This window comes from Macaca mulatta, chromosome 18, assembly GCF_049350105.2.
Source record: "Macaca mulatta isolate MMU2019108-1 chromosome 18, T2T-MMU8v2.0, whole genome shotgun sequence".
Classification (NCBI taxonomy): Eukaryota; Metazoa; Chordata; class Mammalia; order Primates; family Cercopithecidae; genus Macaca; species Macaca mulatta.
In genome coordinates, this window is record NC_133423.1 from 46,269,198 (window position 1) to 46,340,750 (window position 71,553).

The 71,553-nt window shown below is 43.1% G+C and overlaps 2 protein-coding genes and 1 non-coding gene across 4 annotated transcripts; 2 read left to right on the forward strand and 1 right to left on the reverse strand.

Moving 5' to 3' along the window:
* Positions 1-15,375: 15,375 nt before the first annotated feature.
* HAUS1 (HAUS augmin like complex subunit 1) lies at positions 15,376-40,227 on the reverse strand. Of its 2 annotated transcripts, none has more exons than XR_013408494.1 (9): positions 40,162-40,227; positions 39,241-39,415; positions 25,520-25,655; positions 23,759-23,893; positions 20,892-21,015; positions 20,431-20,496; positions 18,487-18,625; positions 17,874-17,921; positions 15,376-15,621 (listed from the first exon to the last, which is right to left on the reverse strand). XR_013408494.1 is itself a non-coding variant. In XM_015121865.3 (9 exons), exons 1-9 carry the CDS (start codon positions 40,189-40,191, stop codon positions 15,571-15,573), a joined length of 837 nt encoding a protein of 278 aa, XP_014977351.1. In that variant the 5' UTR covers positions 40,192-40,227; the 3' UTR covers positions 15,376-15,570. The 2 variants fall into 2 exon arrangements, 1 of the variants encoding a protein (XP_014977351.1); XM_015121865.3 differs by having other exon boundaries at positions 18,487-18,558.
* LOC114673938 (U6 spliceosomal RNA) lies at positions 21,763-21,869 on the forward strand. The gene has a single exon (XR_003724776.1). It is a non-coding gene; the product is annotated as a U6 spliceosomal RNA (small nuclear RNA).
* A 6,229-nt stretch (positions 40,228-46,456) lies between the features above and the next one.
* On the forward strand, positions 46,457-58,493 carry ATP5F1A (ATP synthase F1 subunit alpha). The gene is given in 12 exon segments (NM_001266412.1): positions 46,457-46,605; positions 49,767-49,845; positions 51,680-51,849; positions 53,504-53,677; positions 53,769-53,935; positions 54,115-54,263; positions 54,893-55,044; positions 55,153-55,377; positions 55,892-55,999; positions 56,128-56,272; positions 58,050-58,200; positions 58,340-58,493. Coding segments are annotated over 12 exon segments (1,662 nt in total). The 5' UTR covers positions 46,457-46,545; the 3' UTR covers positions 58,422-58,493.
* Positions 58,494-71,553: the final 13,060 nt, after the last annotated feature.

The following is a 71,553-nucleotide window of genomic DNA, read 5'->3' on the forward strand; positions in this document are numbered from 1 at the left end:
CATCGAGCTTGCTTTCTTTTGTTTTTTATGTTCCCTTTTTGTGAGTATATGTATTTTGTAAGTGTATATATGTATGGAGTATATAAGATAATTTGATACAGGCATACAATGTGTAATAATCACATCCAGGTAAATGGGGTCTCCATCACCTCAAGCATTTATCCTTTGCGTTACGAACAATCCAATTATACTTTTAGTTATTATCATTATTATTATTATTTTAGATGGAGTTTTGTTCTTCTTGCCCAGGCTGGAGTAAAATGGTGCAATCTCGGCTCATTGAAACCATCGCCTCCTGGGTTCAAGTGATTCTCCTGCCTCAGTCTCCCAAGTAGCTGGGATTACAGGCTTGCAACACCACGCGTGGCTAATTTTGTATTTTTTAGTAGAGACAGGTTTTCTCCATGTTGGTCAGGCTGGTCTTGAACTCCTGACCTCAGGTGATCCACCCGCCTCAGCCTCCCAAAGCGCGGTGATTACAGGCATGAGCCACTGCTCCTGGCTAGTTATTTTATTATTTATTTGTTTATATGAGATGGAGTCTCACTCTGTCGCCCAGGCTAGAGTGCCGTGGTGCAATCTCAGCTCACTGCAACCTCCGCCTCCCGGGTTCAAGCAGTTCTTCTGCCTCAGCCTCCTGAGTAGCTGGGACTACAGGCGCACACCACCACCCCCAGCTAATTTTTGTATTTTTAGTAGAGACAGGGTTTCACCATATTGGCCAGGTTGGTCTTGAACTCCTGACCTTGTGATTTGCCCGCCTTGGCCTCCAAAAGTGCTGGGATTATAGGAGTGAGCCACCATGCCTGGCCACTTTTAGTTATTTTATTTTAGACAGGGCTCTGGCTCTGTCGCCCACGCTGGAGTGCAGGGGCGCAATCTTGGCTCACTGCAACCTCTGCCTCCCAGGCTCAAGTAATCCTCCCACTTTAGCCTCCTGAGTAACTGAGATCACAGGTACGCACCCCCACACTTGGCTAATTTTGTTTTGTTTTGGTAGAGGTGGGCTTTTGCCATGTTGCACCGGCTGGTCTCAAACTCCTGGGCTCAAGCAATCTGCTCACCTCTGCCTCCCAAAATGCTGGGATTACAGATGTGAGCCACTGCGCCCAGCCCAAACTGTGTTTTAAAATTTTGTTTTCTTTCCTCCTTTCTCCTCAATCTCAAGATACCACTTTGAGACAAACTGCATATATCTTTCCTTTCAGCTTCAAATATAGCTTCGGAATGTGCTGTGAACCTCCAATCCTTTTCTTTTCCTATTCTATGTTCCCATGCTTTATGTACACGTATTCACTTAGATGCATGTTAAGCACATACCATACTCAGTTATCTGGTCATATATTTCCTTAGAAGCTTCAGGGGCTGGATCCTGATACAGACCAGACACCTTGAGCCACGATGGCGCCAACCCCTTCACCGGATGGAACAATAATTCAAGATAAGCTATTGGAGAAAATCATGCTGCCCAATACCTGCTAGCTCCCCTTCCTCTTCTGCATTCCAAACCGCCCACCCCCCATGTGTGTGTGTGTGTGTGTGTGTTAGACGAGGTCTCACTCTGTTACACAGGCTGGAGTGCAGTGGCACCATCACCACTCACTTCAGCCTGCACCTCCTGGGCTCAAGTGATCCCCCCACCTCAGCCTCCCAAGTAGCTGGGAATACAGGTGTGTGCCACCATACCTGGCTAATTTTTGTATTTTTTGTAGAGATGGAGTTTCGCCATGTTGCCCAGGCTGGTCTTGAACTCCTGAGCTCTAGTGATCTGCCTGCCTACACCTCCCATATTGTTGGGATTATAGGCATGAGCAACCATGCCTGGCCCAAATCCTGTCTTTAAAAACCCCTGCACTCCCTCTACAAATTCAAAAGTAGAATTTTTTTCATTCTTTCCCTTGCTGGCATGGATAATAAAGTCTCACTCTCTTTTTTATCACACCTTGTTATTATTTTGGCTTCTTTTTACAAACAGCAAGCAGCCAGACCCTTTTGCCAGTTACAATATCAGGGTCGTGAGATAGATAGATGATTGATAGATAGATAGATAGATAGATAGATAGATAGATAGATAGATAGATAGATAGACAGATAGATAGAGTTTTTTTTCTTGGACCATTCTCTATAACAAAGGGGTGTGATATAATATTAGCTTCCTATAAAAGGAATGTGGCCAGGCACAATGGCTCATGCCTGTTATCCCAATACTTTGGGAGGCCGGGGTGGGAAGACTGCTGGAAGCCAGGAGTTTGAGACAAGCCCAGGCAACATAGAGAGACCCCATCTCCACAAAAAAAATTAACCAGGCATGGTGGTGCACGTCTGTCATCCTCTAGAGGCTGAGGGAGGAGGATTGCTTGAGCTATGATGGTGACACTGCACTCCAGCCTCTGCAACAGATAAAAATCTTGTCTCTAAAAACAAAACAAAATAAACAAACAAACAGAAAAATATGAACTGTAGTAGTTAACTTCAGACCTGGTGGGAAAGTATGGTGAAATCTATATTAAGTATAAATGTAGGCCTATGTGGGTAGATGAATCCTTTTGCAGAGAACAACTAGGAAAGCTGAAAAAATGCAAAGTAAAACATTGTTTGGGCCCAGTGCGGTGGCTTACGCCTGTAATCCCAGCACTTTGGGAGGCCAAGGCGGGCAGATCACAAGATCAGGAGATCAAGACCATCCTGGCCAACATGGTGAAACTCTGTCTCTACTAAAAATACAAAAATTAGCTGGGTGTGGTGGTGCGTGCCTGTAGTCACAGTTATGTGGGAGGCTGAGGCAGGAGGATCACTTGAAGCTGGGAGGCAGAGGTTGCAGTGAGCCAAGACCATGCCACTGCACTCCAGCCTGGTGACAGAGCAAGACTCCATCTCAAAAAAAAATTGTTTGAAGGTATGAGAGAGCTGCCCAAGTAGTCAGTACTTGAGGGGCTAAGGTTCAGAGGGAAGAGAAACTCCTGGAATGAAGCCTCTCTTTACCCTTGAGGAATGTGCTGATTCATAAATGGTGTAGGATAGGCATGCTGAAAAGCTGAACAAAAACTGGTTGCCAAGCTGGGCACGGTGGCTCACACCTGTAATCCCAGCATTTTGGGAGGCTAAGGCAGGAGGATCACTTGAACCCAGGAATTCGAGACCAGTTTGGCCAACATAGTAGGACCCCAATCTCTATAAAAAAATAAAATAATAATAAAAAGAAACATCCAGACTGGAGGAGGAAAAGATGATGGGAAAAAAGAGGAGAGAAAAAGAGGGTGGAAAATACAGAAAAGAGTGCAAAATGTCTACTGGAGACAGTGAGAAAGTCTAACATCTAGGTCATTGGTGGTATGAGAAACAAGGAGAGAGAAAATGGAGCAGAGGCAATACTTAAAAGAGATAATGCTGATTTTTTTCCAAAGAGATAAAATAAGTCAAGCTACTAATACAAGGAGTTCTATGAACCCTAATTAGGATAAGTTAAAAAAAGAAAAACTCAGCTAGCACATCATAGGATTGCTGAAAACCAAAGACAGAGAGACAAAAATGACCACAGAATGGCCAGGCGCAGTGGCTCACAACTGTAATCCCAGCACTTTGGGAGGCCGAGGCGGGTGGATCACCTGAGGTCAGGAGTTCCAGACCAGCCTAGCCAAGATGGTGAAATCCCGTCTCTACTAAACATACAAAAATTAGTCAGGTGCGGTAGCAGGCGCCTATAATCCCAGCTACTCACTCGGGAGGCTGAGCCAGGAGAATCGCTTGAACCAGGTGGCAGAAGTTGCAGTAAGCCGAGATCACGCCACTGTACCCCAGCCTGGGCAATAAAGTGGGACTCTGTCTCAAAGAAAACAAAAAAACAAACCAAAAAAAAAAAAAAAAAACGCAGGAAAAAATACACTTACTTAAAGATAAACGATGTTAGTTTGGTGGACAGATGATTTCTCAGCAGAAATGTTGTGTAGTGGACAGAATCAGAGTGGTCCCCACAAGCCTTGCCTCCTGGTGTTCATGCCTTTGTGTGATTTTTCCATCTTGTGTGGAGACAGGGCCTGTGGCCTGCTTCTAACCCATAGAAAAAGGCAGGCCAGTTGTGGTGGCTCAGTATCTGTGATCCTAGCACTTTGATGGGTGGATCACTTGAGGTCAGGAGTTTGAGACCAACTTGGCCAACATGGTGAAACTCCGTCTCTACTAAAAATATGAAAATTAGCTGAGCATGGTGGTGCATGCCTGTAATCCCAGCTACTCAGGAGGCTGAGGCAGGAGAATCGTTTGAACCGAGGAGGCAGAGTTTGCAGTGAGCCGAGATTGCGCCATTGCACTCCAGCCTGGGCGACAGAAAGAGACTCCGTTTCAAAAAAAAAAAAAAATCTGTTCGTCGAAAGATGTTATTTATTAAAAGAGCAAAAAGGCAAGCCAAAAATAAGATAAGACATTTGCAATACTTTAGCAGGTAAAGAGTTAATATCCAGAATATATAAAGAACTGCCACAAATCAATAAGAAAAAGGCACAGTCTAACAGAAAAATGGGCAAAAGACTAAATGGGCAATTCACAAAACAGAGTATCTAAATAGCCAACAAGTATGTGAAAATGTTCTTAACCTTGTTAATCATATAGAAATGTCAAACTAAAACTAGAATTGTATACTACTAACACTCAAAAAATAGTTTAGCTTTTTTTTTTTTTTTGAGACAGAGTCTTGTTCTTTCGCCCAGGCTGGAGTGCAGTGGCGTGATCTCAGCTCACCGCAACCTCCACCTCTCGTGTTCAAGCGATTCTTTCCTCATCTGGGATTACAGGCACCTGCCACCATGCCTGGCTAATTTTTGTATTTTTAGTAGAGACAGGGTTCTACCATGCTGGCGAGGCTGTTCTTAAACTCTTGACTTCAAGTGATCCATTCGCCTCAGCCTCCCAAAGTGTGAGGATTACAGGCATGAGCCACTGTGCCCAGCCTAGAAAAATTTTTAATAGCAATACCAAGGATTTATGAGAACGTGGAGCAGCTGGAACTCTCACACACATAGCTGGTGAGAGTGTAAATTAAAACATTCATTTTGGAAAATGTATTGTAGATTTTTCTAAAGTTGAACATACTAGCAATTTTAGTCTTAGGTATCCACTTTACATAAATGCACACATATGCATACCAAATAACATGTATGAGAATGTACATAGCAGTTTTATTCATAAGAACCCCAAGTAGAAGCAACACAAATGTCCATCAACAGTAGAATGGGTAAATAAAACAATGAAGTATTCTAAAGTAGGGCACTATTGCCATTTTGGGCGAGATAACTTTTTGCTGTGAGGGGCTAACCTGTGTATACCATATACGATTTAGCAGCACCACTGGCCTCTACCCACTAGACTGCAGTACAACTGGCACTACCCTAGTTGTGACAACCAAAAAATGTCTCCAGAGATTGTCGAATGTCCCCTAGGGAGATTAAATCACCACCAATTCCCGTCCCCAAGAATCACTGCTCTAAAGTCAACAGAAATAAAAAACTTCTGCTACCTGCAACATTATAGACAAACGTCAAATATGTAACATGTGAAAGTGGCTAGGCACAAAAGTACATGCTGTCTGATTTCATTTCAATAAAGTTCTAAAACTGGAAATATTAATCAATGTAATACAACTTGGGATCTTCATGACTTTGGGGGAAGGTACTGACTGGGAAGGGACATAAGAAAGGTGGTCTCCAGTCGGACGCGGTGGCTCATGCCTGTAATCCCAGCACTTTGGGAGGCCAAAGTGGGCGGATTACCTGAGGTCAGGAGTTCGAGACCAGTCTGGCCAACATGGTGAAACCCTGTCTCTACTAAAAATACAAAAATTAGCTGGGTGTGGTGGCACACGCCTGTAATCCCACCTACTTGGGCTGAGACAGGAGAATTGCTTGAGCCCAGGAGACAGAGGTTACAGTGAGCCGAGATCTTGGCACTGCTGCACTCCAGTCTGGCCAACAGAATAAGACTCTGTCTCAAAAAAAAAAGAAAAAGAAAAAGAAAAAGAAAAAGAAAAAGAAAGGCAGTTTCCTGATGATACTCTATATGGACCCTAATCTGGGTAATATTTCCAGGGGTGTGTTCCTTTGTGAAAGTTTATCAAGCCATATCCTTCTGGTTTTGCTATATATACTCTGCTTTAAAGAAAGGTTACTCAAGAATATATGTCTGTGAATCTGGAGATGAGGAGAGACATAATTCTAGAATATGAAGCAAATGTTAAAATGTTACTTTAAAAAATACAAACAGAAGGGAATCTGACATCTCAATTTGGAAGAGAAAGAAAAACTGAGTTTTGTTAGAACAACAGGTGGCAGGAAAAGAAGTGGCAAAGCTGAATGAAAAGAAAGAAAAGGCTGGGTGTGGTGGCTCATGCCTGTAATCCCAGCACTTTGGGAGGCCGAGGCAGGTGGATCACGAGGTCAGGAGATCGAGACCATCCTGGCTAACACGGTGAAACCCCATCTCTACTAAAAATACAAAAAAAAATTAGCCGGGCATGGTGGAGGGTGCCTATAGTCCCAGCTACTTGGGCGGCTAAGGCAGGAGAATGGCATGAACCCGGGAGGCGGAGATTGCAGTGAGCCAGGATCGTGCACTGCACTCCAGCCTGGGAGACAGCGCGACTCTGTCTCAAAAAAAAAAAAAAAAAGAAAGAAAGAAAAGAAATCTTATTTCTCCAAAGAATAGAAAGTGAGCTAAAGCGGAAAATTCAACCCGGGACTAGAAGGTAAAAAAGGATTTCTACTGTGGTAGAAACTGCTAGTTACTCATGTTAATCCTTCTTCTCATTCTTCCTTAACTAACAGAACCGCAAATTTATTCTGTGCAACAGTTTGACCACTAACGCACTGCATTTTCCAGCTCTTCTTGCAAGTAACCTTGTTCAAAGTGATGTGGACGTGAATGCAGATGCTGCGGCAGCCATCGTATAACCATAAGGTGACCTTGAGGATGGAAATGTAGTGGAGCACAAAGAATGAACTTTGAATCCCTGATGCCTATAGAGACTGCCACCTCCACCCTGGACTGCCTGCTTCTGATATTTTACATAAAAGAGAAATAAAACTCTCTTTTGCTTAAACCGTGTTTTTGTGTTTTCTGTCATATGCAGCTAAATGCCATTCAAAACTGACACAGTGACCCAGAGCTGCATGTGACAGAAAACACAAAAACAAGGTTTAAACAAAAGAGAGGTGTATTTCTCTTTTATGTAATTGCATTTAGCTGCAGATGACAGGAAATGTTTCAAAAACACAAAAACATTTGTCTATAATGTTGCCTGTAGAAGTCTGGCCAAGAGAGAGCATTGGGAATTATAAACCTGAGCTGATGATCCTTGGCAGCAATAGAACCATAGTTCCCAACACAGCACAGCACAGGGGATGGGACAGAGACAACAAAGTATCAAGAAGAATCTGGAATCTTTATACACATAGGAGGAAAACATGGAGACTGAATGTGTACCATGTATTAAAAATGCATTAGGCGGGCACAGTGGCTCACGCCTGTAATCCCAGCACTTTAGGAGGCCGAGGTGGGCGGATTGCCTGAGGTCAGGAGTTCCAGACCAGCCTGACCAACATGGTGAAACCCCGTCTCTACTAAAAATACAAAAATTAGCCGGGTGTGGTGGTGGGCACCTGTAATCTCAGTTACTAGGAGGCTGAGACAGGAGAATCACTTGAACCAGGGAGGCAGAGGTTGCAGTGAGCCGAGACTGTGCCATTGTACACCAGCCTAAGCAACAAGACCGAAACACCATCTCAAAAAAAAAAAAAAAGTGTACATTTTGGATTTGCATAGATAAAAGTCTAGAGGGATACACTCCAATGAGAGTAGTTACCCTTAGGGAGTAGAATTTGAGATAGGAGTAGAAATAGACTTTTTTTTTTTTTTTTTTTTTTTTTAAGCAGAGTCTCACTCTGTTGCCCAGGCTGGAATACAGTAGTGTGATCTTGGCTCACTGCAACCTCCACCTCCTGGGTTCAAGCGATTCTCCTGCCTCAGCCTCCCAAGTAGCTGGGATTATAGGTGCCCATGACCATGCCCAGCTAACTTTTTGTTTTTTTTTTTTTGAGACGGAGTCTCGCTCTGTCACCCAGGCTGGAGTGTAGTGGCCGGATCTCAGCTCACTGCAAGCTCCGCCTCCCGGGTTCACGCCATTCTCCTGCCTCAGCCTCCCGAGTAGCTGGGACTACAGGCGCCTGCCACCTCGCCCGGCTAAGTTTTTGTATTTTTAGTAGAGACGGGGTTTCACTGTGTTAGCCAGGATGGTCTCGATCTCCTGACCTCGTGATCCGCCCGTCTCGGCCTCCCAAAGTGCTGGGATTACAGGCTTGAGCCACCGTGCCCGGCCACTTTTTGTATTTTTAGTAGAGACAGAGTTTCACCATCTTGGACAGGCTGGTCTTGAACTCCTGACCTCATGATCCACCTACCTCGGCCTCCCAAAGTGCTGAGATTACAGGCATGAGCCACTGCACCCGGCCTGATCTTAGACTTTTAAGTTTTATATGTTTTAGAATTATTGGAAATGTTTACAATAAGCAGGTATTTTTGTGGTTAAAAGTTGTTTAGAGCTTTTTTTTTTTTTTAAAAGAAATTTATTGTTTTACATTTGAGGAGCTTGAGTATCTCCCATCTAGATTTCTAAAGTAGCTAAAAGCTAGCTCTAGGGATTGAGATTTTAATTAGAGTTTAGCCAAAGTTAAGTGATGCGGAGGAAAAATCTTTGGGATGGGAAGTAAGCAATTTGGGTTCTGATCTTGACTGGGGGTGACATCTGGGCTGTCACTTTACTTCTTTGGGCCCTAGTTTCCTTGTCTATAAGACTAAAATTTGCACTGGACAGTCCCTTCCAGCCTGACATTCTGTAAATTTATAAATTGCCTCTCTGAGATTGAGGGGGAATTCTTATTTATCTTTGTAACTCCTCTCCTAACACATAGTGCTTATTAATACTTGTTAAGAAATCAGTGAGTGAGTGAGTGAGGTGGGAGGATGGTAGGGCAGCTGTGATATCCGTTTTGACATCACAGAATTTACGTGAAGTCTTTTTTTTTTTTTTTTTGAGACGGAGTCTCGCTCTGTCGCCCAGGCTGGAGTGCAGTGGCGCAATCTCGGCTCACTGCAAGCTCCGCCTCCCGGGTTCACGCCATTCTCCTGCCTCAGCCTCCCGAGTAGCTGGGACTACAGGCGCCCACAACCGCGCCCGGCTAATTTTTTGTATTTTTAGTAGAGACGGGGTTTCACCGTGGTCTCGATCTCCTGACCTTGTGATCCGCCCGCCTCGGCCTCCCAAAGTGCTGGGATTACAGGCGTGAGCCACCGCGCCCGGCCTTACGTGAAGTCTTTAAAGATCATATCGCTAAGTAGCATAAGAGCTAGGTTTCCTGTTCAGAGTCTGAATATGCTGCAGAAAATCTGGATCCTGAAAAAGTAGAGAGAACAATTCTCTCTCCCAACACTGTGGAGGCAGCCTGTCAGCCCACAACTGCTGCTGCAGAATTTAAAGAAAACCGAAAATGTGAGAGCAGCGTACTGCAAAATAAGCCTAAAAATATACACCTGCACAACGTGAGAGGAAGCTGCGCCAGGATCAGAAGGACGTCCATGCATCATGGTACTAAATAAAGCTGACAGGCTGCCCTCTTTAGGTGGCATCTCACCTAACCCACATCAGCAATCCAGGCATAGGGTCATAGCCAGCCTTGCAGTGAGCCATCTGTCACGTGCTCCTGTGACAATCCACAAGAAAAAGTTCTCCTGGCAATCAAACAAGTTCCAAGGACATTCACACACAATCCTCAGTCCACTCTAAAAATAGCTGCAGACACATTTTCACAAGGAACATCTTTTCATTCATGATGCACTTCTTATCCAATATTGAGCTTCGCATGCTTCCCATGGAACACAGGCTGTCTCAATTTATTCTATTCTGATGGTAACTTTACCCCTTGCCTAGGTCACGAGTTCTTAATTAAGTAGCAGCAAACACAAATCTCTTGATTGTATTGCCCCTCCCACTGGCAAAACACTGGGGCAAAGGAAAGTCTGCTTCAATATGCAATGGTTCCTAGATTTGTACCATCCTGTCTGACCTGCTCAGACAACCGAATTTGGGAAAGAAAGTTTCATAGACTTAGATATAGGGGTCTAATGAAGCAAAATGGTCAAAACGAGGTCTCTAAAGCTGGCTTAAGACAGACATAACTACACACAATATACAATCCTGGACGGGGAAACAACTATTATAAAGTGCATTACAGGCCAGGCACAGTGGCTCACGCCTGTAATCCCAGCACTTTGGGAGGCCAAGGCAGGGAGATCACCTGACGTTAGGAGTTCGAGACCAGCCTGGTCAACATGATGAATCCCCATGTCTATTACAAATACAAAAAAAATTTAGCCAGGCATGGTGGCGGACACCTGTAATCCCAGATACTCGGGAGGCTGAGGCAGGAGAATTGCTTGAACCTTGGAGGCAGAGGTTGCAGCGAGCCAAGATTGTGCCACTGCACTCCAGCCTGGATGATAAGAGCAAAACTCTGTCCCAAAATAATAATAATAATAATAAAGTGCATTACAGAGACAATGGAGAAATTTGAGTATGGATTATATATTTTATCAATGTTAACTTGATACCTTTTTTTTTTTTGGAGACAAAGTCTCACTCTTGTTGCCCAGGCTAGAGTGCAATGTGGTGATCTCAGCTCACTGCAACCTCTGCCTCCCAGGTTCAAGCAATTCTCCTGCCTCAACCTCCCGAGTAGCTAGGACTACAGGCGCTTGCTACCACGCCTGGCTAGCTTTTGTGTTTGTAGCAAAGACAGGGTTTCACCATGTTGGCCAGGCTGGTCTCGAGCTCCTGACCTCAGGTGATCCTGACCTCAGGTGATCTGCCCTCCTTGGCCTCCCAAAGTGCTGGGAATACAGGTGTGAGCCGCCATGCCCAGCCCCCAACTTGATAACATTTAATAATATTGTATCAATGTTAAATTCCCTGTTTTTGATCACTTCACAGTGGTTATCTCAGAATGTCTGCTCTTAGGAGACAAGTGGAGAAGTATTTAGGAGTAACATGGTGGTTCTCTACAGTCAGACATGCAGTGCAGGGACCAGAAGTGGAGACAAAAATATGGAGGCTCCTCCCTCTTACGCCACCATCTCCCCATATGTGTGTGTATTTGATGTTTGCAAGATATATGCAGGTTAGATACCTAGAAATGGAATTATAGCAAAAGTTTTAATTTTGGACTGCCTTAAATGTTTGCTTGTCCACACCCCACATCCCTCCTGGCACATCAAGGCAAAGAGACAGAAGGTCCTCGGAGCAGCTGCCCCTGACTCCTCCAGGATCTACTCCACTCCTCTGTGCTCTCTGGACCCAGCTTTCCTGGCTTCCTGACCAGCTGTACTCCCTATCCCACCACCTTTTTTATAACTCCAAATGTTATTGGAACAAGGAAGCAAAGGAGATTCACTTTAGATGCTGGAGGCAAGAAAATATTATGAATAATGCTATCTCTATTCATTTAAAAATTTACATAACATGGCAAATTTCCTAATCTTTTCAAAGAATCAACTTTTGGTTTGTTCATCCTCTCCTTTGTATTTATTTTCCATGTCATTATTATTATTTTTTGAGTCAGGTTCTCACTCTGTCACCCAGGCTGAAGTGCAATGGCACAGTCTCTGCTCACTGCAACCTCCTCCTCCTGGGCTCGTGATCCTCCCACCTCAGCCTCCTGAGTAGCTGAGACTAAAGGCACCAGCTACCACACACAGCTAATTTTTGGTATTTTGGTAGAGGCAGGGTTTCCTCATGTAGTTCAGGCTGGTCTCGAGTTCCTAAGCTCAAGCGATCCTCCTGCCTCAGCCTCCCAGAGTGCTGGGATTACAGGTGTGAGCCACTGCACCCAGCCCCTATTAATCATTTTGTTACTGTTTCTTGGTCAATGTTTTTTGTTTGTTTGTTTTTTGTATTTTGTTTATTTATTTATTTTGAGACAGTGTTTCACTTTTGTTGCCCAGGCTGGAGTGCAATGGTGCAATCTCAGCTCACTGCAACCCCTGCCTCCTGGGTTTAAGCGATTCTCCTGTCTCAGCCTCCTGAGTAGCTGGGATTACAGACTCATGCCACCACACCTGGCTAATTTTTGTATTTTTAGTAGAGACAGGGTTTCATCATGTTGGTCAGGCTGATCTCAAACTCCTGACCTCAGGTGATCTGCCCGTCTTGGTCTCCCAAAGTGCTGGGCTCACAGGTGTGAGCCACTGGGCCTGGCCTGGTCAACGTTTTTTATATTTACCCACATACATGTATTTGTCACATTCTTTGCAGTTAATTCTCCATTGTGTTCCAGGCCTTCAATCTGGAATCATTTTCCTTCTGATATATATATATATATATATATATATATATATTTAGAATTTCCATTAATGTAGGTCTGCTGGGTGTTTTTTAATTTTTAAAATTTATTTATTTAGTTAGGTTTTTTTTTTTTGAGAGTCTCACTCTGTCACCCAGGCTAGAGTGCAGTGGTGCAATCCCGGCTCACTGCAACCTTGTCCTCCCAGGTTCAAGCAATTCTCTTGCCTCAGCATCCCAAGTAGCTAGGACTACGGGCACGTGCCACAATCCCCAACTAATTTTTCTATTTTTAGTAGAGACAGGGTATCACCATGTTGGCCAGATTGATCTTGAACTCCTGACCTCAGGTGATCCACCCGTCTTGGCCTCCTGAAGTGTTGGGGTTCAGCAGTGATCCACCAAGCCTGGCCTTTTTGTTTGTTTCAGAGACAAGGTCTTGCTCTGTTGCCCAGGCTGGAGTTGCAGCCTCAACCTCCTGGGCTCAAGCAATCAAGTAGCTAGGACTATAGGAATGTACCAGCATGCCCAGCTAATTTAGATCTGCTGTTAATAAACTGTCTGCTTGTTTGATGTCATTTTACTTGCATTCTTTTTTTCTTCTTCTTTTTTTGGAAACAGAATCTTGGTCTGTCACCCAGGCTGGAGTGCAGTGGCAGGATCTTGGCTCACTGCAACCTCTGCCTCCCGGGTTCAAGCGATTCTACAGCCTCAGCCTCCAGAGTAGCTGGGATTACAGGCGCCTGCCACCACGCCCGGCTAAATTTTTTTGTATTTTTAGTAGAGATGGGGTTTCACTATGTTGGCCAGGCTGGTCTCGAACTCCTGAGCTTGTAATCCACCTGCCTCAGCCTCCCAAAGTGCTGGGATTACGAGGCTTGAGCCATCGTGCCTGGCAGAGGAATTCTAAAATATAATGAATGTTTCAAATCAGTTGAGCTTCTGGCTTGGGCTTGCTTGGTTGATCTCTGCAGTTTGTTGGTGGCTTAATTGGAACTAGACAGTCTAAGAAGACCTCATTCACATATCTAGCAATTGGCAGCCAGTTTGGTCTTAAGGGTTGGGGGCAAGGTTCAGTTGGAATTACTGTCTGTGCTTCATGTTGTTTCTTTTTTGTGAGACAGAGTCTTGCTCTATCGCTCAAGTGGTGCAATCTCAGCTCACTGCAACCTCCATCTCCAGAGTTCAGGTGATTCTCCTGCCTCACCCTTTCAAGTAGCTTGGACTACATGTGTGCACCACCACGCCCAGCTAATTTTTGCATTTGTAGTAGAGACAGGGTTTCACCATGTTGCCCAGGCTGGTCTCGAACTCCTGACCTCAAATAATAAGCCACCTTGGCCTCCCAAAGTGCTGGGATTACAGGCATGAGCCACCATGCCAGCCTGTTCATATAGTTTATTCTCCTCCAACAGGCCTGTCCAGGCTTCTTTAAATGGTGGTTTTGGAATTCCAAAGAGAAGTAAGAGAGAGCAAGCCCCAGTGCATAGTTTATATTCCTTTGCTTTTGTCACATCTGCTGTTGTCTCATTGGCCAAAACAAGTCATAGGGCCAAGCCAGATACAGCAGGTGGAGTATAGACTCTCCTTTGATGGGAGAAATAGCCAAGTCATGTTACAAAGGGGTGAGTGCATAGAGATAATAAGAATTATTGTGGTCATTTCCAAAATCAGTCTATCAAATTGCCTTATAAAAAGCACTGCAATTAAGTCAAATGACAAACTTGGAAAATATTTGCAAGTCAAATCACAAAAGATTAACTTAGCTAATACATGAATTGTTAACAAAAAGACCAAAAGCTAATACACAAATGGCAAAAGGATATGGACAGTTTCCAAAAGAAAATACAAATGTCTTTTTCTGGCTGGCAGCAAGGGAAAGGAAAGAAGAAAAAAGCTTTAAAGACATTGAAATAATTTTTTTAAAGCTGATTTTTTTTAATTGTATAGTATAAAACTTTAAAAGGCACAAAAAGGTACAGTGAAAAATCTCCTCCTGTACTACATTTATCATGTCCTTTGATTTTACTTACAATAGATCTTGCCATGCAGGTATTTTTATTATTTCAAAATATTCAAATAGGCCAGGTGCGGCAGCTCATGCATGTAATCCCAGCACTCTGGGAGGCCAAGGCAAGCAGATCACTTAAGGTCAGGAGTTCGAGACCAGCCTGGTCAACATGGTGAAACCCCGTCTCTAATAAAAACACAAAAATTAGCCGATGTGGTGGTGCACGCCTGTAGTCCCAGCTACTTGGGAAGCTGAGGCATGAAAATCCCTTGAATTTGGGAGGTGGAGGCTGCAGTGAGCCAAGATCATACCATTGCACTCCAGCCTGGGAGACAGAACAAGACTCTGGCTTAAAACAAAACATTTAAATATTTTAAGCACTTATTGATGGCACTTGAGTTCTGGTCATACATGTCTGACTCACAATTATTTAAAAATCAAACATTAGCCTGGGTGCAGGGGCACATACCTGTGGTGTCAGGTACTCAACAGGCTGAGGTGGGAGGATTGCTTGAGTCCAGGATTTTGAGGCCAGCCTGGGCAATATAGCAAGAGCCTGTCTCTTAAAAAGAGGTCAAAACATTAAAACTTCCCTTCGATTTCTTCTAGTACCTTTATTTTTAAATTTTTTATATTTAAATATTTGATTCTTTGGATTATCCTGACATAAGGTGTGAAGTATGGACCTAATGCCAAGTGTTGAATTATCCATCTTTCTACTACTGATTTAAAAGGTCATCTTTTTCATAAACTAAATTCCTGCATATATTAACATTTGGAGGCAGGCAGTGAGCTGATCAAAAAGAATGAAAGCAAACCCCTGGAGGAAGAAGAGAGTGGGAGAAACTTACTGGGGAGCTGTGGAACCTTTCCTTTTCACTTTAGCTGACCTAATGAATACATGCACAACTGTTGTAACGTTTGCCTTGTAGAGCTACTGAAGGATTCTTAACCACCAACCACATAGAAATGAAGTAAGAGAAAAGCCTTTTTAATATGAAAACTATGTATTTGGGCACAAAAATGCAATATACAGTAAGAAACCATATTCTATCAAATATGACATTCTGTAATCTAAGAACACACAAAATTTTGTTATTAAGAAATGCCAAGAGGAAAAAGAACTCTGTAAAGTCCTATTCGATTTACTTTGCTAGGGAAAAGGATGTTTATTTGGCTCATGTCACAGTTCCATCATGTCTACTCTTCTTGTAAGTTCAGCTTCAATGCTATCCTATAGGAAGAAAGACATACCATAAATAACGACATAAAACAGATGTTCTAACTTTTATTTAATGTTATTTAAAATAAGGGAAGCAAAAAAGGAAACATTAAAACAAAAAATTTTTAAAATACCATTATGAATATCTAATACGCTTTTAGACATTCCCTTGCTTTTACATCTCCCTTCTCTTCCCCTGCAAAAGCACTCAGACCCCTAAGTGATTCTAAGAAACATGTGAAGGGAAGAGAAAAAAAAACCTTTAGAGAGAGAAATCTGTAATGACACATGAATAAATTTTTCTGGCCTTTGCTACTAAAACAATATGCTTCCACAATGTCACTCACATCACCTCTTTTCTGCTTTTTTTTTTTTTTTTGAGACGCAGTGTCACTGTTACCCAGGCTGGAGTGCAGTGGGACGATCTCGGCTCACTCTGCAACCGCTGCCTCCTGGGTTCAAGCAATTCTCTGCCTCAGCCTCCTGAGTAGCTGAGATTACAGGCGCCCAACACTACGTCTGGCTAATTTTTTTTGTATTTTTAGTAGAGATGGGGTTTCACTATCTTGGCCTGGTTGGTCTTCAACTCTTGACCTTGTGATCCACCCACCTTGGCCTCCCAAAGTGCTGGGATTACAGGTGTGAGCCACTGCGCCCGGCTTCTTTTCCATTTTCATTGCCACTGTCCTCTTTACTTCTTCTCTGGCCTAAATAGGCAAATTGGTTTCTGCAATTTTCTTTCTCCCTCCCCCAATCAACCCTAAACACTGGCTACAGAATAATCTTCCTAATGCACTAACCTGATCAAAAAGCATAGCTTTGGCCAGGCTTGGTGGCTCATGCCTATAATGCTAGCACTTTGGAAGGCCAAAGCCGGTGGATCACTTGAGGTCAGGAGTTGGAAACCAGCCTGGCCAACATGGTGAAACCCCGTCTCTACTAAAAATACAGAAATTTGGCCGAGTGTGGTGGCTCACGCCTGTAATCCCACCACTTTGGGAGGCCAAGGTGGGTGGATCACCTGAGGTCAAGAGTTCGAGACCAGCCTAGCCGATGTGGCGAAACCCCCTCTCTACTAAAAATATAAAAATTAGCCAGGCGTGGTGGCAGGTGCCTGTAGTTCCAGCTATTCAGGAGGCTGAGACAAGAGAATCATTTGAACCTGGGAGGTGGAGGTTGCAGTGATCTGAGATCATGCCATTGCACTCCAGCCTGGGCAACAGAGCAAGACTCCATTAAAAAAATAAATAAATAAATAAAAATATAAAAATTAGCTGGGCATGGTGGTATGCACCTGTAATCCCAGCTACTTGGGAGGCTGAGGCATGAGAATTGCTTGAATCTGTGAGACGGAGGTTGCAGTGAGCTAACACCATTGCACTCTAGTCTAGAAGACAGAGCAAGACTCTTTCTCAAAAAAAAAAAAAAAGCATAGCTTTGATATTTCTCTTGAGTTTAAAAAACAAGGAAACACACAGCAGCTTTCCATGGTCTCTACATCCTCTAAGTTCAACACTCTTTATATATTAAGGCCCTCTACATCATAAACCAATGAACTTTTTCCAACTCCATCTTACATTTCATGCTTCTAAGCAGCTGGAACTTATCACTTGCTACAGCTTGAATAAGTCCTCCATTTTTCAGCTTATATGACTTTGCAAATTCTTTTTGCCTAGAATATTCTGTATGTCTCAATATATCCCCCTTTTTCCACTAGGGAAATCTACACAAAATTTTAAAAGGCTAAAATACTACTATGTGGTTTTTTGTTGTTGTTTTTGAGATGAAGTCTTGCTCTGTCCCCCAGGCTGAGTGCAGTGGCGTGATCTCGGTTCACTGCAACCTCCACCTCCCAGGTTCGAGCGATTCTCCTGCCTCAGCCTCCCGAGTAGCTGGGATTACAGGCACACATCACCACACCCAGCTTATTTCTGTATTTTTAGTAGAGACAGGGTTTCCCCATATTGGCCAGGCTGGTCTTGAACTCCTGACCTCTGGTGATCCGCCCGCCTCAGCCTCCCAAAGTGCTGAGATTACAGGTGTGAGCCACCGTGCCCAGTTACTATATGTTTTTTAATGGAAAAAATATATACACACGTACACAACCAAAAAAGCATTAAAAGCTGCAGGAGAATGATACACAGTTACTTTAGGACTGCAGTTTACTGCTGAGGAGAAAGGAAAGAAGGATGAAGAGGACTTGAGCTATATTAGCATTTATTTTCTTTTTTAAAAAATCTGAAAAAATTACAGGAACTACTTACTAATTCACGCTTTGCTTCTTCAATTTTCACTCGAGCAAGAGATGGATTCTTTAAAAAAAAAAATAAAACAAGGAAAGGTCATATTGCCTCAATTCAGACTCAAGGAGAAAAATAATGCCACAATCCTTTTCAAAAGGCAAAAAGCCTCCCAGAGGGAAGACCCAATGTACATATAACACTGAAATTGACCACTGACTTTAAACCCTTAAAAACCGATACATTATTTTCTTTCTTTCTTTTTTTTTTTGAGAGGGAGTCTCACTCTGTTGCCCAGGCTGGAGTGCAATGGCGCAATCTCGGCTCACTGCAGCCTCTGCCTCCCGGGTTCAAGAAATTTTCCTGCCTCAGCCTCCTCAGTAGCTGGGATTATAGATTCCCACCACCATGCCCAGCTAATTTTTGTATTTTTAGTAGAGATGGGGTTTCACCGTGCTGGTCAGGCTGGTCTCGAACTCCTGACCTCAGGTGATCAGCCTGCCTCAGCCTCCAAAAGTGCTGGGATTACAGGCGTGAGCCAGCACGCCTGGCTTAAACACACTATTTTCATGGTCATATAGTACCCTTAGGGAAGGTTGGAGGAAACAATTTTTTTTTAATACACGAAAAGTATTACCGGCATTAAGTCTAAATAGGATTCCAATTTTTTCTTCAAAGGTATAGTCTGTTGCTTTAATCTTGCCAGTTTCTGGGGGTAAAAGAACACAGTCACAGAGTAACAGAAACATTCACAATGCAACTAATACTGCCCATTTCTGAAATAAAACACAACAAAGCATTTACATTAGTATGTTTTAAATAATGTTATCAAATAAAGAGCTTCTAAGATAAATAGATAAACTCACTCCAAATGGAAACAGCACCTGTTAGATGCTTAAAATAGGAAAGTGATATTCTTATTTAATTATTATTTTTTGAAACGGAATCTCTCTGTGTTGCCCAGGCTGGAGTGCAGTGGTACAACCACGGCTTACGGTAGCCTCAAACTCCTGGGCTCAAGCAACCTTCCCGCCTCAGCCTCCCAGGTAGCTGGGAACACAGGCATGCACCACCATGCCTGGCTAATTTTTTTTTTTTTGAGATGGAGTCTCGCTATCGCCCAGGCTGGAGTGAGGTGGCGCAATCTCGGCTCACTGCAACCTCCGCCTCCTGGGTTCAAGCAATTCTCCTGCCTCAGCCTCCCAAGTAGCTAGGACTACAGGCATGTGCCACCACCCCAGCTAATTTTTTGTATTTTTAGTAGAGATGGGGTTTCACCGTGTTAGCCAGGATGGTCTCGTTCTCCTGACCTTATGATCCACACACCTCGGCCTCCCAAAATGCTAAGATTATAGGCGTGAGCCACCGTGCCCAGCTCTTTTTTTTTTTTGAGATGGAGTCTTGCTCTGTCACCCAGGCTGGAGTGCAGTGGCACGATCTCAGGTCACGGCAACCTCTGCCTCCCGGGTTCAAGCGATTCTCCTTTCTCTTGTCTCAGCCTCCTGAGTACCTGGGATTACAGGCATGTCCCACCACACACAGCTAATTTTAGTATTTTTAGTAGAGACAAAGTTTTGCCATTTTGGCCAGGCTGGTCTCAAACTCCCAACCTTATGTTATTCGCCTGCCTTGGCCTCCCAAAGTGCTGGGATTACAGGAATGAGCCACCGTGCCTGGCCTAGTTTTTTTAAACTTTTTGTAGAGCTAGAGTCTTGATTTGTTGCCCAGGCTGGTCTCAAACTCTTGGGCTTAAGTAATCTTCCTGCCTCTGCCTCCCAAAGTACTGGGATTAGAGGTGTGAGCCACCATGCATGGTCTTTACTCCCATTTATTAACAATAGGATTGAAGTATGCTGTCTAAGAATACAAAAGAATGTGATTAAGAGGAATCAAAACCTAAAGGAGGCTGGGTGTGGTGGCTCACACTTCTAACCCCAGCACTTTGGGAGGCCAAGGTGGGAGGATCACTTGAGCCAAGGAATTTGAGACCAGTTTGGGCAACATAGCAAGACCCCCATCTCTATTTATTAAAACAAGGGAAAAAAATGTAAAGGAAGAACTAGAGTCCCAAATACATATTTATGAATTGTCAACATTAGATTCCAAGAACGAAGTATGAAAAATGTTAAGAATAATAAAACAAAACAAAACCCGCTATTTCTCTCTCTTCCCACCAAAACAGGCAAAACCTTTATATAACCTAAAATCCCAGAATTGCATTTGGTAACTACAGGAGTTTGGAGACCTGCATTTTACTGTCTACTGAAAGAGAAGAAAGGGGAGCACCTAGATGATTAGCTTATGGTCCTTTAATAAATCTGTCTAATAAATACATCCATAATACATAAGTGACTCCAGCAGAGTTTCTAACTTATAATAAAAAGGAAACCATGGAAATGTGAGGGCATATACAGCTAAACATGGAATAAAAGATATAAATACCAGTGAATATAGAGTACAATGGTAAAGGAAAAGAAATCAGGTCCACAGTGAATAAAAGCCAAATAAAAATAAACAAATGAAAAAGCAGATCGTGGAGTGAAATTTTAAAGAAAGTTAAATTAAGTTAAAATAAGCTCACCTCCGATAGTGCTACCAGGGACTGATGAGACAGAGAAGCATCCATGCCTCTGGCTGAAAGTTGCTCCTACAATTACCAAAAAAAGGAGTTCAGTTAAAAAATTATTTCAAAAGTGACCACCATCAAATATTTTTAACATATAACACAGTAAAGAGGAGCTACAAAGTATAAATGAAAAACTGTACATGTATCTAAGCATTTGCACCTTACATGTGAATCCTTTCCACACTCATGCATTTGTGACAAGATGGGTACAGTGTGTAAGGCCTGAGTTTCAGAGCCTGGATGCCTGAGTTTGAATCTAGATCTGCTTACAATGCTGGCTACGTAATCTTAGGCAAGTTACCAACTTCTCCGTAGTCCTCTCATCTGTAAAAAGGGAATAATAATGCCTAGCTGTGAGGGTGATGGTAAAAAATAAGGATGAAGAGAGCTAACTATATTCAGTCCTTCATACAAACCTCTGCAGCCTTGATTCCAAATCTGAATTCCTCTGACTTTGCTTTTAGAAAGTCCATGTTCTGACGACGATTATCAACTTTGGCCCTTTCTATAGACTGATGCAACTCTGCTTTCTTGACATCCCTTTAAAAAGCAAAATTAAAAACATTTTCTTCTTCTCCTCAGTAAAAGTATTGTACAATAGAAACTCTACTACTTTTGGATTCAATGCTGGCTTGGCCAAGAGTTGGTAACCAGGTCATCTTTCCCTCCATGTTGCACTCTGGGCTTTTTTTTTTTTTTTTAAGAGATGAGGTCTTGGTCTGTCACCCATGCTTGAATGCAGTGGTGTGATCACTGCAGCCTCAAGCTCCTTGGCTCAAGTGATCCTCCCACCTCAGTCTCCCATATAGCTAGGGCTACAGACACATGCCACTACACCTGGCTAATTTTTAAAATTTTTGTAGATGGCCAGCCACAGTGGCTTACATCTATAATCCCAGCACTTTGGGAGACCAAGGTGGGCAGATCACCTGGGGTCAGGAGTTCAAGACCAGCCTGGCCAACATGGTGAAACCCTGTTTCTACTAAAAATACAAAAATTAGCCAGACATGGTGGCATGCACCTATAATCCTGGCTACTGGCGAGGCTGAGGCAGGAAAATCACTTGAACCTGGGAGATGGAGGTTGCAATGAGCTGAGATTGTACCACTGCACTCCAGCTTGGACGGTAGAGTAATGCTCCATCTCAAATTTTAAAAAATAATAAAATAAATAATTTTTTTGTAGAGACAGTCTCACTATGCTGCCCAGGTTTACAACAATTTTACAATTAATGTAAGCCAATTATTCTTGAAGAAAGTAAATCGGCCATTCAAAAAAAAAAATTGGTGCTCACTTCGGCAGCTCATATATTAAAATTAGAACAATACAGAGAAAATTAGAATGGCCTCTGCACAAGGAAGATGTGCAAATTTGTGAAGCGTTCCATATTTTGTTTTGTGGCTTATCTAGAAATAATATGGAAAATATTGCTGTTATTTTTGGCAAAGAAAGTCAATTTTGTATAGTTTATTTCAACCTAAATAAACTGTGAATTTTGTTTAAATAATAATAATAATAATTTAACATATCCTGAAGTCAATTTGAAATAGGAGGTCCTAAAAACCTCTTTACTGAATGTGACATGAAGTTCGAGACCAGCCTGGCCAACATGGTGAAACCCCATCTCTGCTAAAGATACAAAAAAATTAGCTGGGTGTGGTGGCAGGTGCCTGTAATCCCAGCTACTTGAAAGGCTGAGGCAGGAGAAACACTTGAACCTGGAAAGCAGAGGTTGCAGTGAGCTGAGATCACGCCACTGCACTCTAGCCTGGGTGACAAGAGAGAAACTCTGTCTCAGAAACACAAATTAAACAAATAAATAAATAAAGATAAATGTGACAACACAGTGCCTTGCACATATGTAGTCAATATTTGTTGAATAAATTTACATACCGCCAAATTACTTGTGCATATGTACACATACCCCTGATCTATAGGCCCTAATCTCTGGGGTAAAAAGGACCTGAAAAAGGCCTAAAGCATCATAAGAGGGATACCACAGCTATAGCAAGAATGCACAACAAAACATAATGTGACTTTAAGTTGTATGGTAGTTTATAAGTATAAAAAAAATCACATAGAGTTTGAAAATTCTTTTTTTTTTTTTTTTTGAGACAGAGTCTCGCTCTGTCACCCAGGCTGGAGTGCAGTGGCCGGATGTCAGCTCACTACAAGCTCTGCCTCCCAGGTTTACGCCATTCTCCTGCCTCAGCCTCCCAAATAGCTGGGACTACAGGCGCCCGCCACCTCGCCCGGCTAGTTTTTTGTATTTTTAGTAGAGATGGGGTTTCACCGTGTTAGCCAGGCTGGTCTCGATCTCCTGACCTCGTGATCTGCCCGTCTCGGCCTCCCAAAGTGCTGGGATTACAGGCTTGAGCCACCGTGCCCGGCCGAGTTTGAAAATTCTAAAACCCACATTATTTGTTTTTTAAAAAAAGGCAAGAGGCTGGGCGTGGTGGCTCATGCATATAATCCCAGCATTTTGGGAAACCAAGGCAGGTGGACCACTTGAGGTCAGCAGTTCGAGACCAGCCTGGCCAATATGGCGAACCCTGTCTCTACTAAAAACACAAAAATCAGCTGGGTGTGGTGGTGCACACCTGTGCTCCCAGCTACTGGGGAGGCTGAGGCAGAAGAATCGCTTGAACCTGGGAAGTGGAGGCTGCAGTGAGCCGAGACTGCAACATTGCACCACTCCAGCTTGGATGTTGCAGCGAGACTCCATCTCAAAAAAAAAAAAAGAAAAAGAAAAAAGAAAAGAAAAAAAACAAGGTAAGAAATTGTATGAATAAAAGCTGAAAAAGTCAGGCTGGGCGCAGTGGCTCACGCCTATAATCCCAGCACTTTGGGAGGCCGAGGTGGGTGGATCACCTGAGGTCGGGAGTTCGAGACCAGCCTGACCCACATGGAGAAACCCCGTCTCTACTAAAAATACAAAATTAGCTGGGCGTGATGGCTCATGCCTGTAATCCCAGCTATTTAGGAGGCTGAGGCAGGAGAATCGCTTGAACCCGGGAGGTGGAGGTTGCGGTGAGCTGAGATCGCGCCATTGTACTCCAGCCTGGGTGACAGAGCGAGACTCCGACTCAAAAAAAAAAAAAAAAGCTGAAAAAGTCATATCCAACGATCTCCAGCTTCACTAATCATTCTACTTAAAAAAGTGTTTCATGGACCCTATTTCCTAATGTTTTTAAAATCATACCTACTGCCAAAACTAAATTTGACAATGTCCTATTACTCCCTTATTTATAAATTGTCACCATTTAGAACTCAGTTACTTACTCTTGTAGACATTTTTCTAATACTAACGTTGCAGTTAGATTTTTTTCAAGTTTTTCCAGTTCAATCTTGATTTCTTCACTTTTTGATTTGGTACGAAAGAGATTAGAGGTCAAATCATTCACTGCAGGGATAAAACTAAAAGAAGAATCTGGTCATATACATGGGCTTAATGGGCAATCATTATAATTACTCCTTATTGCTAAAAATGACTTTACTGCTATGTAGATTTTTATATAACCATGCTGTTCATACCTTTATGTGTTTTTTTACACACTGTTCCCGTTGCCTGGAATGCCCTTCTTCATTTGGCAAAGTTCCATTTGTTCCTTCAAAACTCAGATGAGCATCACTGTCATCCTGGCATTAACTACCTCCTTCTCTGTGCTACCCAGCTGTACCTTATACATACTTTTACTGTTACAGCTGTCACACTATGTTATAGTTACATTTCCATCTCCCTTATTTGACTGTAAGCAGAGACTGTTCTTGAAGGCAGTTACTATCGTATTCATCTTGCTTCCCCAGTGTTATACCAGAGCTATAGTAAGAAGGCACAAAACATAATGTGACTTTAAGTTGTATGATAGTATGTAAGTATCAGAAAAAGTTTAAAAAATTCTAAAACACACTGTATTTGTAAAAAAAAAAAAAAAAAGGGCAAGAAATTATATGATTCATCCTTGCTTCCCCAATGCTTATGCAATTAACATACAACTGGTATTTGTTATCTGCTGAACTTACTTAATTCAAGTCTAGATTTCTGCTGCCATACAGTAGGCATGTTCTTATACCTAAAACACTACTCTTTGAGTTTATATATAAATTGCCTTTAAGTTGACAGGTAAACTGTTCTGCTGCGTTGTTCTTTGATTATAGGTTATATTAATATTCATAGTCCTAAAGGGCAGTGGCTCACGCCTGTAATCTCAGCACTTTGGGAGGCAGAGGTGGGTAGATCACAAGGTCAGGAGTTTGAGACCAGCCTGGCCAGCATGGTGAAACCCTGTCTCTACTAAAAATACAAAAAAATTAGCCGGGCATGGTGGCAAGCGCCTGTAATCCCAGGTATTCGGGAGGCTGAGGTAGGAGAATCGCTTTACCCCGGGAGGCGGAGGTTGTAGTGAGCCCAGATTACGCCACTGCACTCCAGCCTGGGCAACAGAACGAGACTCTGTCTCAAAAACAAAAACAAAAACAAAAACAAAATATTAGTAGTCCTAGCTAAGATATGGCCAAAAGTGATAGTCATATGAACTTTATAAGACTGGTTTTGAATCTCAGCTCTGCCATTTAGTAGCTCGGAGAAATGATTTAACCCACACCTCCTGACCCTCAGTTTCCTCTAAAGGTTGTTGGAAGAATCATGTTATTATATAAGTAAAATGCCTGTCAAAAAGAATGAAAATTCCTTACCTACTCAACAAAAAGGTAGACATAACCAAAATTTACTATGCTCAACCAAATCATTTAGCATACTATCTTTCTTCTTATACACAGGAAACAATGTGATAGTAACTCCTTTCCAAATATACATGAGAACCACCCTTCATAAACCTAATCCTGGAAGAAGAAAACACTAAAAATTAACCAATACCAAGTTTATCCAAATTAATTATACTTACTGGCAAAGACATGAAGTAACTAAATTCAGTGCTTTGTATTTACTGCCAATTTTTCATATAGAATTATGCTGAGAACAAAAAGTCTTTAAGACCTTATAGCAGATATGATTGCAGAAATTAAAACCGAAGCAAGAATTACCTAGCTAGTGAGGTATCCTTTGTTTCAAGGGCCACTGAACTGTCAACCAAAGCATTCAGATACCTGGAACCAGTGCTAGAGAGGTTGGCAGGGGAAAAATTCACACTCTCCATGAGAAGGTCTTGAAGATACTTGGCTAAAAACATGAAAGAGTTCCATGGTGACTGTTTGCTTTTTAAAACATTTTTAACAGCTTTATCAAGACATACTTCACATACCATATAAGCCACCCACCTAAGGTATGTAATTCAGTGGCTTTTAGTGTATTCAGAGTTGTATCCCCATCGGTACAACCTATTCTTAAAAACATTTTCATCACTCCAAAAAGAAATTCTACAACCCTTAGTCATCACTTTATTTCTTTTTTCTTTTTTTTTTCTTTTTGAAATGGAGTCTCGCTGTCACCCAGGCTGGAGTGCAGTGGTGCAATCTCAGCTCACTGCCATCTCCGTCTCCTGGGTTCAAGTGATTCTCCTGCCTCAGCCTCCTGAGTAGCTGGGATTACAGGTGCCCACCACCACGCCCAGCTAATGTTTTTTGTATTTTTAGTAGAGACAGGGTTTCACTGTGTTGGCCAGGCTGGTCTTGAACTCCTGACCTTGTAATCTGCCCACCTCAGCCTCCCAAAGTGCTTGGATTAGAAGCGTGAGCCACCGCCCCTGGCTTATTTTTTCTTATAGAGACCAGATCTTGCTAGGTTGCCCAGGCTGACCTCAGGTGATCCACCAGCCTTAGCCTCCCAAAGTGCTAGGATTACAGGTGTGAGCCACCATGCCCAGCTCTGTTTAGTCATCACTTTCTAATCTCCCAACCCATGAAACCCTAGCAACCACTTCCTGTCTTTACTCATTTGCCTATTTGGGACATTTCATATGAATGGCATCATAAGATGTGTGGTCCTCTGTGACTAGTTTCTCTCACAATAGTTTCAAGGTTCATTCATGCCACAGCATGTACCAGTACTTCATTCCTTTTTATTGCTGAATAATATTCCATTATACGGACATATCACATTTTATTTATCCACTTAACCACTGATGGACATTTGGGTTGTTTCCACATTTTGGCTATTATAAATGCTGCTAAAAACACTCATTCAGTACGTGTCAGGTTTTGATATGAACACGTTTTCATTTCTCTTGGGTATAAATGGAATTGCTGGTCATATGTTTACTCTATGTTTAAACATTTTAGGAACAGTCAGATTGTTTTCCAAAGTGGTTGGATGATTTTATATTCCCACTAGAAGTGATGAAGGCTCCAATTTTCCACATCTTCTCCAACAGTTGTAATATCTGTCTTTTTGATTATAGCCATCCTAGTGAGTGTGAAGTAGCACTGTGGTATTTGCTTATTTTCTTGAGACAGGGTCTCCCTCTGTCATCCAGGATGGAGAACAGTGGCACGATCTCAGATGATCCTCCCACCTCGGCCTCCCAGGTAGCTGTGGACCACTATACCTGGCTAATTTTTGTATTTTTTTGTAGAGATGGTGTTTTGCCATGTTGCCCAGGCTGGTCTTGAACTCCTGGACTCAAGCGATCTGCCTGCCTTGGCCTCCCAAAGTGCTGGGATTACTGGCGTGAGCCACTGTGCCCAGCCTAGCACTGTGGTTTTGATTTGAATTTCTCTGATGACTAATGATGCTGGGCTTTGTGACCATTTGTGTATCCTCGTAGGAGAAATGTCTATGTATACCCCTTGCCCATTTTAAAATTGGGTTGTCTTTTTATTATTGAGGTTTTCTTTGTTGTTGTTTTTGAGACAGGGTCTCGCTCTGTCACCCAGGCTGGAGTACAGTGGCACAATCTCTGCTCACTGCAACCTCCACTTCCTGGGCTCAAGTGATCCTCCCACCTCAGCCTCCCAAGTAGCTGAGACTACAGGTGTCCACCACCATGCCTGGTTAATTTTGGTGATTTTTTTAGAGCTGTGGTTTCGCCATGTTGCCTAGGCTGACCTCAAACTCCTGGGCTTAAGCAGTCTGTCCGCCTCAGCCTCCCAAAGTGGTGGGATTACATGTGTGAGCCACTGTGCCCAGCCTTTATTATTGAGTTGTAAGAGTTCTTTACATGTTGTAGATACAAGTCCCATATCAGATATATTTATAAATATTTTCTCCCATTCTGAGGACTGTCTCTTTTCATTTTTTTTTTTTTTTTTTAAGACAGTCTTGCTCTGTTGCTCAGGCTGGAGTGCAGTGGCACGACCTTGGCTCACTGCAACCTCTGCCTCCCAGGTTCAAGTGATTCTCATGCCTCAGCCTCCCAAATAGATGAGATTACAGGTGCATGCCACCATACCCAGCTAATTTTTGTATTTTTAGTAGAGACAGAGTTTCACCATGTTGGCCAGGCTGGTCTTGAACTCGAGACTCAGGTGATCCACCTGCCTCAGCCTCCCAAAGTGCTGAGATTATAGGTGTGAGCCATGACGCCCAGCCTGTCTTCATATTCTTGATGGTGTCCTTTGAGAACAAAAGTTCTACATTTTGACGATGTCTAATTTAAGTACTTTTTCTTTTGTTGCTTGTGCTTTTGGTATCATATCCAAGAAACCAATGCCAAATCCAAGGTTACAAGGGTATATACCTTTGTTGCCTTCTATGCATTTTAGGTTTAGTTCTTATATTTTCTAGGCTTTTTTTTTTTTTTTTTTTTGAGGCAGGGTCTCACTCTATCACCCAAGCTGGAGTGCAGTGGCACGATATTGGCTCATTGCAACCTCTGCTTCCTGGGCTCAAGCAATCCTCCCACCTCAGCCTCCCAAGTAGCTGGGACTACAGGCACATGCCACCATGCCTGGCTAATTTTTGCATTTTTAGTAGAGACGGGGTTTCGCTCTGTTGGCCAAGCTGGTCTCAAACTCCTAACCTCAGGTGATCCACCCACCTCGGCCTCCCAAAGTGCTGGGATTACACCGCACCTGGCCTTTTTAGGCTTTTTATTCATTTTGAGATAATTCTTCTATTTCGTGTGAGTTCGAGTCCAACTTCATTCTTGAGCATGTGGATATCCAGTTGTCCCTTTTGTTGAAAACGCTATTGTTTCCTCGGTTGAATTGTCTTGTTACACCCTTGTCAAAAATCAGTTGATCAGGAGATCAACTTATAGCATAGTAGTGCAGGAGTTGGGCTGACCTGCTCTTCAGTGAAACTGGTGAAAATTACAAGAAAGAAAACAAACCCAACCATTTAAAGCCTCTAAAAATGGTCCTAAGGGTAAACAGCAAGTGAAGAAACAACTATTCAATAAAATCTATAAAAAACTCAGTAAGGACACTGAGAATTTGTGGTATTTGAACCAAGACTCCTCCCTCCGCCCTTTCAGCTCACGGAGGCGGAGACTCCACTCCAGACTGCTACAGTCAACACAGGGTTTTCCTTGCTCCCAGCTCCCAGCTAGAAGGCTTTCTTCCTGGGAGAAGCAAGATTTTAGTGTTTTTTATCCTGCCACTAGCTATCTGCTACTGCATCCAAGTCCCAAGGGGATGTGGTCGAGAGGTGTCTGCCCAGCCACTGCTCTTGGAATGGAAGCTCCTGGAGTAAGGCAAGCTGAGAATACTGGAGTCCCAGTGGCCCTTGCTCCGGCTAGTGAGGTGGTGGTTCCACACCAGGAGAGGCAAGCCAAGAAGACCTAAGGCTGCCGCACTCCCTCTCTACCAAGCAGTTCCTATAGCTGGCATATCACTCAGTGAGAAACTTGACATTTTCCCTACCCAGCCCCAACTCCAACTCTAGAGGCTGGCCTCAGAGATTTTGCCTCGGGGGAAAAGCAAGTCACAAAACAGATGGCTCCCCATCTCTTCCCAAAGGAACTGACTACATTTGCAACAGAGCTTGGAGAGGTTCAAGCCTAACGGCAATCTCAAAAAGAGTAGAAGTTGTGGTCAAAGGAATTGGGAGCAGAATCAAGACACAGGCGAAACTGCAGGGCAGTTAGTTTGCAGGGGAGAACCAGTGAGTACGACATCTAGGAGGAGCCATCCAGAAGATAAAACAAATATCTAACTGACCTCAGAAACTATTCCTCCAAGGGAGCTAGAATTTGATTGGAATTGCTTGTAGAGCAGTTTATGCCCAGGGCCTTGTTGAAAACAACAGCTGTCAATTAGTGGAATTTTACAGTTAGGTGTGCTCAGTGAAAGAGAGGAAGTCAGCTTGACCCAAACACTGTCAACTCAGAGTGAGCTTGGGGATACTCAAGTATGTGTCTCCCTGAGGAGCAACATCAGGAGTTTAACACTATAGGGGATAAACAGACTTCACTAAAATAGTCCAGCCAGCAGACAGCTAAGCAAATAACAATAACAGGAGGAAGTAAGATGAGTACCCAGCAAGGATACAATATGTTGTCTGAAATGTCCAGTTTCCAAGAACAACAACAACAACAAAAAAGAGGAACGTGGCCAGGCGCGGTGGCTCACGCCTGTAATCCCAGCACTTTGGGAGGCCGAGGCAGGTGGATCACAAGGTCAGGAGATCAAGACCATCCTGGCTAACACAGTGAAACCCTATCTCTACTAAAAATACAAAAAATTAGCTGGGCATGGTGGCGGGCGCCTGTAGTCCCAGCTACTCGAGAGGCTGAGGCAGGAGAATGGTGTGAACCCGGAAGGCAGAGCTTACAGTGAGCCCAGATCGCGCCACTGCACTCCAGCCTGGGCAACAGAGCGAGACTCCGTCTCAAAAAACAAACAAACAAACAAGGAATGCAAAGAACAAGAAAGGAACTGTAATGGAAAAAAGCAAGCAACAGAAGCTGCCTGTGAGAATGACCAGATGTTGGCTTTATCAGGAAAAACTTCAAATATCCATAATAAGCGTGTTCACAGAATTAAAGGAAACCAATTAAAGAAGGAACATGAGGTAAGATGAAAATGTTGCATCAAATAAAGAATATCAATGAAGAGAAAGAAATTGTAAGAACTAAATGAGAATTCTAGAGTGAAATAACTGAACTGAAAAATTCATTAGAGAGAATTTTTTTTTTTTTTTTTTTGAGACGGAGTCTCGCTCTGTCGCCCAGGCTGGAGTGCAGTGGCCGGATCTCAGCTCACTGCAAGCTCCGCCTCCCAGGTTTACGCCATTCTCCTGCCTCAGCCTCCCAAGTAGCTGGGACTACAGGCGCCCGCCACCTCGCCCGGCTAGTTTTTTTGTATTTTTAGTAGAGACGGTGTTTCACCATGTTAGCCAGGATGGTCTCCATCTCCTGACCTTGTGATCCGCCCGTCTCGGCCTCCCAAAGTGCTGGGATTACAGGCTTGAGCCACCGCGCCCGGCCTCATTAGAGAGAATTAACGCTAGATTTGCAGTGGCAGAAGAAAGAATAAGTGAACTTGAAAATAGATCAAAAGATATTGTGGGCTGGGCATGGTGGCTCACGCCTCTAATCCCAGCATTTTGGGAGGCTGAGACAGGCAGATCACTCAAGGTCAGGAGTTTTCGATCAGCCTGGGCAACATGGTGAAACCCCATCTTTACTAAAAATACAAAACTTAGCCAGGCATAGTGGTGCACGCCTGTAGTCCCAGCTACTTGGGAGACTGCGGCAAGAGAATCGCTTGAATCCAGAAGGTGAAGGCTGCAGTGAGCTGAGATTGTGCCACTGCTTTAGCCTGGGCAACAAGAGTGAGACAATAAATAATAAATAAATTAATTAATTAAATTAAATTAAATTAAAAAAATAAAATATGGAAAATAAATAAATAAATAATAAATAAATAAATAAATAAAATAAATAAAAATATGGAAGCCAAAGAACAGAGAAAAAAGAATAAAGGAAAATGAAAGGCAAAGCGCAGTGGTTCATGCCTGTAATCCCAGCACTTTGGGAGGCCGAGGCTCAGGAGATCGAGACCAGCCCGGCCAACATGGTGAAACCCCATTTCTACTAAAGATACAAAAAATTAGCTGGGTGTGGTGGTGCGCAACTATAATCCCAGCTACTCAGGAGGTTGAGGCAGGAGAATAGCTTGAACCTGGGAGGCGGAGGTTGCAGTGAGCTGAGATCGTGCCATTGCACTCCAGCCTGGGCAACAGGGCAAGAGTCCATCTCAAAAAAAAAAAAGAAAGAAAGAAAATGAAGAGAGCCACAAAGAAATGTGGAACACCATTAAGCATATCAACACACACATAATGCGAGTCCCAGAAGGAGAGAAAAGAGAAAGAAGTGAAAATAATATAACAAGAAATTAGCTGGGTGCAGTGGTTCATGCCTGTAATCCCAGCACTTTGGGAGGCCGAGGCAGGCAGATCACTTGAGGTCAGGGGTTCAAGACCAGCCTGGCCAACATGATGAAACCCTATCTCTATTAAAAATAAAAAATTGGGCTGGGCCCTGTGGCTCACACCTGTAATCCTAGCACTTTGGGAGGCTGAGGTGGGAGGATCCCTTGAGGCCAGGAGTTCAAAACCAGCCTGTCCAACATGGCGAAAACCCGTCTCTAATAAAAATACAAAAATTAGCCAGGTGTGGTGACAGATGCCTATAATCCCAGCTACTCAGAAGGCTGAGACAGAACTTGAGCTGGGGAGGCAGAGGTGGCAGTGAGCCGAGATCACGCTCCTGCACTCCAGCCTGAGCGACAGAGTGAGACTCTGTCTCAAAAATAATAACATTAATAATATAACAAGAAACAATGCTGAAAATTTACCATGGTCTGCAATAATATACACATTCAGGAAGCTCAACAAATGCAAGTAAAATAAATGTAAAAAGAACTGCAAACAGACATATCAAAGTAAAAAATGCTGAAGTAAAAGAAAATCTTGAGGCCGAGTGCATTGGTTCATGCGTGTAATCCCATTTTGGGAGGCCGAGCTGGATAGATCAGGAGATCAAGACCATCCTGGCTAACACGGTGAAACCCCGTCTCTACTAAAAATATAAAAAATTAGCCAGGCATGGTGGAACGCGCCTGTAGTCCCAGCTACCCAGGAGGCTGAGGCAGGAGAATCGCTTGAACCCAGAAGGTGGAGGTTGCAGTGTGCCGAGAATGCACCACTGCACTCCAGCCTGGGCAACTCCGTCTCAAAAAAAAAAAAAAAAAAGAAAATGTTGAAAGCAGCAATAGAAAAACTACCTGTTACTTACAAAGAAGCCCCAGCAAGATTAATAGCTGACTTCTTGGTGAAATAATGTAGGCCAGAAGACAGTGAAATAACACATTCAAAGTGCTCAAACAGAAAAAAATCTTCAACCAAGAATCCTATACCTAGCAAAACTACCTTTAAAAAATGAAGGCACAGCCTAGGCAAAATAGCAAGATTCCACCACTACAAAAAAATTTTAAAGGCCAGGTCGGTGACTCATGCCTGTAATCCCACACTTTGAGAGGTCAGATAGGTGGATCACATGAGGTTAGGAGTTCAAGACCAGCCTGGCCAACATGATGAAACCCTGCCTCTACTAAAAATACAAAATTAGCCAGGTGTGGTGGCTCATGCCTGTAATTCCAGCTACTGGGAAGCTGAGGCAAAAGAATCACTTGAACCCAGGAGGCAGAGGTTGCAGTGAGCTGAGATTGCACCACTGCACTCCAGTCTGGGCAACAAGAGCAAAACTCCATCTAAAAAAAAAAATTAAAAAATTAAGCTGGGCATGGTGATTCACATCTGTAGTCCTATCTACTTGGTAGGCTAAGGCAGGGGGATCACTTGAGCCCAGGAGTTTGAGGCTGCAGTGAGCTATGATCATGCCACTGCACACCAGCCTGGGTGACAGAGCAAGGCTCTGTGTCAAAAAAAAAAAAAAAAAGGACAAAATAAAGTCTGCTAGATAGAAAAAAACTGAGAGAATCTGTTGCTAGCAGACTCAACTTACAAGAACTAAGGGAAGTTTTGTAGGCTGAAATCAAGTAGCCTCAAATAGTAATCTGAATGCATATGAAAAAACAAAGACTGTAAGTAATGGTAACTATGGAATTATAAAGAGAACATACATGCATATTTTTTCTACTTTCTTCTCTTAACTGTTCAAAAAAGCAACTGAGGCAGGGCGTGGTGGCTCACTCCTGTAATCCCTGCACTTTGGGAGGCCGAGGTGGGCGGATCATGAGGTCAGGAGTTTGAGACCAGCCTGGCCAACATGCTGAAACCCTGTCTGTACTAGGAATACACAAATTACCTGAGCGTGGTGGCATGTGCCTGTAATCCTAGCTATTTGGGAGGCTGACTCAGGAGAACTTGAACCCGAGAGGCGAGGTTACAGTGAGCCGAGATCACGCCACTGCACTCCAGCCTGGGCGACAGAGCATGACTCTGTCTCAGGAAAAAAAAAAAAAGAAAGAAAAGAAAAAGAATACTCCACCCAACGAGAGAATATACATACTTCTCAAGGGCACATGGAACATTCTTCAGGAAAGAATAGCTTTATGCTGGGCCATAAAACAAATGTCAATACATTTAAAAGGATCAAAATAATGCAAGGTATTCTTTGGTCAAAATGAAATGAAATTAGAAATCAATAACAGAAAGAAATTTAGGAAACTCACAAATATGTGTGATATAGTTTGGCTCCGTGTCCCCACCTAAATCTCATGTTGAATTGTACTCCCCGCGTGTCGGGGAGGGGACTGGTGGGAGGTCACTGGATCATGGGGGCGGACGTCCCCCTTACTGTTCTCGTGATAGTGAGTTCTCACCGGATCTGATGGTTTAAAAGTGTGGCACTTCCAGCTTTGCGCGCTCTCTCTCTCCTGCTCTGGCATAGTGAGTAAGACGTGCCTTGCTTCCCCTTCGCCTTCAACCATGATTGTAACTTTCCTGAGGCCTCCTCAGCCACATGGAACTGTGAGTCAATTAAACCTCTTTTCTTTATACCTAGTCTCAGGTAGTTCGTTATAGCAGTGTGAGAACGAACTAATACAAAGTCGAATTAAACAATACACTCCTAATAACCAACAGGTAAAGATTAAATCAAACACATTAGAAAATACTTTGAGAAGAATGAAAATAAAGATACAATGCAACAAAACTTATGAAATACATTGCAAATGGCATGTGGAGGGAAATTTATACTTGTAAATTCCTATTTTAACAAAGAAGAAAGATCTCAAATCAATAGCCTAACTTTCCATTTTAAGACACTGAAAAAAGAAGAGCAGACTAAACCTAAAGCAAGCCGAAGTAATGAAATACTAAAAATTAGAGTGGGCCAGGAGTGGTTGCTCACACCTATAAATCATAGCACTTTGGGAGGCTGAGGCAGGGTCAGAAGTTTAAGACCAGCCTGAGCAACACGGTGAAACACTGTCTCTAGTAAATATACAAAAATTCGCTGGCTATGGTGGCCTGTGCCTGAATCCCAGCTACTCATGGGGCTGAGGCAGGAAAATCGCTTGAACCCGGGAGGCGGAGGTTGCAGTGAGATGAGATCATGCCACTGCATTCCAGCCTGGGTGACAGAGTGAGACTCTGTCTCGGAAAAAAAAAAAAAAAGGAAAGAAAAAAAAATAGAGTGGAAATTAATAGTATAGAGAATAGAAAACCAATAGGGAAAAAAATGTGAAAGCAAAAGTTGGCTCTTTAGAAAGATCAACAAAATGGAGAGGCAGTGGCCTGGCAGTGGCTCAAGTCTGTAATCCCAGCACTCTGTGGGGCAGAAATGAGTGGACTGCTTAAGCTCAGGAGTTGGGGTGGGAAGGGGGTCCGGGCATGAGGAGTGTGGGATGTGGCTGAGGCAGGAAAACCCTTGAGTCCCAGAAGTTAAGGCTCACGTGATGGCGCCACTGCACTCCAGACTGGGAGACAGAGTGAGACCCTGTCTCAAAAATAAATAAATAAATAAGGCCAGGAGTGGTGGCTCATGCCTTTAATCCCAGCACTTTGGGAGGCTGAGGCGGGCGGATCACAAGGTCAAGAGTTCGAGACCAGCCTAAACAACATGGATAAACCCCAACACTACTGAAAAAAAATAGAAAACTTAGCCGGGCATGGTGGCACACACCTGTAATCCCACCTACTTGGGAGGCTGAGGCAGAAGAATCACTTGAACCCAGGAGGCAAAGGTTGCAGTGAGCTGAGATTGCACCACTGCACTCCAGCTGGGTGACACAGCAAGACTCTGTCTCAAAAAATAAATAAATAAATAAATTGTCTAAGAAGAAAAGTGAGAAGACAAATTAGAAATGAGAGCGAGGACAGTCCTATCAACCTATTTTATAAAAAGAATTATAAAGAAATACTAAAAACAATTGTATATCAACAACTTAGGAAACTTAGATGAAATGAACCAACTACGAAAACTGACTCAAGAACAGATCATTTGAATAGGCCTACAACAAGTGAACAGATTGAACTAGCAATAAAAAACCTTCTCACAAAGAAAAGTCCAGGTCCAGATGACGTTACCACTGAATTCCACCAAATAACTTAAAGAAAAATTAATACCAATTTTTCACCAACTCTTCCAAAAAACAGAAAAAAAAAGTAATTCCCAACTCTTTCCATCAGACTGGTATTATCCTGATACCAAAACCAGATAAAGACATTATAAGAAAAGAAAACTGGCTGGGCATGGTGGCTCACGCCTGTAATCTTAACACTTTGGGAGGCCAAGAAGGGTGGATCACCTGAGGTCAGGAGTTCAAGACCAGCTTGACCAACAAGGCAAAACGCCATCTCTACTAAAAATACAAAAATTAGCCGGGTGTGGTAGTGGGTGCCTGTAATCCCAGCTACTCTGGGAAGCTGAGGCAGGAGAATTGCTTGAACCCAGGAGGCAGAGGTTGCAGTGAACTGAGATCGTGCCACTGCACTCCAGCCTGGGTGTGACAGAGCAAGATTCCATCAGGAAAAAAAAAAAAAAAAAAAGAAATTAAAAAAAAAAAATTATACCAGGAGCAACTGAGATTTTTCCTAGGGATAAATGTTGGTTCAATGTCTGAAAGTTAATTAATGTAATACATCACATGAACAGAATAAAAAACAAAAATCACATGATCATGTCAAAAGACACAAAAAAAGCAAATGACAAAATCCAATACCCTTTCTTGATAAATGTACTCAACAAACCAGGAGTAGAAGTAAATTTCCTCGCTTGTAATCCCCGCACTTTGGGAGGCCAAGGTGGGTGGATCATTTGAGGTCAGGAGTTTGAGACCAGCCTGGCCATATGGTGATACCTCGCCTCTACCAAAAATAAAAAAATTAGCCAGGTGTGGTGGGCGCCTGCCTGTAATCCCAGCTACAAATGAACCTGGGCAGTGCAGGTTGCAGTGAGCGGAGATCGCGCCACTGCACTCTAGCCCGGGTGACAGAGCGACAGAGCACTTGCCAATTCTGTCCAACACCGTATTGGAGGTTTTAGCCAGGGCAATTTCTTTTCATTTGCCTCCTCAACTGACAAATCGGTGGCATGAAGAATAAATAGTTTCAATAGTTTCATCTTTATTCCTCATGACTAAATATCTTCATACAGCCAGGCACGTGGTGTCCACCTATAATCCCAGCTACTTGGTAGGCTGAGGTGGGAGGATCACTTAAACCCAGTAGTTCAAGACCAACCTGAGCAAAATAGGAAGACTCTATCTCTCCACTATAAAAAACAAAAACAACAACAAAAAAACTTCGTCTAAAAGTTTTATGTCCTTTCCCAAATCCTGCAAATATTTCCAAAATGTTCCAATCTCATGTGCTGTAAAGAACTGTGCTTTGCAGAAATAAAAACTGCACCTAAAAAATGATTTGGATTATTTTTAACTCAAAGGTCATTCAAGTTCAGAGAGTTATATATGGCGTTACTACTCAGTTTTTAGAATTGCAAACAGAAGAAACTGAAACTCTTTACCAATACACATGAATGTACACTTGTTATAAAGTTCCACATATTTTTCATTTTCTGCTCAACACTTTCACTGTATAAAAGAAGGAAAAACTTAGAAAAGAGAAGTAATGATGCACAGAGTTATCAGATATCAATGGTGGCAATGCTTTTCTAGATACCTAAACAGAAAAAACTGTGTTAAAATTTTGCTTACATTAGTTAGAACATTTGTTATTTAATATGTATCACCCTGAAAGGTATTTAAGGACAGACATAAATAATTTTACTTTGAAATGCTTAGATTTTTGGTTACAGTATATGATAGACAAAAAAGAAAGCTCTTATAAAATGAGATTTTTCTGGGCTCCAAGTCCCTTTCTCTGTACTCTATTTTAATAATTATAAAAATAAAATCATTTAAAAATAAGACAATTTTAAAAGAACATATATGGGCGAATATAGCTATAAAGGAGTGGCACAGGGGAGGTTTTTGGGGTGATGGAACTGTTCTGCATCCTGATTGTGTGTGTGATTTCAGATTGTGGGAGTGGTTCTACACTCTAAGTGTATTAACATGGTACACAAAAACAAAAAGTCAGTTTTACCATATGTTAATTTTTAATTAATTGTTTGTTTGTTTGCTTGTTATGAGACAGAGTCTCACTCTGTTGCCCAGACTGGAGTGCAGTGGTGTGATATCTGCTCACTTCAGCCTCCACCTCCCGGGTTCAAGCATTTCTCCCACCTCAGCATCCCAAGTAGCTGGGATTACAAGCACACAAAAATTATCCACACACCTGGATAATTTTTGTATTTTTAGTAGAGACGGGGCTTTACCATCTTGGCAGGCTGCTCTCAAACTCCTGGCCTCAAGTGATCTGCCCACCCTGGCCTCCCAAAGTGCTGGGATTACAGGTGTGAGCCACTGTACCTGGTCCTGCTGTATATTGATTTTTAAAAGAAAACTGGAAAAATGCACATATGCAATAGAATCAAATATAAACTGCACTATATTCAAAATATCATATGTAACAAATACCATACATCTGGTTAAACATAGGGGAGATGCAGGCCTCACTTCCTCTCTCTTTGGTATATTCTCGTATCTAAAAAGATTTTTGTCAATCTTTACTTTTGTGGTTTGTATTATAAAAACAATAGGCGTCGTGAATGCACTTTTTCAAACTATATATGCCCAGCAGAAAATTCGAATGCAATCTCCTGATACGTAGTCATAGGGTAATTTTGTCCAAGTCTCATATTTCATGGCCACCACCTCAGGTGTCCTGATAGGTTCATATGACTAAATCACCGAGACCGGAAATGGACCAAACAGATAGGTAAGTAAAACACCACAACGCATCTTGTGTGTCAGGCTAACAAGTTTAGACTCTTTTAAGGCTTACTATTTTTCTATCGGAGTACCAATAAGGTATTTAGTATAATAACATTTATTATTCAGAGAATTACTACTGGCCGGGCAGGGTGGCTTATGCCTGTAATCCCACCACTTTGGGAGGCTGAGGCAGGCAGATTACCTGAGGTCAGGAGTTCGAGAACAGCCTGGCCAATATGGTGAAACCCTGTCTCTACTAAAATACAAAAATTAGCTGGGCGTGATGGTGCAGGCCTGTAGTCCCAGCTACTTGGGAGGCTGAGGCACAAGAATCACTTGAACCCAGGAGGTGGAGGCTGCATTAAGCTGAGATCACACCACTCTACTCCAGCCTGGGTGACAGAGCAAGACTGTCCCCCCTCAAAAAAAATATATATATACATATAACATGAAACAATAATAAAAAAGAAAGTTACTACTATAACACAGTGGATGAAAAATCCGGGAAAAATAAAGGAGCAAAACAAGTAGTCTACAGTAAATTAATCCTGTATACTTTAGAGTTATAAAATTTGGTTACCTCTATTTATTCTCGTTCAAAACTCTGGACTTAATCTCACCTTCGGATTCGTATTCACTTGCTTTCTGCTTCAAGTCCTCTACTACCAGATAGACATCCCTGTCCCGGACCCTGTTGCGTTCTGAAAGGTGATGTAAAATCTCTGTGGTCCGTGGGTTCACCTCATACTGTGGAATGGGATGATCTCCAAATATTTTTTTTAACCACGCAGCAACCTAACCATTAAAAGAAAGACAAATATTATAAGCCTTGTTTACTGTAATGGCTCGATGAGATTATGACAAAGAAGTGATCAAAAGCAAACTAAATGCTTTCTGTGACTATTTTGGAGGCCTACTTCACAACCTCACTTGTCTTTAGGGAGATACTAGATATCAGCAAAATAAAAAGTGAGCAAGTACACAATGAACAAGACTAAAAATTACCAGAGAACTATCCGTTCTTTCCCAAATCTACAAAAGCAGTACAGGCTAACAATTTGCCCCCCTTGAAAAACCGTAAAGCTTAATAGAACAGTGAGAAAGCATTATTAGACCGTGCATGGCCTGAAAAAAGCAATTGTCCCTCGATCCCCAGACGCCCCGCCGCGCCGGGAGGCTCCCAGTGTTGGGATGCAGGGCGCGGAAGCCGCTCAGATGTGGAAGCATCGGGGTGAGCAGCGAACCGGAAGGCGGGTTTGGCTTCTTAAGTCCCACTCCAGAGTCTGTCGCCAGGGGCTGCTCAACGCCTCTCCCAGGCCAGATCCAAACAAGGGGAGGCCCGGGCAGGAAAAGAAAGACATTTTTCAGGAGGGTCTAAGCACAAGGGGGCTTGCAGATAGTAACTGCAGCACTGAAAGACGGATGTGTGGAATACGGGAGAGAAAAGTAGACGTGGCGCGCGCAGGAGACCCGCTGGCGGCGCGGGGGTGTCAAAAACGCGTTTTCCAGGAGGCCACCGATCCCCATTCCCGCCACAGCACCTGCGTTTCTCTCTCCTCCAGTGGCTCCATAGCTGCCGCTCCCGCTGGAGATGCGCCTCGCTCACTCCCTAGGCTCCGCCCACACGCCGTGGGCACCCGCCCCTCGCCGGGTCCGGGATTTCTGGGAGTTGTGGTTTTTCCTTGGGCTGCCGGCCGCTGAGCGCCTGTGCAAGGCTGGTCCAAGGCTCTGGCATCGCAAGCCTGCTTGCCACTTCCCAGCTCTTCCCGCCTTCCGCGGTATAATCTCCACTACGAGAAATAGAGCAGCCTAGAACCAGGTTGTTTTTTCTTTCTTTTATTTTTATTTCTCGCTTGAATCACTTGTCGTTTAAAAAAGTACTTGAAACGTTTGGTTCTTGGTTAGCAAGATGTTTGTGTTTCTTCCACATTGATTGCATCCATTTAGAATTTATATTTTACCTTGGCAATATGAGCTGCGGCAATCTTAACCTGGTCCGTTAGTTCCCCCTACCTAAGAACTACGGAAATTTTTTTTTTTGAGACGGCGTCTCGCTGTGTTGCCCAGGCTGGAGTGCAATGGCGCGATCTCCGCTGCCTCCCAGGTTCAAGCGATTCTCCTGCCTCAGCTTCCCGAGTAGCTACTGGGATTACAGGCATGTGCCACCACGCCCGGCTAATTTTTGTATTTTTAGTAGCGACGGGCCATGCTGGCCAAGCTGGTCTCGAACCCCCGACCTCAGGCTATCCGCCCGCCTCAGCCTCCCAAAGTGCTGGGATTACAGGCGTGAGCCACCGCGCCCGGCCAGGAAAATGTTTTTTAGTGGCGTCGATCTGCTGGTACTGTCACTGCTGCTCAGCCATTGTTCAGTTCATTTCTTGCCTTCCCTAAGTCTCCTCCCTCCATCACCCTGTATTTAAACAGCATGAGAGGTTCTTCATATATATTTATATAGCAAGGTAACTTTTTAATATGTTTTTATATTTTTGTTTCATTCTTGCAGGGTCTCTGTAAAATAAATAGACACGTATTATTTTACCCATTTTTACATAAAACATATACACAAGGATTAAATGACTTGATCAAGATTAGGTAGTAGAGTTGGAAGGTGACCGAAAAGTTCTGGCTCCATTTGAGTGTTTCCCTCTCAACACTGCCATCAGCAACCTCCTATTGGGTACTGTGTTACTAGGAAAAGAGGATAGCTAAAGGAAGGATCATATACTCAACTCTCTGTCAAGTGTGGTTTAATATCAAATTGTGGATCAGGTTTAGCACCAAATATCTTCCTCCTAAGTCATTTGCATATTTAAAATGATTTTCTTTTTTTCTTTTTTTTTTAATTTTGGAGATGGAGTCTCGCTGTGTCGCCCAGGCTGGAATACAGTGGCATGATCTCGGCTCACTGCAACCTCTGCCTTCTGGGTTCAAGCGATTCTTCTGTCTCAGCCTCCCAAGTAGCTGGGACTACAGGCAAATGCTACTATGCCTGCTAATATTTGTATTTTTAGTAGAGATGGGGTTTCACCACATTGGCCAGGCTGGTCTTGAACTCCCAACCTCGTGATCCGCCCTCCTCGGCCTCCCAAAAAAGTGCTGGGATTACAGGCGTAAGCCACAGCGCATGGCATTTTCTTTTCTTTTTGAGATGGCGTCTTTCTCCGTTCCCCAGGCTGGAGCACAGTGGCATGATCTTGGCTCACTGCGACCTCCGCCCCCGGAGTTCAAGCAATTCTCCTGTCTCAGCCCCTCTAGTAGTTGGGATTACAGGCTTGCGCTAGCATGCATGGCCAATTTTTTTATTTTTAGTAGAGCGGGGGTTTCACCATGTTGACCAGGCTGGTCTCAAACTCCTGACCTCAAGTGATATGCCTGCCTCAGCCTCTCAAAGTGCTGGGATTACAGGTGTGAGCCAACGCGCTTAGCCTAAAATGATTTTCTTTTCAAAGGAAACTTACTAGCAAGCCAAGCTTACTTATTATTTATTTTATTTTATCTTTAGAGACAGGGTCTTGCTCTTTCGCCCAGGCTGGAGTACAGTGGTGATCATAGTTCACTGCAACCTTGAACTCCTGGGCTCAAGCAATCCTCCCACGTCAGCCTCCTGGGTAGCTGGGACTACATGTGTGCACCTCTACACCCAGCTAACTTTTTGTATTTTTTTGTAGAAAGAGGGTCTCGCTATGTTGCCCAGGCTGTTTTTGAACTCCTGGCCTCAAGTGATGCTCCCATTTGGGCCTCTCAAAGTGCTGGGATGACAGGCATGAGGCACCACACCCAACCTGTGTTGCTTATTCTTTTTGCTTCAAATATATCTCTGCTCTGGCTGGGCGCAGTGCCTCATGCCTATATTCTCAGCATTTTGGGAGGCTGAAGCGGGTGATCACCTGAGGTCAGGAGTTCAAGACCAGCCTGGCCAACATGGCAAAACCCCATCTCTACTAAAAATACAAAAATTAGCCAGGCACGTTGGCACATGCCTGTAATCCCAGCTACTCGGGAGGCTGAGGCAAGAGAATCACTTGAACCCTGGAGGTAGAGTTTGCAGTGAGTAGAGATTGAGACACTGCACTCCAGCCTGGGCAACAAAGTGAGAATCTGCCTCAAAACAAAAAACAAAACAAAACAAAAACTAAATATATCTCTGCTCTGTAACCAAATTTCAGATAAACTGGTGCAGCCCTTCAGTATGGGGCAAAAAAAGTTATCTTTATGTCTTGTGTCCACTTTTATCACTATAAATTTTACAAAATATCCCTGTATTTTTTTTTTTTGAGACAGAATCTCACTGTGTTGTCCAGGCTAGAGTGCAGTGATCACTGCAACCGCCACCTCCCAGGTTTAAGTGATTCTCATGCCTCAGCCTCCTAAATAGCTGGGATTACAGGCATGTGCCACCATGCCCAGCTAATGTTTGTATTTTTAGTAAAGACGGGGCAGGGGGTGCGGGGATCTCACTATGTTGACCTGACTGGTCTTGAACTCCTGACTTCAAGTGATCAACCTGCCTCAGCCTCCCAAAGTGCTGGGATCACAGGTGTGAGCCACCATGCCGACTAATGTTGTTGTTGTTGTTGTCTTGAGATGGAGTCTCACTCCCATCGTGCATGCTGAAGTGCAATGACGCAATCTCGGCTCACTGCAACCTCCACCTGGCTCACCGCAACCTCCACCTCCCGGGTTCAAGCGATTCTCCTTCCTCAGCCTCCCGAGTAGCCGGGGTTACAGGCATGCACCACCACCCCCAGCTAATTTTTGAATTTGCAGTAGAGACAGGGTTTTGCCATGTTGGCCAGGCTGGTCTTGAACTCCTGACCTCAGGCGATCTGCCCGCCTCGGCCTCCCAACACGCTAGGATAACGTGTGAGCCACTACGCCCAGCCTTGTTGTTTTTATAAACTATATTTTTTTCCTGTTAGCTTGTGAAAGTTGATTGGGTCATTCTTGTCATCCCCAACTAAAACCGTTTCGAGAGGTAAAGGGAAAAAAAGTACTCAGGGCACATAACATTGCTCCAAAAATGTAATTATCTGCAAGCCTGACTGCTGAAACTGCCTGCTGTAACCTAAACCAGTTTTATCTAATTAACTGCTAAAACAACCTGCAGTGACTCTAAGAATCGTTTTACCTAGTTGCCATCACTTGCCAATCAAAACTTGCCAGCTCCCCAAAACCTTACTAGTGACAATGAACTTTCTTAAAGAGCAATATGTAACAGTTCTCTTTTTTTGTTTTTGTTTTGATACAGGGTCTTGCTTTGTTGCCCAGGCTGGAGTGTACTGGTGTGATCACAGCTCACTGCAGCCCCAAACTCCTGGGCTCAAGTGAACCACTCATCTTCGCTTCCCAAAGTGTTGGGATTACAGGCATGAGCCACTGTTTCTGGCTACATTTCTCTTTTGCAAAAATAAAACCTCTAACCATCTCTTTGTTCTTCTGACATACCAAAGACCACCCTGTTTGTGTGGATGCCCTGAATGGCAATTATTGCTTCCTAAATATTTTAAATTTGGAGAATTCGTCTCTGTATTTTATTTTACTTGGATAGCCTTTTTCTTTCTTTCTTTCTTTTTTTAAGATGGAGTCTCACTCTTATTGCCCAGGCTGGAGGACAGTGGTGCCATCTTGGCTCACTGCAACCTCCGCCTCCTGGGTTCAAGTAATTCTCCTGCCTCAGCCTCCCCAGTAGCTGGGATTACAGGTGCCCACCTCCACACCTGACTAATTTTTCTATTTTCAGTAGAGATGGGGTTTCACCATGTTGGCCAGGCTGGTCTCAAAGCCCTGACCTCAAGTGATCCACCCACCTTGGCCTCCCAAAGTGCTAGAATTACAGGTGTGAGCCACTGCACCCAACTTGGACAGCCTTTTTCTACCCCTGATTCTCAGGAAAATTGTTGCTCTATTACCCCATGGCTTACCTTGAAAAGTTAGTAGAATACTAGAGAAAAGGATGGCCAATTACATGCTTACAAGCCATGTTTCAGGAGATGACCCTTGTAGCCCGGATATTCATTTGCCTCACCCAAATTCAGGTTTTAGGTGTAAACCAGGATTTGGGGGATGGAGCTGAAAATGCTTCTCCAAACAGTGAAAAGTGGACCAGGCGTGGTGGCTCACGCCTGTAATCCCAGCACTTTGTGAAGCTGAGGAGGGAGGATCACTTGAAGCCAGGAGTTTGAGACCAGCCTGGGCAACATAGTGAGACACCCCCACCCCCTGCCGGCTTTACAAAAAAATTAGCCAGGTGTGGTGGTGCACTGCTGTGGTCCCAGCTACTTGGAAGGCTGAGGTCGGAGGACTGCTTGAGCCCAGGAGTTCGAGGCTGCAATGAATGGTGATAAACCCACTGCACTCTATCCTGGGCAACAGAGTGAGAGCCCGTCTTTTTTTTTTTTTTTTTCTGAGACGGAGTCTCGCTCTGTCACCCAGGCTGGAGTGCAGTGGCTGGATCTCAGCTCACTGCAAGCTCCGCCTCCCGGGTTCACGCCATTCTCCTGCCTCAGCCTCCCGAGTAGCTGGGACTACAGGCGCCTGCCACCTCGCCCGGCTAAGTTTTTGTATTTTTAGTAGAGACAGGGTTTCACTGTGTTACCCAGGATGGTCTCGATCTCCTGACCTCGTGATCCGCCCGTCTCGGCCTCCCAAAGTGCTGGGATTACAGGCTTGAGCCACCGCGCCCGGCCGAGAGCCCGTCTTAAATAAAATAAAATAAATGAAAAAATAGAAAAGTGAAGGCAACGTTAATAAGTCTCCACTATGACATAACCAGCATCACACATACACACAAATCCTGCATATATCACAACAATCTCAGTATAGTAATTATGTGGAGAAAAAAAAAAAAAAAGCCCATCGGGGTAAGCATAGAAAGCATTTTTTCATCATCTCCCTTTTAGTCCAAATGAAGAAGTAGAGTTCCCAATGGCATGAAACTAGATGTTGGCAGAGGAAAAAGTGAGTCCTTGTCCTGTCCTGGTGTAAGACTTCTGATTCTGGACAATTCTCAGTAGGACTGGCAATCGCTGTACTAGGCCTCCTTGTGATTTTTTTTTTTTTTTAAGTTCTGGGATACATGTGCAGGACGTGCAGATTTGTTACATAGGTAAACGTGTGCCACGGTGGTTTGCTGCACCTATCATCCCATCACCTAGGTATTAAGCTCCGCATGTATTAGCTGTTTACCTTGATGCTCTCCCTCCCCCAGTTATCAGGATTTTTAAACAGTTTGCTCTAATTCACTGACAGGATTCTTTTAGAATGAATCTAAAAAAGCTGGGAATCTTTAACCTGAGTGCAGATCGGATCACCTGGAACAGTGCAGGTGTTTGTTAAAAATAAAGATTGCCCCAAATTTTCTACTCAGAGGGTCTGAGGTGGGGCTAGCGACCTGCAGATTAAAGGGCTCTGTGGGAGACGCCCTGCTGGTGGCCAGTCCCGGGGTTTAGCTGTTCACTGTTGCTACTCGTGCTAAACCGCGGTCTAACATTACCGACACTATTAATGGCCCTGGTCCTCAAGACTGCCGGGCCCCCGACGGGGTGAGGCCCTCATCATCTAGCACCGGATGGGGCCTGGGAACTGCTGCTTAGCAGGTTCCGCTACCCACGTGGTCACCTGGGGCAACCACAAGGTCGACCCAAAAGACAAAAATAAATGTATAACGAATGCCAGGACAAAGCTGGAATATATCTAATCATTCATTTTGAGGTTTAAACTTAAAAATGTTACTTAAAAAATAAGTAACCTGCCAAAAAATGCAGAGTGGCCCCGGGGGGCGGGGGAGAGCGGTGGTGAACGCGAGGGGCAGTACTTCCGGGTCAGGTGGGCCGGCTGTCTTGACCTTCTTTGCGGCTCGGCCATTTTGTCCCAGTCAGTCCGGAGGCTGCGGCTGCAGAGGTAACGCCTGCGGAGAAACTGCAAAGATGCTGTCCGTACGCGTTGCTGCGGCCGTGGTCCGCGCCCTCCCTCGGCGGGCCGGACTGGTGAGCACCGAGGGCCGGCATGGTGGAGGCGGCCGGGCGGGGCTGCAGGCTGGTGGTGCGCCGGCTCGGGCGCTCTTTCTGCAGGAGGGCGAGGGGCTGTGGCGGATGCCGCCATCTTGCACCCGTGGCTTTGGGGCTGTGCAGAGCGGGCGACAGAGGTCCCCTTTTGCTCGCTGCCTGCGCAGAGTGAGGCAGAATGGTACAGGGCAGACAGTGAACTCGACGGTGTCCAGATAGAAGGCCTAAAGATTCCTGTCTTCGACTGAGAGCGGCCCGAGAAGTAGGGTCTTGGGTGAAGGTCAGGGCTTGGGCGCTAGCTCTCCGAGGCCTTTTCCGAATCGGTGAGGTTCCTCGGCGGATTCTTAGGGTCGCGTCCTGCTGAAGGTCAGGAAACTGCTGTCAGCTCTTGCTGAAGCTAGTCATGGAAGTCTGACATTGTGTGAAGGTCAGCAGCATTTCACCTTTGCCTGGAGCTCAGTTTAGAGGAAAGGAATAAATGGAGGTGGTGTTTGGAATACTTAAGTAGGCTTTCTCTTAGTGCTGAATACGAAACGACCGTGAAAACATCGTGCAGGTGCAAAGAACCATTTCATGTGGCCAGCGCTGTGGCAGCAGTGAAGCTGGTTTCTTAATTGTCTCTCCGGCAAGAGAGTGTGCTTTGTGGCACTTGAACGTGTTTAAATAATTTGTCCTAGAGTTTTCCACCTGGTTTTGAGTAATTTTTAGTGATTGAGAATTCAAGTAAAAGAGAACAAGGTTGGCAAATGGCTGTAAGAGTTAATGCCCTTGGTTGTTTCCCTTGAAATTAACATTTCAGTGTAAACGCATTGACGCTGACACTTTTTTTTTGTTTTAAAAGTAATCTGAATTTGAAAGTTGAAATAAACATGTTGGCTGTTTTGCTGCCTTAACAACTGCTGGTAGCATCATGGTTTTCTGTTAACAAAAATGCATTTTTAACGGTTTTCATCTGGCTCCTATGGAAGGTAGTAGCTTCAGAATTGACAGTAACCAGTCGCAGCCTTAAAACTTGAAGGAAAGAAACAAAAGGAAGTTCCAGGTGGCTGCAGGATTTGTTGAGAGAGTAAAATAAGTCCACATCCCATAACTCTTAGTTTCTAATCTAACTCTAGCATTTATTAGGTTTTTATTTGCTTTTTTTTTTTTTTTTTTGAGACGGAGTGTCGCTCAGTCACCCAGGCTGCAGTGCAATGGCGTGATCTTGGCTCACTGCATCCCGCGCCTCCCGGGTTCAGGGATTCTCCCGCCTCAGCCTCCCGAGTAGCTGGAATTGCAGGCACCCACCGTCATGCCCTGCTACTTTTTGTATTTTTTCGTAGAGACGGGGTTTCACCATGTTGGCCAGGCTGGTCTCGAACTCCGTACCTCAGGTGATCCGCCTGCCTCGGCCTTCTAAAGTGCTGGGATTACAGGCGTGAGCCATCGTGCCTGGTCGCTTGTTGTGTTTTTTGTTTTTTTTTTAAGTAAAATTGGAAATACATTGACATCTTAAGTCAAAATAATAAAAATTGGGTACCTTTAAAGGGAAAGACACTTAGGTTTTGTTAACAGTTGCTTTTTTTTTTTTTCTTTGAGACGGAGTTTTCCTCTTGTGGCTCAGGCTGGGACATCTCCGGATCTCGGCTCACTGCAACCTCCGCCTCCTAGGTTCAAGCGATTCTCCTGCCTCAGCCTCCCGAGTGGCTGGGATTGCAGGCATGTGTCACCACGCCCACCTAATTTTGTATTTCTAGTAGAGGCGGAGTTTCTCCATGTTGGTCAGGCTGGTCTCGAACTCCCAACCTTAGGTGATCCACTCGCCTTGGTGGCCTCCCAAAGTGCTGGGATTACAGGCGTGAGCCACCGCGCCCTGCCAACAGTTGCTTTTTAAAATACTGCAAGGCTAGGCGCGGTGGCTCAGGCCTGTAATTCCAGCACTTTGGTAGGCCAAGGTGGGTGGATCACCTGAGGTCGGGAGTTTGAGATCAGCCTGGCCAACCTGGCGAAACCCTGTCTCTACTAAAAATACAAAAATTAACGGGGCGTGGTGGTGGTCACTGGTAGTCCCAGCTACTCAGGAGGCTTGAGGCACGAGAATCGCTTGAACCTGGGAGGTGGAGGTTGCAGTGAGCAGAGATCTTGCCACTGCACTCCAGCTTGAGTGACAGAGTGAGACTCCGTCTGGGGGGGAAAAAGATTATGTGTGTGTGTGTATATATGTGTGTGCGTGTGTGTGTATTTATATATATAATATATATATTTGTGTATATATAATATATGTATTTTTATATATGTATACTATGTATATATATTTATGTATTTTATATCTATATATTTTATATATTTATGCATTTTTATATATATTTATACTATGTATATATATTTATGTATTTTAAATCTATATTTTATATATATTTTTTATATATATATATAGAGAGAGAGAGAGAGAGAGAGAGAGTACAGTCTGGGCAACACAGTGAAATCCTGTCTCAACAAAAAAAAATAAATAGAAAAATTAGCCTGGCCAGGTGGTGTACTCCTGTGGTCCCACCTACTGGGAAGGCTGAGGTGGGATCACTTGAGCCCAGGAAGTCAAGGCTGTAGTGAGCCATGATTGCACCATTGCACTCCAGCCTGGGTGACAGTGAGACCCTGTCCCAAAAAATAAAAGTAAGTCGGGGGTGGCTCACGCCTGTAATCCCAGCACTTTGGGAGGCTGAGGCGGGTAGATCACTGGAGGTCAGGAGTTGGAGACCAGCCTGGCCAGCATGGTGAAACCCCATCTCTACCAAAAATATAAAAAGTTGAACGGGTGGTGGTGGCGCACCCCTGTGATCCCAGATGCTCGGGAGGCTGAGGCAGGAGAATTGCTTGAGCCCAGGAGGTGGAGGATGCAGTGAGCCGTCTCAAAAAAATAGTAATAAAATACAGACTGCATTTTAAAAATATGTGAGTGTTTACTGTGTACTAGGAGCTGTATAAAAGGTTTTCGCATATATCAAAAGGTACTTCATTTCATTTAACGTTTTAAACAAAATGCTTTATATATAATAAGTATTTTCACCAGTACTTTGATCATACTAAGCTGGCATTTGTTTAAGCTTGTCAGTTTTATAAAGACTCTGTTAAAATTCAAATTTTTAAGAATACTTTTGCACTAGGTCTCCAGAAATGCTTTGGGTTCATCTTTCATTGCTGCAAGGAACCTCCATGCCTCTAACACTCATCTTCAGAAGACTGGTAAGTCACTATTTCTCAGTCTACACTGCACTTACTAGATGAAGATACAAATTATCACACTAGATGAAGATCAAAATTACATACATCATGTAACTGTTGTGGGTTGTTTTTCATTTGTTAGTTTTTTCTTTAGTTTGTATATACTCTCAGGTTCTTAAACCATTGTGTGCCATTTAGCCCTGTCGTGGTTCTCTTGTTATAATCAAATGAACTACAGTTACATGTTTTTCTTTTGATGTTAGTACAGCTTCTTTGTTCTGATAATGGCCCTTGGGTAGAAACGGAAGGACCATATACTAGGTAATGGAATCTTTCTGACCTGTGAAAGACTTCTTTTTTCCTCTTTGAAAAAGCGTTAGAAAACATGTAACTTCTTTTTTTGTTGTTATTTTTTTTATTATACTTTAAGTTCTAGGGTACATGTGCATAACGTGCAGGTTTGTTACATATGTATACTTGTGCCAGAAAACATGTAAGTTCCTAATGATAGGTTTTATTTTTCAAAGGCAGTAACTGCTAGATATTTGGCAGTCTGTGAACTTGCACATTACAGATGTGGTAGGGAAATGGGGAGGTGAGCATAGGAAGACATTATAGGTTGGGGAATTTCTTTGGAGATGAGTATATGGACTTTCAAAATAAAGGTTAAATATATATGTGTGTGTGAGTGTGTGTATGTATACGTGTATGTGTACACACACACCCACACACTCAGCATACATATGTTCTTTTTTTTTTTTTTTTTTGAGATGGAGTTTTGCTCTTGTCGTCCAGGCTAGAGTGCATTGGCACTATCTGGGCTCACTGTAACCTCTGCCTCCCGGGTTGGAGTGATTCTCCTGCCTCAGCCTCCTGAGTAGCTGGGATTATAGGTGCCCGCCACCACACTCCGCTAATTTTTGTATTTTTAGTAGAGACGGAGTTTCACCATGTTGGCCAGGCTGGTCTCGAACTCCTGACTTCAGGTGATCCACCTGCCTTGGCCTTCCAAAGTGGTGTGATTACAGGTGTGAGGCACTGTGCCTGGCCTCCTTTTTTTTTTTGAGACTCTGTTGCCCAGGCTGGAGTGCAGTTGTGGGATCTTGGCTCACTGCAACCTCCACCTCCCTGGTTCAAGTGATTCTCCTGCTTCAGCCTCCCTAGTGGTGGGGATTACAGGCGTGCACTAGCACACCCGGCTAATTTTTGTATTTTTAGTAGAGAGTTTCACCATGTTGGCCTGGCTGGTCTCAAAGCCCTGACCTCAGGTGATCTGTCCACCTTGGCCTCCCAAAGTGCTGGGATGTTTTTGTTTGTTTGTTTTGTTTTGTTTTGAGACAGAGTTTTGCTCTGTTACCCAGACTGGAGTGCAGTGGCGTAGTCTTGGTTCACTGGAACCGCCGCCTCCTGAGTTCAAGTGATTCTCTTCTGCCTCAGCCTCACGAGTAGCTGGTATTACAAGCATGCACCACCACAGCTGGCTAATTTTTTTTTTTTTTTTTTTAAGTAGAGATGGGATTTCGCTATGTTGGCCAGGCTGGTCTCGAACTCTTGGCCTCAAGTGGTCCGCCTGCCTCCCAAGGCGCTAGTATTACTGGCGTGAGCAACTGCACCTGACCCCTATATGCTAAGATGAAGAATACCACCTATACTACCCTGTGTGCCTTGAAAGAGAAAGACACACTTTGTTAAAGTGTTAAAGACACACAGTTGGTTTTTATTTTTTATTTTTGTTTTTTTGAGATTGACCAGGTGATCCGCCCGCCTCGGCCTCCCAAAGTGCTGGGATTACAGGTGTGAGCCACCGCGCCTGGCCCAGATAATTTTTGTAATTGAGTTGAAATGTCTTCCATAGGGACTGCTGAGATGTCCTCTATTCTTGAAGAGCGTATTCTTGGAGCTGATATCTCTGTTGACCTTGAAGAAACTGGGCGTGTCTTAAGTATTGGTGATGGTATTGCCCGCGTACATGGGCTGAGGAATGTTCAGGCAGAAGAAATGGTAGAGTTTTCTTCAGGTTTAAAGGTAAATTATAAAATAAGATTTTGGTATCTAAGTCTTCTCAGTTATTCATTTAGTGCATCAGAGATTGTGTCAGATTTTTTAAAAACTTTGTCTCAATTTGCCTCAGATTTTTTTTCTTGTTATTATCATATATCGTAAAGAGAATAAACTTAAGGGTTTGAATTTGCCAGGTTTTTTTTTTACTCTAGGGACTGATTTATATATAACTTGTAGCCACTGGCTCCAAAATATAAAATTGAGTAAACTTTAACTGCAAATCCAAGAAGTTCAAGTCTGTTCTTTCTTGCTGTTAAGATTATTTTATACAAAAGCAAAGCATTTGATAACTTCAACAGAATTTTTCTGGTGGAAAGTTGGAAGTTCGTGACTTTGTATTTCTAGTGAGTAGACCTATTGTTCAAAGGCGAGTTTTGGTGTAGCTATCAGAAGCTCTCTAATGATGTAAGTCTGCTTTCTGTTGGGTTGAGTCTCATCTGTCAGTGGTATGAGACATAAGTTGTAGGAGTTAGGGAAAGCAGAGGATGACATCTGGATAAACTAGAGAGTAGAACTGTTTAGTAGGCACACAGGTATGGGAAAAGATAGTCTTGATACTCTTGCTAATGTCTACTATGGAAAAAGAGCCACTTGATGTGGAAGACTTAAATACAGAGCCCAAAGTTATCATGAGCTGTAAGACATTGGCCAGTTTAACATCTTCAGTATACAGTATTTTTGAAAGGTGAGGTCGAAACAAATTAATTCCGAGTTCCCCTTTTAGCTTTTAAAATCCAAGTGTCTAGAACAATACTGTCCAATAGTATTGGACATACATAGTATTCTGCAGTGATGAGAATACATCTGTTTAATATGGTACCTACTATCACTATTAATCATGTAAAATATGTCTAATGTGACAGGAATTGAATTTTTCATCTTTTAAATTTGACAAATTTAAATAGCCACATGTGGTTAGTGGATGCTGTATTGAACATCAGAGATGTAGATTACAGTTTTTGGACCTGTAATGATATTCCATGATACTCCAAGTACTTCTCCAGAGTTTTCATTACTGACCAGACTATTCCTGGAATAGCCTTTTTGCTTCAGACATGATTTAAGGATCTAAAATATAGTTATAATGATGAGAGGTGATTTGGTGCTGTTAGGTTACGAAAAATTTGTATTTGATTGGTTTCAGTTAGGTAGCTTTTAATTTCACTTTCTACTAACCCAGAGAGTACAGGTTTTGATTAATTTTTGAAACTGTTTATGGAGCTTCTCACACATAAAAAAGATGATAATCACATTTGTCTTAAGATTTCCATCACTTTATTTCATACTGATCACCTAGCCCAAGAGTCATTGCCAAAGAAAATGCAGTGGAAAAAGCTTATTAACCTGTCCAATTTCTTTGCTTCTGTAACAGTTATTTGAGGATATGATAGCATATTAGGCTTATCAATGTGCTGTCCTAAGATTATTCAAGGGAATATGTTGCTATTTTAAACGTCTCAATCAGAGAGGGTTATTTAGTTGGAAAAGTACTAAAGAATAAACCAGGTGAAAAGGACAATACTGCTTTTCCCCCCTGGTTATTTTCTTAGGTAGTATTGGTGTATGGGGAGGAGTGCCCATTCAGCTTCGTTGATGTTCAGTTGTGTCTTTTGTGCAGGGTATGTCCTTGAACTTGGAATCTGACAATGTTGGTGTTGTCGTGTTTGGAAATGATAAACTGATTAAGGAAGGAGATATAGTGAAGAGGACAGGAGCCATTGTGGACGTTCCAGTTGGTGAGGAGCTGTTGGGTCGTGTAGTTGATGCTCTTGGTAATGCTATTGATGGAAAGGTAGGTTTAATGTTGATTAGATATAGTTGCAGCTTTTAACAAACATCAGAACTGATTATGCTTAGGGTTTTTCTTTTCATTTTTTTAACAGGGTCCAATTGGTTCCAAGACCCGTAGGCGAGTTGGTCTGAAAGCCCCCGGTATCATTCCTCGAATTTCAGTGCGGGAACCAATGCAGACTGGCATTAAGGCTGTGGATAGCTTGGTGCCAATTGGTCGTGGTCAGCGTGAGCTGATTATTGGTGACCGACAGACTGGGTAAAGACTCAAAAGCATATTAAAAGTGCTAACTAACATTTGCTCAATGGAAGGATTACATTTTAGTCTTGGAATGGTAAATGGTAATGGGGACATTAGAATGTAATATGAGGATTAATAGTAGTAAAGTTTTACCTTTTAAGTTTAGGAAGATTTATGTTTACTTTATCTTTTTAAAGGAAAACCTCAATTGCTATTGACACAATCATTAACCAGAAACGTTTCAATGATGGATCTGATGAAAAGAAGAAGCTGTACTGTATCTATGTTGCTATTGGTCAAAAGAGATCCACTGTTGCCCAGTTGGTGAAGAGACTTACAGATGCAGGTAGTAAAAGAAATTTAGTCCTGTTGCTATTATCTCAAGTCCTATTACTGCTAATTGTAGAATAGCTTCTCCTTAATGATGATATATTTTAATTATTCCCTAATGAGCTGAACTTTTAAATACAAATCAGTAAGTAAAATAATATAAAACACCAATACATTTAAAGGTTTTGTTGGTTTCTTTAAAGTGGAAGCTGTTTGATTCTAATTAACTCTTTTTTGTTTGTTTGTTTGAGACAGAGTTTCACTCTTGTTGCCCAGACTGGAGTGCGATGGCACGATCTCAGGTCACCGCAACCTCTGCCTCCCGGGTTCAAGTGATTCTCCTGTCTCAGCCTCCCGAGTAGCTGGGATTACAGGCGCATGCCACCACACCCGGCTAACTTTTGTAATTTTAGTGGAGACGGAGTTTCCTCATATTGGTCAGGCTGGTCTCGAACTCTTGATCTCAGATGATCACCCGCCTTGGCCTCCCAAAGTGCTGGGATTACAGGCATGAGCCACCGCACCCAGCCTGATTAACTCTTAATAGTAAATACTTCTGCCACTTGGGTAATTTTTATAGTAGCCTCCAATTTAAAATCACAATATTGATAACATTGTGAAACATAAAATGTATTTTCTCCTCAGATGCCATGAAGTACACCATTGTGGTGTCAGCTACAGCCTCGGATGCTGCCCCACTTCAGTACCTGGCTCCTTACTCTGGCTGTTCCATGGGAGAGTATTTTAGAGACAATGGCAAACATGCTTTGATCATCTATGACGACTTATCCAAACAGGTCAAAGGAAATGTATTTTTAGAATCTACTTATTTGTACTGCAGTGAAAGTTCACATATGCAACTTCTATTTAATAGGTCAACTTCACAAACCTATTCTGTACCATAGGCTGTTGCTTACCGTCAGATGTCTCTGTTGCTGCGCCGTCCCCCTGGTCGTGAGGCCTATCCTGGTGATGTGTTCTACCTACACTCCCGATTGTTGGAGAGAGCAGCCAAAATGAACGATGCTTTTGGTGGTGGCTCCTTGACTGCTTTGCCAGTCATAGAAACACAGGCTGGTGATGTGTCTGCTTACATTCCAACGAATGTCATTTCCATCACTGATGGACAGGTATTATATTATGATTAAAATAAATGTAAAAAAAGATTTGGATAATTCTAAGGCATTGGTTTAGACTAATGGTATATTAACTGATTTGCTAAATGCATTTTACTTTTTATTATGGAACATTTCAAATACATAGAAAAGTTAGCAGAATGGCATGGTGAAACCCAACGTATCTGTCACCCAGTTATTTCATAGAGTAGTGTGTTTCATTCTTGTTTCATTTTTAACCACTACTGTTCTCCCTTTTAGATAATTTTGAATCAAATAGAAATTATATCTCTTCATTTGTATATATTTCAGTATAAAGATGTTGACTATTATGTTTTTTTCTCATCTCATGCACATCTCCTAATTGCAGCAATAAAACATACAGGTCTGTTCAGGTCATGAAAGATTGGGGGACTGACGCTTTGCATTGTTAGGTTTTGAGTTTCAGCTTTTTGACATAATGACAGATTTGAAGATAGCTGATTTCTTACTTTAAGCTTGCTAGCATGCGTATTTCTTTACCTTATAGATCTTCTTGGAAACAGAATTGTTCTACAAAGGTATCCGCCCTGCCATTAACGTTGGTCTATCTGTGTCTCGTGTCGGATCTGCTGCCCAAACCAGGGCTATGAAGCAGGTAATTTTGCCTCACTTGGCAGGAAGGGGGCTATCATTAGATTAGCATCTTAAAGTATTCATATATTAACTATATTTGTATAGTGCTCTGTGTCACTGAGTTACAGTACAGTAATTTCTGTATTTCAGGTGGCAGGTACCATGAAGCTGGAATTGGCTCAGTATCGTGAGGTTGCTGCTTTTGCCCAGTTTGGTTCTGACCTCGATGCTGCCACTCAACAACTTTTGAGTCGTGGTGTGCGTCTAACTGAGTTGCTGAAGCAAGGACAGTATTGTGAGTTGTTCTTTTCTTCGTTTGGTCAGGTTCCTATTGTGTATCAAGGTCTTCTCAGGCCCACAGAGCTACATCACATATCACAGCCTGTACTATGTGTTGTTATCTGTTATCTTTCATCAAAGGCACTTTTACTTAAACTACATTTGTTTTTTGATTTTTGATTTTTTTTTTTTTTTTTTTGAGGCGAAGTTTCATTCTTGTGGCCCAGGCTGGAATGCAATGGTGCGACCTTGGCTCACTGCAACCTCCACCTCCCGGATTCACGCGATTCTTCTGCCTCAGCCTCCCAAGTAGCTCAGATTACAGGCATCAGCCACCACGCCCGGCTAATTTTTGTATTTTTAGTAGAGATGGGGTTTTACCATGTTGGCCAGGCTGGTCTTGAATTCCTGACCTCAGGCAATCTACCCTGTCTCAGCCTCCCAAAGTGCTGGGATTACAGGCGTGAGCCACCGTGCGCGGCCCTGTATTTTTTTTTTTTTTTTTTTTTTTTGAGACGGAGTCTCGCTGTGTCGCCCAGGCTGGAGTACAGTGGCACGGTCTCTGCTCACTGCAAATTCCGCCTCCCGGGTTCATGCCATTCTCCTGCCTCAGCCTCCCGAGTAGCTGGGACTACAGGTGTCCACCACCACACCCAGCTAATTTTTTGTATTTTTAGTAGAGATGGGGTTTCACCGTGTTAGCCAGGATGGTCTCAATCTCCTGACCTTGTGATCCGTCCGCCTCGGCCTCCCAAAGTGCTGGGATTACAGGCGTGAGCCACCGTGCCCAGCCTTGTTTTTTAAACAGAGACAGTGTCTTGCTGTGTCACCCAGGGTTGAGTGCATTGGTGCCATCATAGCTTACTGCAGCCTTGAACTCCTGGGCTCATGCAGTCCTGCAGCCTTAGCTTCCTGAGTAGCTAGGACTACGGGCATGCACTACCATGTCTGGCTAATTTTTTTTATATTTTGTTAGAGACAAGGTCTCACTGTGTTGCCTAGGCTGGTCTTGAACTCCTGACCTCATGCCATCTTCCCACCTCCCAAAGTACTGGTATTACAGGCGTGAGCCACCATTCCCAGCCCCAAACTAACACCCTCCCTCCCTCCCTCCCTCCCTTCATCCTTTCCTCCCTTCCTTTCTTTTATACAGAGTCTCCCTTTGTCACGCAGGCTGGAGTATGTTTTTAGTAGAAATGGTAAAACCTCTACTGTTTTGGCCAGGCTGGTCTCGAACCCCTGACCTTAAGTGATCCACCCACCTCAGATTCCCAGAGTGCTGTGATTACAGGTGTGAGTTACCACACTGGGCCCAAACTACATTTCTTATTGTCATTTGAATGTAAATGATAGGGGCTTCACAACCAGGAAAACTGAAGTATAATGTCTGCCTTTCAGGAATTAAGGCTTGTTAGATTCCCCTCCCCCACTTGGCTATATGAATGTGTAATTTGGCAGATTTAAAAGAAAGTTAATATGTTTTTATTTTGTCAAGTGATTTCAGCAAAATATTTATACCCAAAACAGTATTAATACTGTCAGATTATAAACAGTGCTTATGGACTATACTGAAAGATTGTACTTCAAGCCTTGAAAATATAAGAAATAACTGTTTTCTGTCGGGGGAGGGAGGAAGGATTATTAAGTGGAGCTCTCGGTCACTGAGATTGTGAAGAATAGATAATTTCAGGGACATGTTAGGAATTGGAGAAAAAGTAAGTTTTCCTGACTTTGGTAACATGGCATTCATTTCTTTGAGCAACTCACTTGGCATTCTTTTTGTATCTTTCCAGCTCCCATGGCTATTGAAGAACAAGTGGCTGTTATCTATGCGGGTGTAAGGGGCTATCTTGATAAACTGGAGCCCAGCAAGATTACAAAGTTTGAGAATGCTTTCTTGTCTCATGTTATCAGCCAGCACCAAGCCCTGTTGGGTACTATCAGGTATGAATGCAATTGTTGGCCTGTTTTGTAAAGTTATGTTTAAGATATAAAGTTAAAATTATTTTCAGATCTGTAGTTAGGCTAGTCATTAAAATTTTGTCCAGGTCAGAACTTATGACCTGCTTTTATTTCCAAATAGGGCTGATGGAAAGATCTCAGAAGAATCAGATGCAAAGCTGAAAGAGATTGTAACAAAGTTCTTGGCTGGATTTGAAGCTTAAACTCCTGTGGATTCACATCAAATACCAGTTCAATTTTGCCATTGTTCTAGTAAATTAGTTCCATTTGTAAAAGGGTTACTCTGATACTCCTTATGTACAGAAATCACATGAAAAATAAAGGTTCCATAATGTATAGTTGTTTCTGTCATTTGTTATTCTTTAAAACCAAGATCAAATTGAGAAATTGGTAAACATGCTTCTTGATATATTTTACTTGAATATTGGTACAGTCAACTGGGGTAGATAATTCAAGGCTGAGCTCTTTAAGTTTCTTTTTTCTTTTTTTTGAAACAGAGTCTCTGTCACCAAGGCACCCTGTCGGCCCACTGCAACTTACATCTCCTGGGTTCAAGCAGTTCTCCTGCCTCAGCCTCCCAAGTAGCTGGGATTACAGGTGCCCGCCACCATGCCTGGCTAGTTTTTAAATATTTATAGTAGAGACGGGGTTTCACCATGTTGGCCAGGGCAGTCTCGGACTCCTGACCTCAGGTGATCCACCTGCCTTGCCCTACCACAGTGCTGGGATTACAAGTGTGAGCCACCACACCTAGCTGCTCTTTGTAAGTTTCTAGAATGCTTTGTGTTTAAGAAAAATTCCTAAACTTGATGTATGTGGCAGGCTGACAATACCGAAGAGCATAGCTGGCTTCTCTGCCCAGAGGGTGTACCTGCATAAAGAGGTACTGTAGGCAGGAAAATAATACGACAGTTAAAATTCCCGGGGAAATGAAAAAACCTGCTGGGAACAAAAGCTGAGAAGATAGAATGCATAGGATTATGAAAACTTGGCAGTATCTCTTGTTTGTTTTGAGACAGGGTCTCCATCTCTCACCCAGGCTGTACAGTGGTGTGATCTCAGCTCACTGCAGCTTCTGCCACCTGGGTTCAATCGATTCTTCTACCTCAGCCTCCTGAGTAGCTGGGGTTACAGGCACATACCACCATACCCAGCCAATTTTTCTATTTTTTCTAGAGAGAGGGTCTTGCCATGTTGGCTGATGAGGAACTCCTGGGCTCAAGTGATCCTCCTGCCTTGGTCTCCCAAAGTGCTGGGATTTACGGGTGTGAACTACCACGCCCGACCATCTTTTAATATTTTAAGAGCTACTTTATTTATTCTGTTACTAACTTTTCATAACTTTTGCTCATCCTTACTGCGTTTTTTTTTTTTTTTTTAAACTGATTTATGTATTTATTTTTTTGAGAGAGTCTCGCTCTGTCACCTAGTCTGGAGAGCAGTGGTGCGATCTCAGCGGCGTGATCTCAGCTCACTGCAACTTCCACCTCCCGGGTTCAAGTGATTCTCCTGCCTCAGCCTCTGGAGTCTCTGGGATTACAGGCGCATGCCAGTATACCCAGCTAACTTTTTTTTTGAGACGGAGTCTCGCTCTGTCGCCCAGGCTGGAGTGCAGTGGCCAGCTCTCAGCTCACTGCAAGCTCCGCCTCCTGGGTTTATGCCATTCTGCCTCAGCCTCCCGAGTAGCTGGGACTACAGGCGCCCGCCACCTCGCCCGGCTAGTTTTTTGTATTTTTTAGTGGAGATGGGGTTTCACCATGTTAGCCCATGTTAGGATGGTCTCGATCTCCTGACCTCGTGATCTGCCTGTCTCGGCCTCCCAAAGTGCTGGGATTACAGGCTTGAGCCACCGCTCCCGACAATTTTTTGTATTTTTAGTAGAGACGGTTTCACCATGTTGGCCAGGCTGCTCTTGAGCTCCAGACTTCGTGATCTGCCCGCCTTGGCCTTCCAAAGTACTGGGATTACAGGTGTGAGCCATCACGCCCGGCCTACTGATTGATTTATTTATTTACTTTTAATTTTTCATAGCCTTTGCTCATTCTTACTGTGTTAACCTTTTTTTTTTTTTTTAATTTATTTTGAGATGGAGTCTCTCTCTGTCATCCAGGCTGGAGTGCAGTGGCCCGATCTCGGCTCACTGCAACCTCTGCCTCCCAGGTTCAAGCGATTCTCCTGCCTCAGCCTCCCGAGAAGCTGAAACTACAGGCACCCACCACCATGCACTGCTAATTTTTGTATTTTTAGTAGAGACAGGGTGTCACCATATTAGCCAGACGGATTTATAAAGGCTTTTGTCTGTAGGGATCATGCATGGTCATGTTCTAAAATATTTTTCCTAGGGTTCCCCCTCCCTTGCCATTTAATTTTGTTGATGGAGATTTGCTATACCGAAACTTCATTTTTATCCATCACTTGGTCTCCAGTAAGTCAAAATATATTTACATATATGGGTTCCAACATCTTTGGTAGGAAAGGGAGAGAGCCCTTAAAGTACTCATAAGTCCTTTTCAGTACTTAGAGGAACACTGAACTCGATAGCAATTGGTCATTTCTGATCTTGACTCTTGCTTTCTAGCTGTCTACTCGAGAAATAACTTCTGGATCTGATATGCCTTTTCTGGAATAAGGAAGTTACTTTTAGTTAGAAGGTTCTGCACATTTCGAGGTGTTTTTTGTTTTGTTTTGTTTTTCTGTTTGTTTTGGAGAGTTTCACTCTTGTTGCCCAGGCTGGAGTGCAGTGGCACGATCTCAACCCACCACAACCACCGCCTCCTGGGTTCAAGCGATTCTCCTGCCTCAGGCTCCCGAGTAGCTGGGATTACAGGCATGCGCCACCACGCCTGGCTAATTTTGTATTTTTAGTAGAGATGGGGTTTTTCCATTTTGGTCAGGCTGGTCTCAAACTACTCACCTCAGGTGATCCACTGGCCTCCCAAAGTGCTGGGATTACAAGGGTGAGCCAGCGTGCCCGGCCTGTTGGAGCATTTTATACCTAGTGTCAGTGGTGATTACTATGGAGAAAAATACTTTTGAGTGGCTAATGGATTGGAATTAATTTATTACTGGGAATATGTATTGTTTGTTTGTTGACTGTATTTCCTAGCCCACTCCTGGCACGTAAATGCTCAATAAGCTTCTCAAATGAAGATAACTATGTTTGTCTATTATAAATCAAATTCCAATTGTTAACTACTGGTCCGGTCTGATATGATTTTTTTTTTTTTTTTTTTTTGAGACGGAGTTTCGCTTTTTATCACCCAGGCTGGAGTGCAATGGCGCGATCTTGGCTCACTGCAACCTTCTCCGCCTCCTGGGTTCAAGCGATTCTCCTACCTCAGCCTCCTGAGTAGCTGTGATTATAGGTGTGCACCACCATACCTGGCTAAGTTTTGTATTTTTAGTAGAGACAGGGTTTCACCATGTTGGTCAGGCTGGTTTCAAACTCCTGACCTCAGATGAACCACCCGCCTCGGCCTCCCGAAGTGCTGGGATTACAGATGTGAGCCACTGCGCCTGGCCTCGATGTGATATTTTAAAAAAATATGATAGCCCAGGTGCAGTGGTTTACGCCTGTAATCTCAGCACTTTGGGAGGATCACTTGAGCCCAGGAGTTTGAAACAGGTTGCAGTGAGCTATGATCACACCACTGCATTCCAGCCTAGGTGACAGAGTGAGACCCTGACTCTTAAAAAAAGTTGTGCTAGGAGACTTCAAGATCTCCCCTAAAACTGCATAGTCCTTTCCCCGGTGCCTTTGCTGAGCTATAGAATCCAGCCCTTTCTGTTAACAGCAATGAACCATGAGATTGAAATACTGCTTTTTACTAAGTACTTAGAGACTAATGACATAGAAGACCTCATAGGCACCTGGCTGTTTTTACTAGGCAGGCCTAGATACACTGCCAAATGGTCCTTCTATGTGGCAACCAAGTGACTGTTACAAAATTGTGTCTGTGTGCATTTATCTTATCACTGGGGGTGGTGAACGTTTGAGAAGGCTCTTGACCTTTGAAATACAAAGTTTTACGGCTTTCAGACTTGTTTTTTAAAAACTGTTAACTATAAGGTCTTGTCTTTTTTGCTCTCCTGAAAGTCTCTTAGCGTCTCAGCTCTATAATCTGTGATTGCAAGAATATTAAGGTAAGCATATCTAAAGTAGTGCTTAGTTCAGCTATTAATTGAGCATTACCTATGAGATGAACACTTAAAAAGGATTCAAAGATGAGTAAGAGACAAAAGGACTCCATCAGCAACTTACCTAACCTAGGAGTAAGGAGGAGGAGGGAGAACGAAAGACCAATTCATCATGACTTGTAAATACTATATAATTGCTACATAGAAATACAAATAAGATGGAGTAACCACTACAAAGTGCCATTTGGATTAAAAGATCTATGTTTAATGGTAGAACTAGGAAGGGATTTATGGAGGAGTTGACTTTTGGCAAGAGTTACAAGGCTGCCGGACTTGACTGACTTTATGAAAATACTCAGACCTAAAGAAAAATTGAAAGAATAGTACAATTAATATCCATTTACCCTTCTTCAGTATACACCACTTGTTAATATTTTGGTGCATTTTCTTTTATTATTTTTCTGGTGAATCATTGGAGAGTAAGTTACAGACATCTTGACACTTCATCTCAAAAATTTCAGTCTTGGCTGGATGTGGTGGCTCATGCCTGTAATCTTAGCACTTTGGGAGATCGAGGCATGTGGATCACATCAGGTCAGGAATTTGAGACCAGCCTGACCAACATGGCAAAACCCCATGTTTACTAAAAATACAAAAATTAGCTGGGTGTGATGGCAGGTGCCTATAATCCCAGCTACTTGGGAGGCTGAGGCAGGAGAATTGCTTGAACCCAGCGAGTAGAGGTTGCAGTGAGCATACCACTGCCTGAGGGAAAGAGCGAAACTCTGTCTTAAAAAAAATTCATTCTCTTGTACTCTAGCCTGGGTGACAAAATGAGACCCCCTCCCCAATCTTTTTTTTTTTTTTTTGAGACTATAGTCTCAAAAAAAAGACGGAGTCTCGCTCTGTCGCCCAGGCTGGAGTGCAGTGGCACGATCTCTGCTCACTGCAAGTTCTGCCTCAGCCTTCTGAGTAGCTGGGACTACAGGCACCCGCCACCTCGCCCGGCTAATTTTTTTGTATTTTTATTAGAGACAGGGTTTCACTGTGTTAGCCAGGATGGTCTCGATTTCCTGACCTCGTGAGATCTGCCTGCCTCGGCCTCCCAAGGGGCTGGGATTACAGGCGTGAGCCACCGTGCCTGGCCGAGACCCCCCATCTTAAAAAAAAAAAAAAATTCAGTCTTTGTTTCCCAAGAGTAAAAACATTCTTCTAAATAACCACAATACCATTATTATACCTAAGAAAATTAATTCAGCAATAAGCACTTCATATTAACATTTCCCTAATTGTATCCCAAGCTTTTTTTTTTTTTTTTTTGAGATTGTGTCTTGCTAAGTCTCAAACTCCTGGATAAAGCAATTCATCCACCTCCCTCTGAGTACTTGGGACTACAGGCATGTGCTACTGCCCCTGGCACCACTGCACCCGGCTTCCTAGAATCTTACAATGGTTATCTTTTTAAAACCAGAGTTAAAGCCACATTTACCTATGACATTTACTTTGTGTGTTTTAGTCTCTTTAAGTACAAATCTTTGAATACCCCATTCGTTGTCTTTTGTTTTCCATGACTGAATTTTTTGAGGAGTCAACTAGTTGTCCTACACAATACCACATTTTGAATTTGATTAGAGATTTAGATTCAAGATAAAGATTTTTGGTAGGGACACATGTGACAAGATACATTTTTTTCTTTTGTAATAAGTATTCTTTGGGGTAATGCTTTGGGATTTGTGAATATCTTGTTCCCCAAACACATTTTACTGAATGGTATAGGATATATTCGATCCTTTCCTGAAGTAGTTTTAACATTGGGAGTTATAAAATGGTGATTTTATACTTATTTTCTCCATTTAATGGCTGCATTCTTCTCAAAGGAAAGCTTTCTTGTATCAGTGTAGACTCACAGGTTTTTAAAAAATTCAGTGTATTGCTGGGCGCGGTGGCTTACGCCTATAATCCGAGCACTTTGGGAGGCCAAGGCGGATGGATCACCTGAGGTCAGGAGTTTGAGACCAGCCTGGCCAACTGGTGAAACCCCGTCTCTACTAAAAATACAAAAATTAGCTGGGCGTGGTGGCGGGCGCCTGTAATCCCAACTATTTGGGAGGCTGAGGCAGGAGAATCACTCGAACCCAGGAGACAGAGGTTGCAGTGAGCTGAGATCGCACCACCGCACTCCAGCCTGGATGACAAAGAGAGACTCCATCTCAAAAAAAAAAAAAAAATTCAGTGTATTATAACATCAGTTAGATTTTGACAGCAGAGAATGAAAGTCAAGAGCATTCTTGACCTAGGTAGACCTAGCTGCATACACAAAGGAATGAAAGTAGGAACATAGTTTATTTTGGGAACAGTGACTTAACCTGCTTGCAGTATATGGATTATATGTGTTAGAAAAACTTTTTAGACAAACTTAACAGAGTTTAATCAAGCAAAGAACAATCCTTGAAGTGGGCAATCCCACCAGGTCCAGAATAGGTTCAGAGCAACTCCAGTGCTGCTGCATGGTCAGAGACAATTTATGGGCAGAAAAAGGAAAAGGATGTAACAAAATGGAAGTGAGGTACAGAAACAGCTAGATTGGTTGCACCTGACATTTGCCTATTTGAAACGATTTGAACAGTTGGCTGCCTGTAACTGCTTGATGCATGGCTGCTGTGATTGAAACTCACGTACTTGTTGCAAGAGTAGGTTATAGTCTGTTTACACATCCAGTTAGGTTACAACTCATTATGTATGGAGAATCTTAGGTCAAACTTAAGTATGGAGGCAGCGTTAGCCTAAACAATTTCCAATTACCCTCTTGTGGTCAACCTCTTAAAACTGACATTTCTCAAAATTGAGATGTTGACCAAAACTTTAGGCATTGGTGTCACTGTCACCATTGTAAATGTATTTATTTGGTCTCAAATCCCACTGGGAAAGAGCGAAACAGTGGGCTTTGTAAGGTGGGTACAAGGATTACTGTTCCCACCTTACAAAGGTGGTTTACTGTTTTGTAAAGGTTAGAGAGCAGATGAGACTTCTTATGTTGGAATCTCGTGTTTTCAGAAGCCGAAACAATGACAACAACAAAACCCCCGATCTGTTGTGGGATATATCCGCCTCCTTTAAAGTTTCAGTTGTATTATGTCGCATTTAGCATGAGTTACTTCATTTTGGTTTGGTCTGGTCTCTTAGGACGTAGTGCACGAGCTCAGTCCAAAACAATGGCCTCCTATAATTTTGTTTACAGTTCCCCCCTTTTGGTCAGGTTCTCACTTAGGTGACAGTGTGACTAAAACATAGGGTGTTTAGTGCCACTCCCAGTTACGTTTTGGGTTTCCAATCTCAGCACATCATTTATAGGTTACAGTGTTCTGATGGTCACATTTATTTTTTTGAATATTTTCTCATTCCAGTCAAAGGCCATTTGACATTCTGTGAATGGCTACATGCAAACATTGAAAACTTTTGAGAGAATACAGCACAGCAGGGAGACTACTATTACGACTATCAGGAGAATAATACCAATAATTTGGGGTAAGCTCCTTACCCAGGGGCGCCATGAACCAAACTAAGTAAAATCAAATAGATCAAAGAATGAGCCAAATGAAGAGTCCACTCATTTTAACCAAGCAACCTGTTTGTTAATCCTCTGCAACTGAGTCTCTATAATGCCTGATGTATTCATCCATGTGCAACAAGAAGTGTTATCAACTGCACAGATTCTTCCCTGTTCAGCTGGTAGGTAGTCTAGAGCAATTGTGTTATCTAGTACAACTTAATTTTTTTCCTAACCACTAGACTACTAGAGATCTAGTACAATTTATTTTATTTTTGAGACAGGATCTTGCTCTGTAGCCCAAGCTGGAGGGTAGTGGCACAGTCATAGTTTATTGCAGCCTCAATCTCCTGGGCTCAAGCGATCCTCCTGCCTCAGCCTACCAAAGTGTTGGGAATACAGGCACGTGCCCCCATGTCAGGCTAATTTTTTTTATTATTATTTTTAGTAGAGATGAGGTCTTGCTATGTTGTCCGGGCTGGTCTGGTACTCCTGGGTTCAAGTGATCTTCCCACCTCAGCTTCCCAAAGTGTTTGGATTACAGGCGTGAGCCACTGCTTCTGGCCTAGTACAACTTTAGAAAGATAATTGAAAGAAGTCTTTCGTCTAAACATAGCCTTTGCAGTAGCATTTGCTATAGAGCCTATTATAAATGATACATTTTAAATCATGGCCTCATTTACATTTACTCCAAGCCATGGAAAAAGGGACCTAGTGAATAATGCCCATACAGAATGGTGAGGGCCTCCTGACAATGTCCTCTTTAACCTATGATGTAAGTTAAGAGAGTGGACCAATGTTGTATTTCTGACTGATGATGGGACAACAAATATACCATTAACATTCCTAGTTCACATTGGCCCTTTGTCTTCTATCCATCAAGGCATAAAGTTGCCCATGTATAAAGTCGGCTGCAAATTCTTCCACAAAAGTATACCCCATGGGGTGCACAAGACCATTTTTCCATCATAGAGACATAAGCAAGAAAAAAGTTAATAGCTAAGAGTCATATGATGGCAGAGAAGTCTTGCTCTGTGATCTTGGGAAGGCTATCCACATCTAGGATGCCATCTGTCTCTGGGGAGAAATTTACCTAGTTAGCTTTACCTTAAGATTTTCATTGGGTGTGTACAGTTGTAAGAGTCTGAAGTCCCTTCTAAGTTGTGAGACTACAGATCTAAGGTTTGAGGTCCTGAAGTTTGGCTGCAGTGTGTTTGGAAAGGGAAGTCTTTCTCTGATGGTTTCCAGAAGACCCAGTGTCCAGGTTCTAGCTCATAAAGGGTTTGATTGTCCTCAGCTGACGGATCATGAAAAGCTTCCTTTACATGAAAAGCTTCCTTTACATAGTAAAAACACATTTTGGCAAAATGCATTAAAGCCTCGCAGCATCTAGTTTTATCAGAGTTTAGAAGCTGAAGATACACAAGTTTCTATTATTAGGAGCATAGGCCTTCCAGTGATTATTTCATAAAGGGTCAACTTCTGTTTTCCACTGGAAATGGATCTGACTGTAATCAATCTGCAATATCTTTGACCAGTTGATTCAATCAGCTTTGAATACTGCTTTTATTTTATTCATTTATTTATTTTTTGGAGATAGAATCTCTCTGTCACCCAGGTTAGAGTGTGGTGGTACAATCTTGGCTCACTGCAACCGCCACCTCCTGGGCTCAAGCAATTCTCCTGCCTCAGCTTCCTGAGGAGCTGGGACTACAGGTGCCCACCACTGTGCCTGACTAGTTTATGTATTTTTAGTAGAGACCAGGTTTTGCCATGTAGGCCAGGCTGGTCTGGAACTCCTGACCTCAGGTGATCCACCTGCCTTGGCCTCCCAAAGTGCTGGGATTACAGGCATAAATTACAGCGCCTGGCCTGTTTCCTTTTTTTGGAGATGGAGTCTCGCTCTCTTGCCCAGGCTGGAGTGCAGTGGTGTAATCTCAGCTCACTACAACCTCCACCTCCCAGGTTCAAGCAATTCTCCTGCCTCGGCCTCCCAAGTAGCTGGGATTACAGGTGCACACCACCATGCCCAGCTAATTTTTGTATTTTAGTAGAGAGGGAGTTTCACCATGTTGGCCAGGCTGGTCTCGAACACCTGACCTCAAGTGATCCACCCGCCTTGGCCTCCCAAAGTGCTAGGATTTACAGGCGTGAGCCACCATGCCTGGCCTGTATAGTGCTTTTATATCTGTAATACTTCATCTAGCTGTTTTGCAGCTTGTCCAGTGAAACAAGTACCTTTGTCACTGGTGATTTCTCTGGACATGCCCCATGAGGGAGAGATATTTCCTAATAACCCTTTAGCTACTCTTATAGCATCAGCCTTCTTGCATGGGAAAGCAGAAAAGAACCAGAAAATGTGCTCTGAAAATGGCAATTCAATGAAATCCCTCTGTAAATGTTTAGCCCCTCAGGTAGCAGAAATGTACCTGAAGTTTTGATTGTCTTCCCAGGATTATGGGATGGATGTAACAAACCAAATATTGGTCATAAACCATTTTAGTGATTTAGGACAGTCACCACACACACACACGCATACTCGTTATTTGGATTATTTTAGCCCTTCCATAATGATCCGTAGATTGAAGAGCTTTTAATAATGGAAGCTTTAAGGACTCAGGGAAGACCAGGTGGCCATCTAGGCTCTCCATGAGTCCATGCTTAACACTGAATTTATATCCTTTTTTTAAAAATTTAAAAATATTTTGTATAGCTGAGGTCTCACTATGTTGCTCTGCCTGGCCTTCAGTGATCCTCCCACCTTGACCTCCCAAAGCAGTAGGATTACAGGCATGAGCCATCATACCTGGCCTGTATCCTCCTAAATACCAATTTTGTTTCTCTAATTCAGGTGCATAGCACTATTTATTAAATGGGCTATCATAGGTAATATGATTTGGACCATAAGTGTTCATTCAAATTGCATATATAAACAATTTCAGTTTTGACTAATTTGGCATGAAAATATGGCAAATTATTTTCTTGATATTCAATTAGTTTTTATCCTGCTTGTATTACCAGTTTCATAAACCAGGCAGTCTCTTCATTAGAGTTCTGAGACTTCTCATCCAGTCCAAATAATATGATCCTAAGTTACCGGAAACCTGTATTCAAGAGTGCTTGTCAAGGTCAATTCCATCCTTTTCATGAATCTCTTTGAAGACACACTTTAGGATTTTACTTGCTTGCAAAGAGCTTTTAGAAAATGCATTGGATCGGGCGGGCACGGTGGCTCAAGCCTGTAATCCCAGCACTTTGGGAGGCGGAGACGGGCGGATCACTAGGTCAGGAGATCGAGACCATCCTGGCGAACACGGTGAAACCCCGTCTCTACTAAAAAATACAAAAAACTAGCCGGGCGAGGCGGCGGGCGCCTGTAGTCCCAGCTACTCGGGAGGCTGAGGCAGGAGAATGGCGTAAACCCGGGGGGCGGAGCTTGCAGTGAGCTGAGATCCGGCTACTGCACTCCAGCCCGGGCGACAGAGCCAGACTCCGTCTCAAAAAAAAAAAAAAAAAAAAAAAGAAAATGCATTGGATCTAAGCACTTAACTGTGGAAATGACTTGAAATGGTCACAGTTAAACACACAGTTGACAAATAAATTTGGTTATTTCTGTGCCTATAATAATTTAAAACAATTACCATAATTACATGATAACATACCAAGGCATATGAGAATTTTAGGGATCTAAAATAATTTTGGAATATGTATAACAACATATCCATAAAAACGTAACTCAAGGAGACCAGCCTGACCAACATGGTGAAACCCTGTCTCTACTAAAAATACAAAAATTAGCTGGGTATAGTGGCATGCACCTGTAGGCCCAGGCTGAGGCAGGAGAATTGCTTGAACCCGGGAGGTGGAGATTACAGTGAGCCGAGATCATTGCCACTGCACTCCATGGCACTCCACTGCATTCCTGCCATGGAATTTCTAAGTGGCATGGCTAGTTCACTGTACCAGGGCATTCTGACAAGAGTATGGGTTCCTCCCCAAAGCAAAACCTGGACTTCAGCTAGCAGTGTTAATGCTGTGCGTAGGTGACCACTGATGGGCAGAGAGGAGACACAGCAGTGCCTCACAGATCTGAGTTGCATGGGAATCTCCATTCAGACCCAGGGTTGGGGTCTGGGTTAGGTAGGAACTCCTGCCACTTGTTGGTGACATGGCCTGAAATAGGGCTCCGAGATTAGGTTATAAAAATAACATGGCCTCTGCCTGAGTTTCCTTCTCTCTCAGATCCCTTGCTCTGGGGAAGGCAGGTTGCCATGTTGTGAGCAGCTTTATGACAAAGCCCATGCCACTATGACGTTTACCTTAGGCAAACAGCCAGCAAGCAGCTGCAGACAACCACAGGAATTAGCTCGAAGCGGATTCTCCAGTTCCTGGTGGGGCTCAGGCCTACTGCAGCCCCACTGACAGCCTGCCTACCACTTCATGAGTTACCCTGAGCCAGACTCACACAGTTGTAAAATCCCTAGCCCTGAGAAACTGTGGGCAATAATAAATGTTTCTTGTTTTAAGCTGCAATTTCTGAAGTAATGTATTTTGCAGCGGTAGGTAATGAGTACAGGTTGGGTGGGATGATTTCTTACTTTTTGAAGTCAGCAAGTCCTTGTAACTACGAGATAGGTTGGACTGCTCCGAGGTTCTTCCAAGTCACATCTGTGTTGCACTGATCCTGGATGGGGAAGGGATTTTAAACAAAAGAAGCAATGGAAAAAATGACAGAGGACGTCAATACATAGGGTTGTATAAACATGAAAACTGGGCCCCGCAAAATCTAATTAAATACAAATTAATTTAATTCAGTTAAATCAATGTTTATTGAGCACCTATGATGTGCTAGATAGCGTGCTAGGCCGTGAAATACAGAGCAAGACATGTTTGCAACAAAAATGGCAAATTGGTTAAAAAAAAAAAAAAACACGACTTTTCACTGGTCCAATGGTAGTGGATTATCAGAACTTATTAATATTATTGTCACTAAAGTTGATGTACAGTCCCCCACTACTAAATTTGATTGGCTTTAAAAAAGAAAAAAAAAAGAAAACTAACAAAACTTCTAGAGATAAATTTGGACAAAGGACAAGGACAATTCCCAAAAGATGGCATAGCCTGAAAAAACATGCATATGAAAAACCTGATCAAGTAGTGATAAAAACCATGCAAATTTACAGCACTAGAACGTTTCCATGATCATATAACAAGGATTATGAATGATGTTATCCAATGTTTCTGGAAAGGCAGGGACACCATTGTACACTACTGAGAGTATAGACTGAAACAACTTTTGTGGAAAACTATTTGGTAATATATTTCAAGAACCTTAAAAATATTTATATTCTTTAACCTGTAATTCCACTATGAGTAATTTTCTTTCTTTTTTTTTTTTTTTTTTTGAGATGTAGTCTCACTCTGTCACCCAGGCTGCAGTGCAGTGGCGTGATCTCAGCTCGCTGCAACCTCCGCCTCCCAGGTTCAAGCGATTCTCCTGCCTCAGACTCCCAAGTAGCTGGGATCACAGGTGCCCACCACCACACCTAGCTAATTTTTGTATTTTTAGGAGAGGCAGGGTTTCACCATGTTGGCCAGGCTGGTCTCGAACTCCTGACCTCAAATGATCCACCCACCTCAGCCTCCCAAAG

What these genes read in the sequence shown, in the direction of transcription:
- HAUS1 (XM_015121865.3), bottom strand. Translation starts at nt 40,191, where the DNA reads ATGGAGCCACTGGAGGAGAGAGAAACGCAG. An exon ending in TGGAGGAGAGAGAAACGCAG is followed by an intron (nt 39,416 to 40,161) that starts GTGCTGTGGCGG and finishes TTTAATGGTTAG; the next exon opens with GTTGCTGCGTGGTTAAAAAA. An exon ending in CCCTGGTAGCACTATCGGAG is followed by an intron (nt 18,559 to 20,430) that starts GTGAGCTTATTT and finishes TTTTACCCCCAG; the next exon opens with AAACTGGCAAGATTAAAGCA.